This window comes from Drosophila suzukii, chromosome 3, assembly GCF_043229965.1.
Source record: "Drosophila suzukii chromosome 3, CBGP_Dsuzu_IsoJpt1.0, whole genome shotgun sequence".
In the NCBI taxonomy this organism is placed as follows: domain Eukaryota; kingdom Metazoa; phylum Arthropoda; class Insecta; order Diptera; family Drosophilidae; genus Drosophila; species Drosophila suzukii.
The window spans coordinates 19,095,548-19,159,620 of NC_092082.1; the positions used below are offsets into that span (position 1 = coordinate 19,095,548).

The window sequence follows — 64,073 nt, forward strand, 5'->3', positions numbered from 1 at the left end:
TAAAGGCATTAACATGAAGATCATTTATAAGTAATAGTAAAAACTTGGGTGAATCGTTATTCATTCTAGTAGGTGAAAACTTTTTCATTTGCTCTTTAACTCTAACTATACCATAAAAGTTCTAAAAAATAATATAAAAATTGGTGTTATAATTGACTCCATATCAATATCCCCTATCCAAAAAAGACATTCTAAGTAAAGTAAGTTAAAAGTAAATGAAACAAGAAAGGAAGTTAACTTCGGGCAACCGAATACAATTTTTGGAACTAAAAAACTAGTTTGCGTAGAAACGTCCAGACGGACTTGGCTAGATCGACTCGTCAAGTGATGTTGATCAAGAATATATATACTTTATGGGGTCGAAAACGTCTCCTTCGCTTCGTTGCTAACTTCTGACTGAAATCATTTTAGCCTCTGCAAGAGATATTATTGAATACTCTGTACTTTAGATTTGTATAACCTAAGTCACAACTTTAAAACCGAATCAGTTGCCACGCAAAGGTAGACAAATCATTCAAAAGGGACACTCATTTTGGGTCTTTTCTCTGAGTCGAACAAATAGAAGAAAAGTGCGTATCAATTTCTCTCCATTGGGCAGTTAATCAAAGGGTGGGAAACGAAAGTGACTAAGTAAGTAAGTGAGGAGTATTACAGCTGATGACGTGGCCCCCGCCGGGAAACTAGATTCGCTTGGCATTCAAATTCAAATAGAAATGTAATTGAAATGGGCCAGATAGACTGGAGAGATCCGAAGAGGCAGGGGGAGAAAAATGGTGAATGTGTGCTTGTGGACTGCTCGTTTCGCTTGTTTACACTGCACATTTGCCATCAAGCATACGTCAAGTGAGCCAGGCAAACAGAAAAGGTCAGCGGTGAAAAGTGAAACTACAGCGAAGAGCTTACGTAAGTGATTAGCTTCCCGAATGTCACGAAAATACCTTGAATGGCAACCGTAAAATCGTAATGCCACTTGGAAAATCCGAATCGCATGCTCGGCTGGAGGTTTGCAACTCTTGAGCCGGGTATAAATAGCCGCTTGGGTCCCAAAACCGATCAACACATCCACTGTTTCCGACAAGATGAACGTACTCCAAGGCTTTGTGCTTTTCTTCCTGGGCCTGGTCCTCAGCGTCGTGGATGCACAGGTCGCCACCCGATCCCCACAAGAAATGGCATGGGACAAGGCCTGCGGTCCAGGGCGCTACTTCAGTAGGGTCCAAAACGTTTGCTGGCCCGGGCCCGGATAGGCATAAAGAAATGCAGAATAAATATATCAAATATTTATAACTGATAAGCTGAAATGCCCAAATAAATTGGAGTAAAGCAATAATACTATAATTATACTTTATTGAGGTCGGATGATTCTATATTGTTGGGTAATATGTGTATACATTGAACAGTGTACATTGTACACTCAGAAATAAAATCAATGATTTCGTTTTTGAATAAAGTATTTTCGGAGTCAAAACATCGACAAGCATGAAAAATACAGGGCCAGTGAACAAAATGCAGCACGAACTTTTAAGTTCAAAAAGAATAGGTTTCAGAACCTTTCGGTGTACAATCAAGTATGAATAATTCTTAAGTCTAGACATAAATGTACTCAAAACAAGAATGATTTACTAACAAAGTAAGAAAATTGCAGGCATGACTTAAGGACGAATAATTCTTAAATCAATAGTTGGAGGAATAAGTATTCGAAACGGAAATAAACGAGATATATCTAAACAAATAATATTTTAAGTTTACTTGCGGCTAGCCGCTCACGGGCATTAACACTGTGTAACTTATGCGCCTTATATACCGAGCACTTTCAGAATAAACAGTTGGGAATTATTAGAGCTGACAGATATTTAAATCCAAAATGTGCTCAATGTAAGAACTTTTTCAGCACGAACGTTCTTAAATGGTAAACTTGAAATCGTTCTTAAATCAAATCAAGTTATGTTGTTCAGCAAAATAAGCTGCACAGTCATCATTATATAATAACTTAATAAGCATTTGAATAATGTAAAAATTGTAATAAAAACTTTGTAAATTAAGTTCTATCGCTGCATTTGGCCAAGGCCATTTCTACATAATTATGGTAAATATTTAGGGGGACACGTACAAATACTTATTTTTATAATACTTGTTTTTTAAAAAAGGCGAAGTATGTCTGCAAACATTTAAACTGAACCATCCCATACATGATCATGCTTACTAGAAGTGCCATTTGAAGATCTTAACTTTACCCATAAACTTAGCTGTCTGCACTGGAAATCTTTTCTGTTAGTTCTGATGGGTTAAGAAACTTGGTTATGAGTAAATTGGTGGGCTCAATGGGCCATTACTTCAACGAGCTTCAGCAGATTCTTTCAGCACATTATTGCTCCTAGGAAATGTGGCCAAGGACATGCAAGGGATTTCTTGGATGCACAACTTTGTGCCTCCTGCCACGGCATCGCTCGTTAATTAATTCACCCCGAACGAGCACGGTTTCCCCGACCCAGGAAGCCGCAGCATAAACCAACTTGTTATGGCTTATTAATTTTGCATGCAGCCGCGATGCAGTCAGGCCAACGTCATGTAAACATGTGCAGGATCCCACAGGCTTCTTCCTGCGAACCTAGGAACCGAGGATTGTGCAGTCGAAACTGAAATCTGAAAACCCGGATCTGGGAGCCGGGAAAAGACAGCCCGATGGGGCTGTTCATCGGGAAAGTTAAAGTCTGCTCGGCGCAGATTTATTGCATTTCAATGCGGGCTCTGCACTGCACTCAGTCGGTTAACTGGCTGGCAAACACAGATTTTATTCCAAATATTTACTATTATCTGTGGGCAATCCTTGGACAGCCAATAAAACGTTTTTCTGATTGCCGCTGGCGTACAAATATTATTTACTGACTGAATGAGAGTTTTTCGCTTGATTATTTGTAGTGCTTTTGTGTCTGTTCTTACGGCCCATATTTGCTTTCCATTAAATTTCAATTATATGGTGTGAATAAACATTGTTATTCTAAGTTTTTTGTTCGGCAGCAACAATCCTAATTCATATTTCAGATTTTTAACCACTTTGTTTTTTTATATTAACATTTTTTTTTTTGACAGCCATAATTGTAAGCATACCTCAAATATACGTATTTGCACAAAGTTCAATTACTGTTATACAGAGTTAGTAAGCTAAATCAACCAGATAATTAAATTAGTTTTTTCAATGAAGAAACTCGATTTGCTTGTCATACAAATTTAAACCGAAATGCATTTGAAATGGGCCAGGAAGACTAAAGAGATCCGAAGGGGCTCGGGCAGGAAGAAAAATGGGGCATGTGTTTCTGGACTGCTCGATTGGCTGCCATCAATCATACGCCAAGTGAGCCGGGCAAACAGAAAAGGTCAGCAGTGAAAAGTGAAACTACAGCGAAGAGCTTACGTAAGTGATTAGCTTCCCGAATGTTACGAAAATACCTTGAATGGCAACCGTAAAATCGCAATATTACTTGAAAAATCCGAATCGCATGCTCGGTTGGAGGTTTGCAACTCTTCAGCCGGGTATAAATAGCCGCTTGCGTCCCAAAACCGATCAGCACATCCACTGTTTCCGACAAAATGAACCTACTCCAAGGCTGTGTGCTTATCTTCCTGGGCCTGGTCCTCAGCGTGGTGGATGCACAGGTCGCCACCCGGTCCCCACAAGAAGAAGCAAAGGACGCGGCCTGCCCTCCAATGCATTACTTCAGTAACATCCGCCAAGTTTGCTGGCCCTATCCCGGATAGGCACAAAGAAATGCAGAATAATTATATCAAATATTTATAACTGAGAAGCTGAAATGCCCAAATACATTTTAGTAAAGCAATCACATAATCATTGCTTTCCATTAAATTTTAATTATATGGTGTGAATAAACATTGTTTTTCTAAGTTTTTTGTTCGGCACTAACAATCCTAATTCATATTTCAGATTTTAAACCACTTTGCCTTTTTATATTAACGTTCTTATTTAACAGCCATAATTGTAAGCAATCCGTGCCCATATTTGCTTTCCATTAAATTTAAATTATACTGTGGGAATCGACATTGATATTTTAAGTTTTTTTGTTCGGCAGTATGAATCTTAATTCAGCTTTATTTTTTACCCTCTTTGTCTTTTTATATTATATATTTTCATCATATCTTAATTAAATATACGTTGGCACAATGTTCAATTAATATGATACAGAGGTATTCAGAAAATTAGCCAGGTAATTAAAATAATTTGGTCAATAAAAGTTGTCGATAATAGTATACTATTGAGTTGTTACCAAAGATTAAATGTTGGTATTATAGGTCTTGGTTATAAAATTATTAAATAATATTTAATAAATTTAATGTTTGGTTTATTTAAAAACTATGAAAATCTGTTAGATTTTGAAGAAGCTGGTGCCACTTAAACTGAATGAGTAAATTATAATTTATTCCTTCTCTTTTCTCAACTTCCTAAGACTAATTTTATTGTAATCGCTTGCATTTGCTTTCATATCAATATACATTATTCTTCCCATTTCCACCTCAAGTGCTGCTCCATAATGGCCCCTTTCGAAAGCGATCCAATATTTAAGCTTCTGTTTTATGGTCATCGACAAATGTCCAAGCATTGACAGCTATTGTGACAGTTGCTCCCTGTCACAGCCAACTGGGGCTGGACCCTAACCCCTTGAATCCCGAATCCTGTCAAGTCCTGCGAACGGCGTCACAAATGAGTGCGTCATGCGAGGCATTCTGGATCCCCGCTTCCCTGAAACACAAACAAAACATAAATTTTAACGAGCTTGTCAGGCGAAACAGGCGGGTCAACAGCAACAACCACCTAGATATCGAGGCATCATTATATAATTGACTCCCTGATGCCTGGATGTCGAGCAGTTTATCACTTTGTTGTCGGCGCTGGCGATGGGTTGCTAATAATGCTGATGCCCTCGATTCGAGTTGCCTGATTATGATGATGCGAGGATGCTTATCTGGCGCACACTGCGTATGCGTAATGGGGTCAACCCGACTTGAGTTGAAGTTGGATTTCATTTCGTAGCATTCTGAATGAACTACTGACGTTACTACACTCAAGGAAATAAAAATATATTTTTAAATTCCCAAAAAACCATATATATCAGAACATCATTTTTGATTTAAACTCTACTCTACTCTGTGATCGAATTATTGTAAATCATACCTAGTTCCAGCACCGACAGAGTTTCAAACAAAGGCTATATTCAATTTATAAATGAATTTAAATTATTATTTAAATTAAAATTTCCATATTTTGTAGCTAATTAATAATTTTAAATCCATATTTTTTGAGTGTACTCATTAGGCACAGAAATCAGTCGTGAACTTGTTTCGGCTTGGTTGTGGCCTTGTTGAATATACATAACTACACTATTCTTCAGTAAAAAATTGAGGAATACAACACAATATCTGACAACTGCACCTTATGTAAGTTCCTTGAATTAAAGAAAATTTAATAATGTCCAAACAATAAGGTCATGCTTTACCTGCTGGTACTGACTTGTTAAAATGCAATTTGAGTATGCTACGTTTATAGAAAGAATATGCACAAAAATGGAAATCTTTGCCTCGCACACTCCGTTTTCATCTGAAGTGACGTTGATTGGCGAAGTGAGTTCAGTTGAGGTCAATCCCATACCACTCACACTTCAAGTCTTACATCACCGCCGCCTTGGTGCATTTTCTTAACCAAAAATACATATTTTTTTGAGCTAAGCCACAAAAACATGTTCTTTTTACCACATGTTTGCTTTCCTTTCCCTCGAGCTTGCGAATTTCCCAGGCAAATATTTGGCCTGCGAACCTGCCGAAAACTTTTCCCTGTGACAAGAGCACACATCAAGGAGCTGCGCCGTGTGCCGGCAGATATCAAACAACGTGACTTGCCAACGGTTCTCGAGTCCTTGTTGGTTTTTCAAGCGCTTAAATTGATTACGAAATCTTTCAGGGCTCTTTTCTCATAATTATACCCTCACCGAAGGATGAATAACATGCTAGTGTTGGATTAAAGATGGGTTTTACTATGAGGTAAGTATTAACTAACAAATATAGTTTCTTTCTTTAACTTTATTTTAAGCCAATAATATGCCATTAAAGTGATACTACAAAATTATTTAGTTTTTTTTTAAGCACAAAATGATTTTCCAAATGACTTCAAATTAAAAACTCTTGCAAAGATTTGTCAGATTTTTGTCTTTGTCAGATTTTTTTGAGTTTATTGCAGACTTGCACAACAAGCAAAATGGAATCATCAGAGTATTCGAAAGCTTTTGACAATCCAAAATCTCTTTACCGCTTTGCATATCGGAAACGGAAATTTAATCCGTTTACTTGGCAATTTGGGCGGATGTTTATTGTGGATTCTTTGGTTTGCGGCTCAATCATTTTAATGGCAAACTCGTGTTGGAAATTCATTTCATAGATACACCCAATCGAACACTCATCCATACCCGGACACGTGGTGAATCCTTTGCGGATTTCGGTTCGCACAACAATTACCATAAATCGACAATTTCTGTTTGATTGTTTCGCTGCCGCCTTTGCTGAACATTAAAAATTAATTAAAACTGTGCAAAAAACAAATAAATGAAATGCAAATAACTTTTATGGTATTTGCATCACTGCGGAATTTCAGTTAATTGATCCATTCACGCTTTGTTAAATATTTAATTTGCTTAAGCTGCACTTTTAGGAGTACATTTAATTGACATAATGCCAAGAGCAGAGTATAACAAGTTTAATTTGGATTCTAATTGAATAGCAAAAGGCTTTATTTGATTTGATCAAAATGATCGTTGCCTTAATAGTTAAAGTTCATTTAGACTGTTGATACTTTAAAGTGCTTGACGGACTTAAAAGTAAGTAATGTTCCAAATAGTTTTTTATATTTAAATGTTATATAAAATGATAAAATATTTTTTAGTTAAATTTTACCAAATATCCTTTAGCTGTTAAATATTAAAACCTATTAACATTGAAATATTCTGTTAAAATTGTTTTAATCTGAAGGCTGGAACATGCTGCACATTTTTGCAATATAACTCTATGTAATCCTTTTCAAAACTGCTGAATCAAAACCCATTTCCAAAATGAGTGTTATTTATCATCTATTGGCGATGCCATCAAACTTACAATCGATTCGCAGCACAAAAGAATGGAGCGCATAAAATATGCTTATGCACAGATATTCGAGTACGTATACGCAACGTGGACGTGCATAAAAGCGTGAAACTTTTGCGCGCCAAACTTTAAATGAGGAAGGCAAACGAGTACAGCCAAGTGCTGCATGCGACATCCAAAGTTCGTGGAGGCGGAAAATCCATTTATCATATGGCTGCTGTCTGTATGTGGGTGTCTTTTTTCCCCCTTTTTGTACGACTGAAAAAGAAACGAAAGACACTTGATGTGCGATATTTACATGACAAAAACTAGCGGCAGGTGAGAGAAATAAATGATGACTCCACAGTTGGCATTTCGATGGCATCGAGTGCCGGGAATGGCGGCATATTCAAATTACGTGCGTTTCGAGTATCTATGAATATGCCGGAGGTATAGATATGTTTTGCCAGTAAACATGTATGTTTTCGCTCTGTTTGCCCCCAAAGCCGCTGAGGATAATGATGATTTCGGATGACGATGCCGTGATCATTTGTGCTCTTTACGTGCTCATGTGTGCGTGAAAATAAGCCAAGATACGAGGACAATGACAAGGATTTACCGGGTGAAAGGGACCCCCGGGACAACACGCATGTATGAATATTTATGCCGGCGCCTGTTTTTGTTTGGCCATCAGGTCATAAGGTCTAAGACGAGGCAGCCAATTGAATGATTTGCGGCAAGTTGGGCCGTAAATTAACCCACTTAAGTGACGTTCTCGAGTGGCTGGAAAGGATAACTCGGGCTTTATCTGCAATCAGCAATGTAATATTATTTTTCTTCAAGTGAACATCAATAGATAAATGCAAGCAACTGACAGATGTTTGAACCATATTTGCTTGCTTACAAAATACGTAAGGTAAATTTAAGTGAACATTAACCAGAATCTGTTTTAATAGTTAACTTATAGTTATAATTTTGTTAAAGTACAAATCACCATATCCACACACATTTAAAACAGCTTGTAATAAATGTTAAGAGTCGTGGAAAGGCAACCCTTAACTTGTTTTGTTGAAGAAATGATTTTAAAATCCATTTTTAACGGTAAATCCATTATGAACGGTGAAGAATATTATTAAATAATATTATTAATATAAAAATATATAAATGTTACAGAAACACCCCTCAACTAACATTGCTACAAATTATCCATTTTAATTTTTAGTAACATTTATAAAACATGTAGCTGTCATTATTTAAAATTCGTTTTTCCACCTGGCATTTCCAGTCAAACTCATAAATCACCACAAAGTGCAGCTGTCATGGCGACCATGTCAGACCTCTTAACGCATTCAACTCCTGTCGCCTGTCCTGTTCTGATCTGGATTTGGTTATGGTTTTGGTCAGAAACCATGTCAAACTGGCCAAAGTTCCGCCGCAAGCAGCACCAACATCCATCGAGAACATGCAACAAATTCCGCAATAAAATCGTAAAAATCATTTAAATAAATTCGCATACATTCGCGCGCCAAACGCCTGTCACTGCGGCGCCCCGAACAAACAGACGCAAATTGTCCCCCATTTTCCCATGATGTGTATGTTGCCATCATGTCACCAAATATTGAAATCGAAAGCCAAACGATTCGGTTTCTGGTGATGGTCGATGCCCATGTGTTTTCTTCAATTTCGACAATTTGCTTGAAAAATAAAATTGTTGGGCAAGAAGCATCAAGGATAGCAAATAAAAAGAAACTCTGTATTTAGTATGTTAATTTAGCTAAAATTTTATTTTATTAAAATTATACTAGTTTTCACTACTGTAATTTGGCGAAACTCTTAAATACGATTCATAAAATGATAATGTAACATTTTTTCAAATAAACATGTTTGTGTGCTGTAATAATAATAGTTAATTATGACCTGATTTTATTACTCGTTATGTTTTGATAAGAAAATGTAACTGATTCATTTAATGTTTGGGATTGAAACAGAAATAGCTTACTGAACTCGGCCGAAATTCGTAAGTACGACAAAAAACCCGGGTAGGTTAATATACTCGTTAATTATAAAAGTAATTATTTCAAAACATATTTTCGACTTGACTTGAGCCAGACAAAATACATTTAAATTACCAAAATCAACAAAGAAGTTTAAATCATTTTATATGATATGAAATCTTTAAATATTATATGCACAATCAAAAATATACTAAATAAATACTTGTCTAACATTCGGTGATATCAAGATACGTTTTCAAAGCCTCCTCTCACTGATTGCATTACAAAAGAACAATTGAGATGTTGCGATAAGCGATTTTTTACTAACAAACACAAATGTTGATACTCTCTCGCTCAGCTAATGTTGACTCATAATCTATTAGAATATGCGTTTCAGAATTAAACAAAAAAGTTTATCAATACAATAAGTATGTTAATTAGTTTAATAAATACTCAGACATTTTACGAGCTATTTTTAACCGACTAAAATAAAAAGCGTGCCAGACTTTTGGGACACCAACAAATAGAAGAGAAGTCTTCAAGACAGACATACTGAAAGATGATTTAAAGGCGCAGTAGTCGTTCAGCCTCCAGCCAGATCGAATCACTTGGTCGTGTCAATCAAAACAAATACTCACATCATAATGCATCGTGAATGTCTTATCGGTGTCGTCACCTGTCTGCTGCTGGGTCTCCCCTACTCTCAAAGTCAGAGCATCGCAGGTGATAATGCCACCTCGAATCTGCCAGAGGTGCGGGGCAATACGTTCCTCTACTTCGGGTTTGGGAGCAATATGCTGGCCAAGAGGATCCACATCCAGAACCCCACGGCGGTTAGAATTGGTCCCGCCCTGCTTTCCGATTACCGGTTGGACTTCGCCTTCATCTCGGATCGGTGGGGAGGAGCCGTGGGCACCATTGTCCCCACCCAGGGAGACAGTGCGTGGGGAACCCTCTGGGAGATAGACCTCGCAAACCTGCCGGATATAGACAAGTAGGTATTAAACAGAATAAACAGAACAGAATATACCTAAGCTGCTATTCTATGACCCAGCCAAAAAAAAATCTTAATATATTATACTTCAATTTAATATTTTCTTTTCCCTTTTTAATACTTTTTTTATCATAAAAATTAAATTATTATTAAATAAAATATAATGTACGAGGGTGGTCCGATAAGTACTTAGCCTCCAAAAGAAAAACGAAAAATTTGGAAGTGGCGATTTATTTCTCAACATAATCTCCTTTTAGCTGGATACCCTTGACCCAGCGATGCTCCAACTTCTTTAACCCGTCTGAAAAATACGTTTTCTCGAGGTCTGCAAAATAGGCCTCTGTGGCGGCGACGACCTCCTCATTCGACGCAAATTTCTGTGCAGCGAATGACTTTCTCAAGTTTGGAAACAAAAAGAAGTCACACGGGGCCAAATCTGGAGAATATGGTGGATGGGGTAGCAGTTCGTAGCCCAATTCGAGGCTAAGTACTTATCAAACTGCCCTCGTATATTATTTTTCATGCAAATTCACATTTTTTAAGAGACTCGGAGATCATAAGTTACCAAGGTTTATATTTTGCTTACCCTTTTCCAGCCAAGAAGGCGTCCATCTGGGCATCTATGAGCCCCGCACCGTTTATGTGAAACTCCGAGGTGACTCTGAGCTAACTCCTGCCCGAGCCTATCTACTGACCAAACAGCCGGAGAGCAATCTCTATGAGCTGTCGAGGGACTCTGTTCCTGCATCCCGTCAGCCCTCGAGAACATATCTGCAATGCCTGGTTAAGGGCGCTATCGAGAGCTCCATTCCGGAGGATTATGTGCGGCGGTTAAGGAGCATCAAGCACAATGGTCACGTGAACAGAGCAATGGAGCAAAAACTGGAATTACAGAATGTCGCACTCTAAATTACACTCTTGCAGAGGAATTTTTATTTTCAAATCCAAAAGTTAAGCAATTGATCAAAAATAAAGTAAACATATAAAAAAAAACCTCGATTCTGTTCTCAAAAAAAGCATACACGAAAAACATACGTGCACTTATTAAAACCTAATCCTAAATATGCCTAGCTTAAAAAGACTTTTTGGAAAGATAAGAAAATATGACGGTTCTCTAAATGTTGCTTTGTTGGTTGTTAGCAGCTATGTGACTTATCCCAGAGGTCGCAACAATTTTAAAAAGATAAATAAAAAATTGGACTCCGCAAAACAGGACCCAATCATAGGCAATTTGAAATAGTTAAGGACACCTAATTAATTAGTGGATAATATTATCCATTCTCGTTCTTCTCTGTTCCTACACTTTTATCAAGCTCAAAAATGAAATATTTTTGAATTAAGGCGCCAAGTGTTCTTCCTCTTCATAAACATGAGTCATAATTTTTCTGAGCTGGATATGACGTTACATACAGTTTTGGATTAAGTCTTGGCTTAACGTTACGATGTAGTTTACGATCTTAGTGCTTTACCCAACCGATTATTAAGATTCAAACCCTCCAAAAAGAAGAAGATATTCAAGCTTTTTATTGGCTTTATCTCTTTTGCTACTACTAAAAACTCATAAAATGTATCATTCTAATCAGTTGCCTTCCATCCGTCCGTCCGAAACGTGTAAACAAAATTTTTGTTTAGTATAAGTTGACGTGTACCTACCACTTGGGTGTTCAAAAGGTAAAGCAGAACTACATTGATTTATTTTATTAGAAAAATAGCAGAAAGAATGCACATCGACGGCGTTTATTAAAACATATTTATTGTGGTGAACAGCTGTTTTGATTTACGACGAAAAGCTTTTAAACAGCTGGGCATGTCAATATGTGTTTTTGGTCGTAGCCAAGACTTCAACCATATTATTAACTGCTTGCCTAAGCAGTGCACAGTTTGAGGTGCATTGAACAATAAACGGCTTCCGGTGCTCACAAAACTTAAATGAGTTGAAAACATCTCGTGTTTATTATTATTATTATTATTATTATTATTATTATTATTATTATTATTTTATATATATATAATGGCTTGGGCTCTTGTTCGCCGATCATTCATCATTTTACTCACCATCTTTTTTTAGTTTCAGATCCACTTTTTGCATAAATATGGCCAGTAAGTTCTTTTATTTCGGTTTCGGTAGTAATATGCTGGCCAGTCGGATTCACATACAAAATCCCACTGCTAAAAGAATTGGGGCCGGAAAACTAGAGGTATGAAAAATTGTATTTATATTGGGACTTTCCGAACATGGTTTCCATTATTTAATTTGGGATAAAAGTGGTGTAACAAAATGCTCTTTATCAAAGCTATATATCCTTCAAATCAAGATCCTTTAATTGTTATAAGACATTATAATAATTAACCTCTGCTTAATAAGATAAAAAAGCTTTAAAAGATAACACTTAATTTAATATAAAAATTATTTACTCCTTAGAACTTTCGGCTGGACTTTCACACAGCCTCGAAAACCTGGCTGGGGGCTCCCGCCACAATCGTACCAACTCAAGGATCCCATGTCTACGGATCCATTTGGGAGATTGATATGTGCAACCTCAAGGATTTAGATGAGTAAGTTTTTTTCAAATCTTGCCTAAGAATATCTAATACAATTTAATTTTCTCAGTCAGGAAGGTGTGTCCAATGGCATATACATTCCGATAAGCGTTCCCGTTCACTCGTTGACCACCGATTCCAGTATCACCTGTCACCTGACAAATCAGCCCCAATCAGAACTGCATGCCGATGGTGTCCAGGAAAATATTCCCCTCGATCGTCAGCCCTCGAAAACATATCTTAAGGCCCTGGTAAAGGGAGCCAAGGAAACCGGGATTCCGGAGGAATATATCAAGTGGCTGAGGGGCATTAGGCATAATGACAAACAGGCGCCGACTATGGAGGCTAAACTTGAATTGGACCAAGTGGAGCTAAGTTGATTCCACGGATCTTCTATATAAATTTGCTAAAAAAAACATTTAAAGTACAAAATAAACATTTTGTATATCTGTGTTTAAATGTATAGTAAAATTATAGGCAAGCAAAATAAATATATTTTCAATAAAGGTTCCTAAAAATTTGTCCTTAAATGGAAATATGTTTTAATACTATGGCTTACAAATTTGACTCCATGTATTTGAAAATATGTACTACCATTTTTAACTAAATAATTTTGAATGTTAGGCTTCATTTTCCATAAACTTAAAGGCTGAACTCTTTACCAACACTTCGATTATGGCTCTCCTGGCAAATAATTCTGTCGCAAAACTGAATTTAATTAATTTGAATCACTTATTTATGATGATTACCAATTTCCCGTCTGCACCCCATTCAGACAATGGCCGAAAATGTTTCCTGGTGGAAGGGAAACAAACTTTTGAGTTTTTCCCATCGACTGGCTCTCGCCTAAAGTGCAATTAAAGTGCAATTTAGTGTGCACTCCAAGGAGGAGGACGCGCTGCTGATGATGATGCTCCACGGGCTAACGAAGCTCATCCAGCTGGGCGATCCTGCCCCGTCTTATTAATTTAAATTTGGAGTTTTCGGCAATGGGTGAAGGCGGTATTGGGGCACTCCTCTTTGAGTCTTCTGAGGCTCCTTGGCTGCTGCGCATTTGCATATTGTTCGGGGAGAAGCTTTTGGCCACTTGGAGTCCAAAGTGTGTGTGCCAAAGTAATAATAAACATAATTTCCTGTTTCAGGAAACTTTGCTGCTATATCTCACACCAAGAAAAAAAATCGTAGTTAATTATTTAAAAAGGTTTCCAGTGCCTAAGAAAATTTAAATAATTTTAAAAATTATAGAAGAGCTGTACTTACATAACATTTAGGAAATAATTTCAAAAGAAAATATTTTTTGGAAATACATAATGTACAATTTGCAGAAAACCATGATAATTCTGAAATATATTATATTTTCTTTAATTTAAAATTCTATGGAATTTTTACCATATAGATACATAAACTAGGAACCGTTTATTACATTTGCTTGTTAATTTTTTAATCAAATAAAAAGTATGCGGATAGAACATTTCTTATTTTTTGCAAATATTTATATTTTTATATCCTTAGGCTGGTTTTTCCGAGTGCATATATATTTCCCAGTTAGCAGCTAATTCCAGGAGCTCCAGCTGCAAACTGACCCTCTGGCCAAAGTTGTTGTGTAGGTGGCAAATAAAAGTCTGCCCTTCGACTTTAACAAAGTAAAAACTTCGCTCCGAGCTCTTGTTGCGGTGTGTTCACTTTGTGCAGTTGTAAATTAAATTTGCAAACGGTCGGTAGTTTATAATCGTTTGGGAATTGAAATGCAGTCGAGTCGAATTTTGGCCAAAGTCAGGAAAACTTCAGCTTCGTTGTCGGCTTCTTGGTCAAAGTTTTGGCCCAACATTTTTATTACATTTGTGGCGCCCCCGTCGAGATGGCTGCTCCTGTTTTGAGCTTGGGTTTGTGTGCACTGTGCACTGGAACTCCACTCGTCCTCAACTCGGCCATTAATTATTTAAAATGCACGGCGCCATAACCATTTAGATGGCTCTCGCCCGCTGTAACATGTGCCAATGGCAATGGCAACACCGACTCCAGGCCACAAAGTAAGCGACAACACCCAACGCACTAGGGCCCTTGTAATCATAAAAGTTTACGATTTTAAAAAGCAAGGACAGCGAATGGATACTTTTTAACACCGAATAGGCTGTATACTATTCAAAAATTCAACAAGATTCAATGGTTTTTGAAAATAAGTGTAATTGGTCCGCTTACTTTTGAAGTAGGCGTGTACTTTCGTAAGTATAGCGAGTAAAGATATCCCTTTCTAATAAAATATTTGATTAAATGAAATATCAATATTTTTTGTATTTATTTAAAATAATATGTTACTTATAACATCTAACATTAAGCATTGTTAAGTGATTAAATACTGAAGAAAATATTTATAGGATATATATTGACTTTAGATCCGAACTTTTTTTGTTGGAGAAATGTTTTAGCTGAACTCAATGTAATGTAAGCTTAGACTTCACGCAAGGATATTTAAAAAATATAAAATATGCCTACATTAAAAACACTCCTTCTTTATGATGAAAATAACACCTCTTAATACATTTTAAAGTTTATACATTTTTTATTGATTCTTGTGATTAAATAAGAATATATTTTTTAAAATTTTTTTTATTTAATTTACTAATAAATTACAGTTTAGTCAAGATCAACACGACTTTATAACCCTAGTACTCCCTTGGTTTAGTGCAACCCGAAATCGGAATGACAAGTGACGAACAGATGCAGAGTAGAGGCCATTGATGCCACAGGACGAAAGGACGATGAGGTTGGCTAGGAAGGCCTCAGCTGCTTGTGCCGCACTTTGCGGGAATGAGAATTTAATTAAAATCAAGCACTCGATCCAAACCCCTTCCCCATTTTCCCCATGGCCACACCTTCAGCCGCAGCTCAGCTCGTCGTTTAGTTTCAATCAAAGTAGCGACAAACAAACACTCAAAAAAAGGACAAAAATTTTACGCAAATTGACAACAGAAGCGACGACACCGAAAACAACCGGGGGAAATGGAACCCAGGGTGTGGGACACAAATGCCATGTCAATAAAAATAAAAACTGTTTCACAGCGTCCCATCTTGTCAGTTGGTCGTAATTGAAACTCATTAGCGTGCATTTTAGTGGCAGTTCTGTAGCTGCGAAAGCCTTTCCAGTTGCCAACCCTTTTTCGGGGTTTTCCCCGGCTGTATGGCGCTTTCGCCCCACCCTTTCGTTGGGCGTTTGGCACCACTCTCAGTGGATCCGGTGGTGGTTATATGTGGTGCGTGCGGTTTATGTGGTAAGTGTGTCATCATTATGACTGCCATGGGTTTTTGCTCCTTTTTTGTTGGATACTTTGGCATGAAAGTGTGTTCGATATGGTTACCAGCCTTTTTTTAGCCGAGGGAAAGTTAAGTGATTTTTTTCAACAGTGGATAATAATGTGTCTAAGTTGTATCGAGGTACAGGTTTTTATTTTCAGATCCTATTCCAAATATATTTCAAAAGTTATGGGTGTTATAAAGAGTTCAATAACTTATGCTTGCAGCCTTTTTGCATTTATATTTAAAGCTTTTAACGTTTTTTCGACTTGAGCCTGGCATTTTTATTACCATAAGTTGTGTTATCAAATGACATTTGCATGAATTGCAGATAGTTGACAGGAGCAATTTACAGAAAGGTCCAACCTGCAGATCTCTCCCCTAAAATGTTTAGTCCAAGAATTTTTAGTTATTAATCAATTAATAATAAAGATAATATTACACTTGAAATAGGTTTTTATTCGTTTATTCGCGTTAAGGCCATATATATTGTAATTTCAGAATTCGACAACTCTTTTACACAAACTGACCACAAATCATTATTAATTGGCTTGTCAGTGGCACAAAGGCTTAAAAATCGCACAAAACCGCATCGAACCGCGACCAAAACTTTACTACTTTGACGTGAAAACTAAAAGGAACCCACACACTTTTCACATAAGTCATCCCATCACGAATCCCAAATAAATTTTAATTGAAGAACTTGACTAGTCCCTGTAATTATGCTTCACACACGAGGCGTCAAAGGCCCCACGGGACATGCAGGGGTTAATAGAAACTATGGAAATGGAATACCTTTCAGCGGACCCAAGGTAAATTCAATTTGCCCGCCTAAGAAAATCAGCTAAGAAGGGGAACTGAACTTGATGGCACATTTGCATACAGTTTCCAAGAGTTCAAAGTGTTTGAAAGTTTCTGATGTTGGAGAACTATTAATTACCAAAGTAGAAACACTTTCGATTAGCGACCACCTCCTGAGAAAATTAAAACGAGGGAACTGAACGAAGGCAAAAGTCCCCAGGGATTCATGTTAAATGTTAAATTGCTTGAGTTTAAAATAAAACTTTACTTTCAAGAAATTATAAAGGAAAAGTTGGTATTGGATCCAAAAACAATTTTTTTTCTTAGCGTTTAAGATATTTTCATGACTACCACAATATACTAAGAAATATAATTAATTAAGTTTATGGATCCTAGGAACAAATAAAATACCGTAACAATGACTTAATATAATAATTTAATCAACCAATTTTCTTTATTCAAATGCTTGTGTCTCAGTTTTAGAGAAGAGCTTAAAACAATTCATTGTAGCTCTCATAGATTGATCTCTACAAAATATATATTTTATCTTCGATGCGAAAAATCGTATATTCTGAATTGTAAAATCCGGGTATGAAAAAAATAATAAAGAAAAGGCTCTCACCGGAAGAGGAAAATTGCGGAAGGAATAATGGCCGCGGGCTGGGATGCACAAATAAAACCGAAAAATGCAATCGGAATCTGGGCGCAGACACGCTAATCAAATTAAGCGCAATATTTGGCTTTCATATTCCAGCTTCCGCGGGCTGAGATCGAATGAAATGCAACCGGCGACTGGCCGCGGGCATTAATTACACTTAAATGTTGACCACATGCCAGGATTTGGCAGAGACACAAAGTCAATAACTTGGCCAAGTGCAACCCTAGGCCCGCTCCACTGCGACCAAGTCCACTTGGCTTTGTCCAATTTCCCCTGAGGCCGCCGACGGCGGTTGCATTTTTTGACAAATTCTCTTGACACGCATGCAGTGTCAACAAGGCGTGGCCCAAAAGGGGCGGGGGTCTGCGATTAAATCATTAAATTCATACGCTCCACGGGTTGCACTTTTCTCAATTCGCACTGGCGCTTTGTTCAGACATGCACTGGAAAAAAGATCGAACCAACATTATCAATAAGAGAAAAGATACTAATGCATCAAGTAATAACATATGTAAATCTCACATATATGTATCTTAAAATACAACATTTTTTAAGAGATGGTCCATTTCAAATAATCAATAAAGAATCAGAAAATTTGAAAACAAGGTAATATAATTAACATAATTTATAAAAAAAAATTGGAAAACATGGTAATATTATTATAAAATTTTTTAAGATCTAAAATATGTAAAATTAATTTAAAAGCTATTTATTTATTTTAAGATTACATATATTTTTTCTCCGTGCGGTATTATACCATCTGAGCTTGACCACCACCCTAGGAGATTGTCACTTGCTGATTATTTGGTTTCCGTTTTCATTAAAATGCACACATCCCTTTTGATACTGCATCAATGGTTGCATTGGTTTTTTGCCCTTTTAAGCAAATCCCTTGGTTTGGGTAAATGCTTTTGGGGCATTTTTTAATTAAACGACATGCAGCGGAGTTCTGGATTTTAATGTCACCACCTCGCGCTGTGGGCGGCGATGCAGCCTTCGGTGGCACGTGCAATATGACAAATATTTTAGGCACACAATTGCAGTCATGGAGTGGCAGTCGGGGTCACCAAAGTACCGAGTGAGTCCTGACCAATGGATGACTAATTCCCTCTAAGCCCGTCGATCCCTTTGCTGTTTAACACTTCTATCTGTTAAGCTCATACAGAGCTATTTCTGATTAGTAAAAATGATTTTGTAAAAGAAAAATATAGTATAGTGTAGGCTGAATGAAAGTTGATTGGTACATATTCATTTTATTTTTGAATGAATGAATGAATGTAATGTAATGAGTTAGTCTGTTTGTTGCACAGGCTTTTATTTAATGTGGGTCTAAGGGCTGACATTGGGTGAACTTACGATTATACTGGCTAGGAAGGGCTTTTAAAAAAATAATTATATTTTCCAGCACAATAAAATTAATAAACAACGTATCATTGGGAACGAACATTTTTGTTATTCTGGAAAATAGTAAAAATATATTAATGAAAATAAGTTGGCTCTTTCATTATTATTTGGATGTTTATTATTTGTAGTTCGTCCGTACTTTTACATTTTATCCTTATGTTCCCACCCAAATGAGCCTGCACTGCACATAGTGCATTAATTTAAAGTTAAACAAGTGAATGAAAAATGAATTTTACATTTTCATTTTGGCATTTTCGCTTAAAAGCTTTTCCGGCCGCGGCAGAAGGGGTAGAAAATAAGCGAACGGAGAGTGCCGGCGTGGTAACCGAGCTTCAGTTGAACGGCCACGGCTGACTTCCTGCCAGATTTCCTGGCCAATACCCCACTCCCTCCCCCTCTTCTTTTCCCCATCTACAACATACTAAATAACCTTGTTAGCGTTTTTAATTAAAGGTGTAAATATTGATATTTACCCATGCAGACCTGCACACAGCTCTTACCCCGCATCACCACTTTAACCCCCTGACGCCGGCGGCTGCTCGCGACTGCCGCGGAAATGCATTTTCGCAAAAAGTTAAATAAACTATGTGGAAATATGAGCCGGTTATTAAATATGGTTATATGCGCGTTTCGCCTTCGGTGGATAAATGTCGTTTTTTGCAGGATTATGGGGAAAACCCAGCTCGGCTTGACATGCAAATTGTAAAGTTAAACAAACTCTTAAATAGAATCCTGATAAGGTCGTACATTAAAACAAAAGGAACACAAATAGACTAATAGATCAATAAAAAATATCTGTACACAATAGTCAGCTAACAAATTAGTTATTAGGCATCAACATTTGTTTCTCTTTAACATATTATTGGAAAAAAAACACAAAACGTCCCACTAATCCCTTAAAAATACTATCATATGACAAACATCCAATACAATTTAAAACTTTTTTATTTGTTTTATTTTACATCGAAAACATTAATTTGTGGACTCATTTTTGCATACAATAGTAAGTAGTAGTAGTAATTAACAAAATTAATCGTTGAACTGTAAAATCTATCGTCCTACCAAAGCCTCAAGGTGTAAGAATCTACCAGAATTTTTTGCCTATCATAAAAATAAAAAACATCTACATTCACCACTCATTCCATTCCTAAGTCCTGGACACGTTAGAATTATTCCCCTGCCTGTTGAAATCATAAAACGAAACCCTCCTAACAGCCGCAGGCTATTAAAACGGCAAATGCACTCAAAGCCTCTCCGGTTCGCATCAATAACGCACACTTGACGCTCCAAATTAAATAACCATCATCAGAATCAATAGAAATGTGGCATAGAAGATAGAGGCCCCCTCTGAACACACATACGATGCCACATCCCCAGCGATTCTCCAGTGTCCAGGGCGCCCAAATTGAGTTAACTCTGGCCTAAAAGCGTAGCCCCACAATGTAAAAAGGACCTGTTAAGTTTTGTGCAAAAAATGTTAATTTTAATTAAGGCCTGCTATCGACACCCGAACAGACACGATGCATTTTGAGGCACTCCACTCCACTCAGCTCAACCGAACTCCAAAGTGCAATGCAGCGCAACTGATGCACTTTATGGACAGACCCGGCTGGATTGGATTGAATTGGCTTGGTCGGGTGCACTGTGATAAAGGGGGAACACTCTAAAAATCTGTAAGAAATTGTTTACGGTTGTAAAAAGGATGATTTAAAATATTGCCTTTTTCATTATATTAACTTAGAGGTTACAAACCAATAAATAAAAGTTATTTGCAGAGAGTAATGCAAATACCTTTTATTTATTGGTTTAATGCAGAGAGTAATGCAAATACCTTTTATTTATTGGTTTGTTAGAAAAGTATCCTTATTTGCCGATTTAATTTATAGGGTTCTATTAATTAGAATTATAATATTTGTTTTACTTTTAATGTTTAATTGCATTTAAATAATAAAAATCAAGTAAAGTTTTAAGATATATAAACAAACTTATATCTTACTTATTAATATAATTGAGGTACATATGTAAATTCAGGTCAAAGAGGTTATTAGATGGTGGACTATATGTAATTTCAGAAATAATTGATTGGTTAAACCTTTTTTTATTAAAAAATTTATTTTTACCTTTATCAAGTTGGGCTAATTTCCATAACTTTTTAACCAATGAAGAATCGGGGAAAAGTAGATGTTTAAAAAATGTTTTCACATAATATCATACGTCTACTTATTATATAAAAACAAATTGAATTTTTTTAGTTATGGATTGTTAGTTTTGGATCACATATTCTGCCTGTGTAAGGTCTGGTGTGTCCTGAAAACGGGACCGGAATGGAGCCTGCTCTGGTATCGTGTTCATTGTGGTCGTGTCATGGACATGTGTAAACATTAACACAACATTGTTGCCCACCCACCAAGTGGGAGGGAAAGAGAGAGTGATACGGGATAGACAGAGAGGGAGACAGCTACGGACATTAGTTTGAAAGGCCATGCAACAATTTGTTGCATACCACACATCGTCAGCGGCAGCCAAGCGTTGCTCTTTTATGGGACGACCTAAAGGGTATTTCGAATAGGGAATCATAATTTTGCTATCCAGTTTGTAAGGAATTCGAATTTTTGCATGGCTAACCAATAAAGAACTTAATGAAAATAATTGGGAATTTAATTTTACAAAACAAAATATATATTAAAAATAAATCAATAACCACTTTATTTTTGTATTAAATCTTATTAACACATCGGAAACAATTCGATATTAAATATTATTCTCATATAAATTTGAGCGTATATACAAGTTCGGTTTTGCAAATGCAAATTGCTCTTTTTCAAATTTTTATTTTCGCATATTGCAGGGCCACTTAAAAATTTAAATTAGCGCTGGCCAAGTGAATTGCATTAGCGCGCTTTTTAATTCGCTTCGTAAATATTTCAGCCCCATACGTATGAATTTTTCAGCATTTTAACGCGTTGGCCATGCTGATGATTATCCTGCGGCTTATCAGCGCCTGAACAGGCTCCACGCAGGACATCCTGTCCTCCCCCCGTCCTTCTCCCACGTTATTGAAAAGCAATTAAAAAATCCTGGCGCCAAGCGAGTGCGGAAATTATTGAATTATAATGCACTCGCGATGCTCGACTCGGGTCAACTCATAAATATAAATAGGTGTGTGCATTTTGGAAGAGGATTGACTACCTGGTTTTACTTTGTTCTAGAGACCTTTGGCTTATATTGTTCTTAAAAATTTAGGTTGGGGTCACCATTTGTATATTGAACCGAAAAACGTATACCTACATGTAGATAAAATTAAGTAGATAAATGAGTGCTTTCGTAAAATGGTTATCTATTATATTAGCATACTTTTCGTAAAATCCAAAACTTCATGACATATTTTAGTTTTTAAAGATTTCCAGGCTTGTATATATCACAAATTTAAAGTTTTCCTCAAAAATAAGTTAAAATAAATATAAATATGTGACGAAACTTTCATCCTTACTCAGCCAAATAAAAATAGCCTTATATTTAAGTGATATCTTTTTATTTTTATTCCAGTATGCCTTTCAGTAAGCTGATATTACGAACGCCAATAAGATTATGATTAACAATTGTAAAAAAAATAAAATGCAGCAAGAGTTACAAATTGAAATGAGGTTGGTTGAATGCTGTCCCTTAACTTTAAGCTGCACTTATGTGGTAACAATCCGGCAATCTGCTTATTGTTATTAAATTCTCATCTCGTCTGACCTCCCCTGACTCGCCTGCTAATTGCGCCTATCGGATTACCAACGCCAAAAGCTATTTTCAATAACAAACTGAAAAGCGAAGAGTGCAAAAATGAAATTTTATAATTGGCTTTTTGGAAAAAACTCAGCCAAAGTGGGGAAGATAAAAACAGAGACTGCTTGGCGTTGCATACGAATATAATTAGCATAAAATAAAACAAACATCGAGACCCGCCGAAAAATATTAAATTTCAAGCAATTAAAAAACGCACAACGCTGAAAAGCGCGCTAAGGATTCTGGCCTCCAGCCAAAGGAACAAAAAGGGTTGCAAGCAATATCAAATTACCGGAAAGAGAGCAGTCAAAAGCGGGTTCTCGCTTTTTTATGTGGCTAAGACAAACAAATAAATTGAGGAATTTTATTTCTGGCCCAAGAAGCTTAGAGCCATAAACGCAATCAAAGCCAATCCAATGCAACGACTCGGCAAATAGTCGTAAAGGTCATAAAAATTGTCTTAAACGAAATGAGCCAACCTCCCTTTTGCCTTTTAAGTCGCCCACCCTCTATTTTCCCTCTGTAAGTACACCATTTTTTTGTAAACTGTGAACAGAACGATAAAAATTTTGCCCTCAACACCTGTGACCACAATTAAGCCGCGTTAAGCGATTCCAGGAAAAATGAGAAGAAGGAAAACTTTTCCGCAGTCAAATTGAGTTAAAACTCGACCGAAAAAGTTTTTCAGCGGCCAATTTTTTCTGACCTCGCCCATCGGTCGAGACTTCTGCGTGCTGAAAGTTGATAATTTAATTGAAGTTGTTAACAATTTTTTCTTCCCTTTCACCAGCATTTATAAAAAGGGAATTATATTTTGTATATAGAAGAAGGACGACGGTGCCTTATTAAAATTTGTTGAAATATAATTAAAGTCATGCTGAATTTAATTGCCCAACTGACAAGGGTGTCCCCGCGCGAAAAAAAAGGTTCTGCAAATTTAATTTAAGTGATTGGTGACGGAGGTAGCCGCGATTAGCAGGTGCACATTTTATAAACATAAAAAATATATTTAAAATTTTTCCAAATTCAAATTTTATATCCATAGAAAAAACGTATCATTTAGGGAAAGACACACATAAAATTAACTTGCTTACATTTTAAAAAACCAATAAAATTATTCAGATTAAAATCTAGGCTCATTTTATATTCCCTTTATTTTCAGAAATTGATACATTTTATTTTATAGAATAACCCAGGGTTAGAGTTAATATGTGTTCAAGTCCTTCTATTCGTTTTTTCAATTTGGCAACAATTGCCTGTAATCTAAAACTCAACTGGGAGTCAAATACTAATAATGAGAACAGACAGTACCCCACTCCCACCGTCAAGTATCAAATGTTTGGCCGACGGCATCGGAAAAAAAATCCAAAATTACCATATCGAAATCAGAAAAAGAAAATGACACCAGGAGTTGGACACACATCCCCGAATTATTTGTTTGGGGAAGCGAATCATTGCAATTATTTGTGGAATGCATTCGCAGAGGACTTTATTGAGGCGCAAAAAGGAAATTGAGGAGAGCGCAAATTGAAACAAAATGAACAAATCAGGCAGCAAATTTGCATGCGACAACATTTTCCTCCTTCGTATTTTTTTGGACCAGGGGATCAACTTATTGGCAATTTTTATAGTTCACTGAGGGTTGCACACACTTTCGGGGAGGGGTGTGCTATTGGGGTCTGTGTGCGAATGCCAGTGCAAATTTATGTTTATTGAGGCAAGAATTTCACGATGTCATAAGAGTTGCTTGATGGCAAAAGGAAAAATTGTGCATTGGGAAATCGAATTTGAGTTGCTCTATGAGGAACAAAATTTAGATTTTAAGATTAAAACAAATGTAAATAATAAAATAGGAAGTTACTTTAGAAAGTTAGAAGTCTATGAATAAGTAATAACAAAAACATTTTACTAAAACAAAAAAAACATTAATATTGGGACTGCCTAAAACAATATTTACATTAAAAAATGAATTTTAAAAATTATGGATAACATAATAATATGATAATAACCTTTTAAATATTTCAAGGGTACCGAATGAGTATTTCTTTTTTTTCAAGATTTCTTTACTTTCAAGAATACCCGTCCTTATTCAGGGCATCCCACAATTGTATGCAAACATTCAGGCCGCGGCTACCTTCTCCATATCATATCAATATCCCGGGGATGTCATGGCAACTTTATTTATGCAAATTTCCGAACCAAATAAGAAAAATATTTCACTTGTCCGCTGCGTTCTTCCTTGCCAATTTCTTATTTAATTTTTTCGTGTTGTGTTCGCTCTGGTTTGGATTCCTTTTTTTTATTTATGGCAACTAATTTTGTGGAGTGGGCGTGGCCACTCGTACACAAATCAATTCCACTACATTGAAGCAAAAATCAATTGGAATAAAGAGGAGGGGTTTTTTTCAAGTAGCAGACAGACAGTCGGGGATCTGAACTTGAATATCTCAGCCTGGGCCGGGCAATTATATCTGAAGGATTCGAGTGCTCCACTCCACGCCAATTCACCTCGCTTCACTCCGGCAGAGAACAAGTTTATCTGCTCCTGCCGATCCTTTTTCAAGTGCAGACTCACTGCCTGCAACTCAATTAAAATGAGCTCAGGTGTAAATTTTATTGAAAATGTTTAATTGCCGGGGACTTGGCATCGTCTGGTCTCGCACAACCTCACCTCATTATCTGCTCCATTATACTCGCAGCGATTTTTACTTGTAATTATTTGTTTTTGTACGTCTGACTCACACACACCGTTGCCCAATGTCCTTTGTCCCAGGATTTATTTATATATATATATATATATTTATTTGCCTAAGCTGCGCCTGACATTGTCCTGACGATGACGATAATGCCCTCGATGATGTCGATGGTGCCGCTGATGCCGTTCCTGAATGTGTCTGTACTTATGTAAGAGGAACGGGGCTGAGGACAATGCGGAGTGCCTTGTTTCGGATGTACAATATTCGACGAGGGGAGGTCAACAGGTAAGTCTCCGAAATAATTAATCCTAAAATTTGCAAAATGCATTGTATCGTCTTAATGGAATTTTCGGACTCAGGGATGTATATTAAAATTGTTTAATTAACATTTTGCTTTAATGGAAAACAATGTGATATCCTTATCTTTGTTCATTTGACATAGCTTTTGCTTATTTTAACTGTTTAACTGACGTAATTTAGGAATGAAGGGACTCAAAAGCAATACAATGTAATTATAATTTTCATATTCCTATATTATGTATTTTACAAATATAAAGGGGGATATGCTATATTTATAATTATATTTAAAATATTTAAAGACCTACTAACTCAGCCAGTAAACATATACTTAAGTATATAAGTATATATAGACTTTAACTGTGCTTTTCTCTCTTTCTCTCCGGTAGTTGTAAGTTCTTATAAATTATTTTGAAATTGTTCAACTAACTCCTAAATCAGCCCTCGCTACTAACTTCCCTGCAGACTTAGCTAGCAACGATGTCCTGCGGCGCCCGCTGCACATTGAAATTTACACAATTAACTTAATTGCCAATAGTTGTGGGCCCACTTCTGTTACCAGTTTTCCATCTCAAATCTACCACCCCGCGACTCAAGTTGTTGTGGCAACAACACTTTGTTCACACTCTGAAGAGGCAGCAGCCGCAGATCTATTTAATTTGAACAATTAATATGCCCGAATGTCAAACATTATCTAATGCCGAGGATAAAGTCACGTGACCGCACGAATGCAAAACAGATTTGCGTGATGAATTTATGACTGACATTGATGGGCGGCCCCGAATCCAGCAGATACTTCAAAACATGCAACAGAATGTGGCAGGGGATTCCATATACCCTTTCCCACATTGTTGCTCTTTTTTCACGCCCGCTCCTTTTGGGCCATCCTCGTTTTTTAACCCTTTTTCTTCGGCTCGATCTGGTGCTCATCGTAAGGGGATTACGACGTGGGTCGTGTGTCTGATGTTGATTAAACTGCTCCCATCCAAATGGCTCTTCCGCTTTATAATTTATGCAAGTTGCGTGAAATTCGATGCGCCCGCATGGTCTAAAATTGGTTTAAAGTTGGGCGCGGTCAATTCCTGGAAGATATAGCTGTGTCTTATGGCACACAAAATATGGTTTTAGCTAATGGCAAAGTAAGGCTTTTAAACCCTGTATTATCCTTTTTGTTATAATATATATAGCGCTTCACTCTATAGAAAATAAGGCGAATAATGATTGAAAACTTTCAAGTAATTTTCCCAGAGTGTCCTATTCTCCTCACTTATCCCCTTTCTTTCATTCCCGCCACAAAAGAAATCAAAACAAAAATCAACATTCTGCAATTAATAACAAATTAACATGATGGGGTCCGTTTTGGGCGCATGGCCGGAAGTGAAACCAAAACCGCGCTGGCCAAACATCGATATAATGAAATGTATTTGTACAAAAATTAAGCGACAAATGCCTCTCATTTCGAGTCCCAATTTGAGCTCGGCCATTGGGCATTGTGTTGCGGCGTGTGAGCAGTTCGGCCCTCAAATATTTACACTAATCATTGTAAAACATATTCCTCAAGTGCCCCGTAAACCGAAACGGAAGGAAGGAAGGCCGAAACAATGGCAGAGGTCTCAGGATCCCCGGGATCTCAGGTCCAGTTTCGGAGTTTCGTTTTCAGGAGAACAAGGGAAACCTGGCACGGGTCACGTGCCTCACTGCACGTGTCCCTTTTTTTATGACCAGCGAATTGTGAAAGGAATATACACACACAGACTCGTCGATGTCCGCGGCGGGGAAACCCGAAAAAAGGAAAATCAAAAGGTAATATTTTATAACCCAGAGTTTCAAACGTTTCATACCGTATACCTTTTTTTTGATAGTCAATTTGGAATTTTAAAATTCATTATATGCATTTTAGTTATATTTTACTCTATTTATATTGCATCTAAGATATATCTATTTATAAATCGATTACTAACAGTGATTTTATATTTTTTCGAACAATTTTTCAAAAGGTTTGGCTTTCTATACTTTATTTATATTGTATACAAAATAAGATTCATATAAAAATATATAATTACAAGTGCATTTACAATTTTGACCATATTAAATTTTGTATTTATATTAATACATTTCGGTTTCACTAATTATAAAAAAATACATTTTTATTTAAAGTAAAAATGTACTAAAATTTATTTAAAATTTTGTTGAGTTCAAGCAGTAATAAAAAAAAGCGCAAATATTGTTTATATTGTTGAAATTAAGTTTTTTGAAGTCTTTGCAAAATCCAGAAAAATTTAAAATACCCTTTCTGTTCACAGGGTATCGAAAGCAACGCGTTTTTCCTTTACTCAGTCACACAGACACGCATTTGTGTGCTATATTGAAATCGAATTCAATGAAATTGTTGCCACGCTCGAGTTCCATTAGACAAAAACCAATCACAACAGCACGGAAAGGTGGGAAACCGTTGCCTCCGAACCACCCACTCAATGGTTGGTCAGTTGAAAATATTTCGACAATTTGCATGACCCCTCCCCTTCGGTTCACCCCTCGCGTCGTACAAAGGAATATGTCAGGCATCAATTGAACTCTTTTCTCTGCCGTCAATGGACGTATTTGCCCGGACATGACCGAGTCCACCCGTCGAAGGACCCTTTTTAATTGAGGAACTTGGCTGCGGAGTGTGGCCAGCAACCAGAAACAAACAACAACAAGCGGATGGCAGGCGACGCCTAACAATTGTCCTGTGGGCAGCGATGGAAGGACAGCAAATATTGGAGATTGTGGGGAAACCGAAACCGAAACAAGGATGTGGGGTTACGGTGGGAATTACGGAAGAAGGGACAACGAAGTGGAGGTGACAAAGAGACGGTGTGAATAAGCCATGAGTAAAAGCTTATGGATCATTACACAAAGTTTAAATGGTTCCAAAATATTTCAGTATTTTAAAAAATTTTAACCACCGAAATAAACGTATTGTTTTACTATTTTGCATCCTAAAAGATAGTTTTTGAGTTATCCGAGTTACTTTGCAGATAGCAAAGCCAAACCTTAAACTGCAGTTCTAGATTTCATAACTTGAGTTTTTGGATCCCGATTAAGAAGTGGGACACCTCTATGAACTTTTGGTTGAACTCTCTAATAATCTAAATTTAAACATTTCTCTAAAACAAGGGTCACATTTTTAACCCATTTTCATGTTCGATTTTTCCGTATTTCCAAAGGCTTTCAGAATTGGATCCCAAAATATCACTTCTAGATACCATAACTTGGATAATTGGAATCATATTTAGATGTGGGATACCTCTGTGAATTTGTGGTTGAATTCTCTAATAATCTACATTCAAACATTTCTTTAAAACGAGGGTCACATTTTTAACCCATTTTCATGTTCGATTTTACCGTATTTCCAAAGGCTTTCAGAATTGGAACAAAAATTCTCACTTCTAGATACCATAGCTTGGGTAATTGGAATCCGATTTAGATGTGAGATACCTCTATGAATTTGTGGTTGAATTTTCTAATAATCTACATTCAAACATTTCTGTAAAACGAGGGTCACAATTTTGACCCATTTTCATGTTCGATTTTTCCGTATTTCCAAAGGCTTTCAGAATTGGAACCCAAAATCACACTTGTAGATACCATAACTTTAGTAATTGGAACCCGATTTAGATGTGGAATACCTCTACGAATTTGTGGTTGAAATCTCTTATAATGTACATTCAAACATTTCTTTGAAACGAGGGTCACATTTTGAAACCATTTTCATGTTCGATTTTACCGTATTTCCAAAGGCTTTCAGAATTGGAACCGGAAATCGCACTTCTAGATACCATAACATGAGTAATTCGAATCCAATTTAGATGTGAAATACCTCTATAAATTTGTGGTTGAATTCTTTAATAATCTACATTCAAACATTTCTTTGAAGCGAGGGTCACATTTTTAACCCATTTTCATGTTCGATTTTTCCGTATTTTCAAAGGCTTTCAGAATTATTGTAGAACCCAAAATCTCACTTCTAGATACCATAACTTGAGTAATTGGAATCCGACCTAGATGTGGGATACCTCTATGAATTTGTGGTTCAACTATCTAATAATCTGCATTCAAATATTTCTTTGAAACAAGGGTCACATTTTTAACCCATTTTCATGCTCGATTTGTTGGAATTGCTAAAGGCTTTCGCACTTCTAAATACCATAACTTGAGTAATTGGAACCCGATTTAGATGTGGAATACCTCCATGAATTTGTGGTTGAATTCTCTTATAATGTGCATTCAAACATTTCTTTGAAACTAGGGTCACATTTTGAACCCATTTTCATGTTCAATTTTTCTATATTTTTAAAGGCTTTCAGAATTTGAACCCAAAATCTCACTTCTAGATACCATAGCTTGGGTAATTGGAATCCGATTTAGATGTGGGATACCTCTATGAATTCTTGGTTGAATTTTCTAATAATCTACATTCAAACATTTCTTTAAAACGAGGGTCACAATTTTGACCCATTTTCATGTTCGATTTTCCGTATTTCCAAAGGCTTTCAGAATTGGAACTCAAAATCTCACTTCTAAATACCATAACTTGAGTAATTGGAATCCGATTTAGATGTGGGATACCTCTATGAATTTGTGTTTGAATTTTCTAATAATCTACATTCAAACATGTTTTTATAACGAGGGTCACATTTTTAACGCATTTTCATGTTCGATTTTTTCGTATTTCCAAAGGCTTTCAGAATTGGAACCCAAAATATCACTTCTAGATACTATAACTTAAGTAATTGGAATCCGATTAAGATGTGGGATACCTCTATGAATTCGTGGTTGAATTCTCTAGTAATCTACATGCAAACGTTTCTTCAAAACGAGGGTCACACTTTCAACCCATTTTCATGTTTGATTTTTTCGTATTTCCAAAGGCTTTCAGAATTTTAACATTTTAATGTTTGGCTTTTTCCTAAATCCAATGATTTTTAGTCTAGGTTCGTGAGCCAGAAATTGTTGAATAAATGTATGTTAGTAGCACTATTATTTCTTTCTAACCTGATGTATCAAGATGACAAAGTCACCACCTCGCAATTCCTTCCCATTTTAAAAGTCTTCTTTGATCAAAATGTCAAACCATATTTTCAAGTTGAAGATTCATCATGCAAACTAAATCCACTCCATGGTGCTCATATAGGCAGCTTAGACACCTCAGAATAAGTCGCAATATATCAACATGAGAGAAGGAGAAAAACAGGGGAAGAAGCTTCACTTTGCCCACTTTGTCGGTCCATAAACAATTCATTTATTATCCTTGCAGGCTGCTGATCTGATCTAATGCTCCGGGCTTGATTTACTGGCAGCGGCTGCAAATCATCGCCCAAGTCTGAGCCCGAAAAGGGATAAAGACAATGGTCATATAGGGAAAATATGAATATATTCACGAGCACCCCACCCACATCGAATTCCGAGGGGGTGACATGTTCATGTAGGCATGTGCGATAAATTATCATGTGCGTTGAGTCACAATTTTTTCCCACCTCCAAAAGTCGACGAGAAGGTGTCTGTAATTGGTAGTCAAATATGTTTGATATATTGGATGGATTTGCTGGCAGACAATTTTATGATCGCTGAATTTATTTGATGCCTGCAGTGCACGCCCCCGAATTGAAGCCCCCATAAATTCCAATTGTTCTGCATCGAGCAAATCCTTCAAAAGCGAATTTATATGTGCAGTTAAAAAACGTTTCGTACGGAAACTCGTCGTTTTAAGAAATTAAACGAGTCAACCCAAATTTTTAAGAACTAATAAATATAGTCCAATAAAAACAAGGGAGGGCAAAGGTAGTACCGCAAAGTTTTCAAACAACCCTTAAGTAAAAATGTATAAAAATAATTTTAAAAGAAAATTGCAAATAAACTTGACTATAAAAATTATTTTTAATGCGCCGCTTTTACATCGAATGGATGTCAGGGAAAGTTCCAATAGATGTACAAGAATTTAAAATACTCTGCCAAAAGAGGCTAAATTAAACAAATAAAGGTAACTTTTAACGATTTTGTAAATATAAAAAAAAAATATTTTAAGAAAATAATTGATTTAGTAGATTTACTTTGGATTCTATAAAATCAGAACTGTCTTAAAATTTTAAAATTTATTTAATCGTAATCTAAAACCATTAAATTTCAACTTTCTCAAAATTTAAGCGTATATTCAGTCTTAAAAGCTATAGGGATGCCCTTTTTAAAACCTTCCACATATCCCAAAGTACTTTCTGGGGTCTCCTCATAAAGTCAAACATTTTGTGTTATATCATTTAAATTAAAAGCTGAGCTGACAATAAGAAGTACACAATAAACTTTAACTCTCCTTGGGGCTCAACAATTCAAAAATCTCCATTGTATGTATCTGGTCTGTTCGAGCCGTAAAACATTTAATAACAACCGAATCGGTTTTTTGATATGCCCAGCAGACATTTCTTTGCCCAACAACCCTCAAAATTGGGAGTTTAAAATAAAAAATAAGAAAATACTTGGCAATTGAATGCATTGAATCATTTGAAAGTAACAAGTGGGGAAGAAAGTTTAAAGCACCAAAGTGGCACTTTGTCGCCTTTTATGCTTACTTGAACTGACCGCACAAAGATCCTTGCAGAATCATTCCGAATGTTTCCCTTGTACTGCCTTGGATCTCCCCACGAAGAAAGTTAAGCTAAGTTTGTTGTCCCTTTTTTTATGGCCAAACTGGACACACATAAATTTTCCTACTCGTCTCACATGTGTCGTGACCATTTTCCCACAGTTTTCCAAAGCGGGGGAGGGAAATCAAAAAGGAATTATTCTTGACCCATCGGAGGGATGGAATTTGGGTGTGTTTCTGAGTTCCCTTTTTGTAAAATTTCCATTTAGTGTTTAAGCCAACACCTCAAAGGACCCGCAAAAGGGTCCGAGAACTGACGAAGATGAATACTCCATTTGATTTGCATACTCCATTCGGATTGAGGTTCGGGACCAGACAAAAGCCTTTTCACTTGCTGACAGCAAATGGCTGACCTAACGAACCATAAATTAAACACGCTTTTGATGTCTTGGACGGTCTAAAATGTTTATTTACTTTAGTTTGCAGGACAATGTTTATCCTTAAAATTCGATTATATGAAACCACCCAAAAATAAATACCATTTACGGGAGGTTTTTGGTTTATATGATTGAACTTGAGAATTAATTGTAGTGTCTAGGGGTTGTAGAGTGCGGAAAGTGCTAAACAATTTGCATAAATTACGGCGGACCAGGGCACAAACATATCAACCCGGCAATAAATTCAAGTCAGACGCCTGGCTTAAGTCATCAAAAAGGTAACACCACAAAGAAAAATTGCCGGACAGATGAAATAAGGAGAAAAAGTTTTCGGGTAAAACAAAAAATGAGAAAAATGTAATGATCAAATGTGGTTCGAAAAAATTGTATACAATATAATTTTTTTTAAAGAAATCAAACCAGTGCCCTTCCAAATTTGACTAGAATAGTAATTTTATGTCAAAGAATAAGTAAAATACATATTTTTCAGAAAAGCCAACTGTGCGCAAAGCTTAGAAATAATTACTCATCCCAAAAAAAGTTTGACTGCCAAATGAATTATGCTGCAAATGCCTCGTTATTAATTAGACTCATTTGCCACTCGAGTTCAGTCGGAGATTGTAACCATGAAGACACCTTAATTAAATGTCTGTCTGCGGTGGATGAGTTCCAGATTCAACCGCAGAGTCAAAGTTTTTCGACCATCCCAAGGGTGGTTGTTGCCCATTGTCGTTCCTGCTTTGTTTTTTGCCAAAATATTTTGCATATGAGAGTTTTTCAGCTCTACCCTGATGATTGGGCTCCTGTCCCTGGAGAATTGTCATTTTCATTTTCATAAATCAATTTGTTAATTAGTGCGGCACTTTTGGTTGCCTGCTGTAGACAATGGAGGCGATTAGCCATCAGTTTTCGGTAGATGAGGTTGCTAGTTATAAATTGTATGGTTTGAGGTAATTATTTTGGGAAATCAGGAATGTATCTACAATTTTTAGATATAGTCCGACTAGTCCAGTAACATCTATCTTACAAATTGGCTAAATTGCCATTAATATTATCTGCCATTTGCAGCACATACTTTTCCTAGACGTATTTAGACCACTTGAACCATGAATAAGGCTCAATATTTATAGAAAACTATTTAGCTTCTAGTTGTTTATTTTATTTTACACCTCCCATAAACACAAAGCAAATAAACAAATAAAGCTGCCCAGCCAATCAACAATCGAATCTTTAATCCCATTTAGTTTGCGCATCGAACTAAAATTACTTCAATTTATTTTGATGGCCAATATAAAGGAAAAATGCGTAAATAGCTGGAAATATAAATATTTTATACGTCATCCGAATGGAAAAGCTTTAAAATGCAGGGGAACTTTAAGCTGCCACTTTAGCCACTTTATGGCAGGGAAGAGATGGAAATAAATAAGGAAAGAGGGAGCAGGACGAAAGTCGAAGGATGTGGCTGCCATTTAATGTCACTTGGGCGCAACCATCAAGCATAAAGCCCTTATCCTTCCACCTCCTTGAAAAATAACAGTTTACACAAGAAAACAAAACAAAACCCAGCCATAAATGCGGAACGGGAAGCCACATGTGAAGTGTCCTGGCTTTGACTTTGACTTGAGGTGCATCCTCCGAAGTGCGCCAAAGTGAAATGCATTTCAGCAACAATTGTTGCCAGCTGTAAATAAACACGACTTGCCACGCCCCCTCTGACATGGATGGCAAACAAAAAAAGCAAACACTGCCATGATAATAAGGTATATAATTTAATATCAATCTGACAGCCAGAAGGCAACAAAGTGCCCCGGCGACGAAAACGAGGCAGCGTTTTGTGCTACGTTTTGTGTTGTGCCAGTGTTGGAAAGGTAAATACCCTATAATAGCCACTAACGAAGAGCTGATATCGATTGGCGATAAGTGGGATGCAAGGCAGGGAAGTGTGGAAATTAATCGGGAAATGGAAATGGTCCAACTGTACTTAGGGTTTCAAGAGCTATTATTTTGCGAACGTTCAAATAGACGTTTGGTTTCAGTAGACCTTCATTTTTCTCTTTCATTTTGGTATCAGAAATACTAATAAATTTAAACAAGTATTTAGATATATTATACCAATTCGAAGCCATAGGCAATATTTGTGTTAAATTTTGTCCTGAATCAACTTTTATGTATTATTATATTATATTATTTTAGCTTATACAAGGAATTACATCTATTAAAACGGTATTGTTCCTATAATCCACCTTAAATAATTGGGAGGTTGGATAATCTTCATGCAGAATCAAGCCTTCTTGACTGAAAATATAAAGGCAACCAACGATAATTATTCATTTAAGAAGGGTATCCTTTTATCTGTCCCTCCTTGAAACTCACTTTTCTGGGTGCTGCTCCCTTGTAATTTTTTCCTGCCGTCTTGTTTTGCTGTTCGTGTGCTGCACATGCCCCGGCGCACTTCACTTTTATACGAACACGGTGCACCTATAGCTATATATATATGCATTGTCTGTCTGGAGGTACTCAAATGCTACTCCTTCGATGCGATGCGTTTCGTCCTTTGGATCCCATTTCTGGTCCTTTTCTTTTTCCCTTTTTTGTTTGCCAACTAAATAAATGCAGTTTGTGTGTGCGCCTGCACTTGTTGTTTGTGTTGAGCCAAGCAGAACATTTCCATTTGAATGTTCTTTTAAGCGAAAACAATTCTTTTCTTTGTTTTGCTTTCGTGAATTCCTTTCTGTGAGTTTTACAGGTATATGTAAGTGATATGCCCAACCCCCTGAATTTCGCTGGAGTGTTTAGCAAATTAGATCATGGATTTTTCCTCTGATTTCTTGGGGTTATCATCGCTTGGATGTCATTATCGGACCCCGCCCACTCACCTCACCTCACCAAAGGTAATTTCCTTTTGTTGTGCACTCTTTCGTATACTTGCCCTTAAAGTTCTTCGGTTGGATTTTATTTTACATTTTTTATGCGGCCACTATAAAAAAGTTTTTACATTTTTTTACGGCACTTATTTCTGCTTTCTTACTTATTCTGCGCTGCTTCTTACCCATTTTATTCAGCGGGTAACAAAAGAAGTTTTTTGACGGCGAGTGCATTATATTTTGGACTTACGGCGAGAAGTTGATTATGTTGATTTGTGGAATTGATTTGGCAGAGTGTAAAACGGGGGATGGGGCGAAGGACCCACACAGACACTCCTTTTTACCATAAAATATTCCTGGCATGTGGTTCACAAAATGTTAACCGATTGTTCTTAAGGTCGTACGGAGTTGTAAGATGGAATTGGTTGTTTTAAAATAATGAAAAATGGTAGAGTGGGTTATGCAGTTTTTAGAAGTCAAATGTAGAACGTAAAGGGTAACGGTGGAATATTTTGAGGTATTTTATGTAAATCGTCTTAAAGTCGAAAAATGTTTATAGTTAAAAAAATCTTAAAAATCTCTACCGTACCTTTTAACCCGATAGAGAAGTCGAATTTTCACATGTATTAACCACGAATGCATTCTCCTGTAATTGAAGATATTACGAATCGAAACCAATTAGATCTTTGAAGTAATTATTCGGTGTAACGCAGTTATAAAAAGGGTCAAAACAATTTTTCACATGTATTAATAAAGGTTTAATTAATAATCCCGTTTTAGAAGCAAGTTAAAAGAAACATTTTTAAAAAGAAACAGGGTTTTACACATGCTTGAATTTGAGAAGGCTAAAAAGCCGACAGAAATTGGTCAAGGACACGTCTAGGCAAAAAAATAGAAAAGGCAAGGACGGAAACTAAGTCACATCAAAGACAAAGTTTCGGTTGAGTCGTATAACAATTCGAAAACTTCCCCTTCGTAATACGAAAATAGAGAAAATACAAAAGAAATTAGTAGGAAAACTCTTAAGATTTGGAATAAAAGAAAAAACCATTATTATGTTAACTATAAAATATTTATATATAACAAAACAAGAAAACGTAGTTAATGTAGATAACGTAAGTCGAAAAGTAGCCACAACCGTAAAGCAAAAACAGTTCCCCTTAAAATTCAAAGTCGAAAATATATGTCATGGAAATCGAATCCCAAATTGTCAGGGGGATTTTCATTATCGAAAACTTGCCTTTCTTAATTCGGAAAACGTAAGGAATGCCGTATCATTTCAAAAAAACACCCCTTACAATTCGAACTTGAAACCCAACGTTGGGGTAAGTAACGTAATGGATAATACGAATACGTAACATGCCACAAGTGTGACTCTCTCAATTTCCTTTGAGGAAACGTTTACTGCACGTGATGAAAGTAGCTCGACATAACGGCACAGATATAGACAGAGAGCGAGAAAGGGAGAGTCGCGCAGAGAAAGGGAGGGAAGATAAGAGGCAGAGAGCGGCCGAGAGAGTGAGAAGGGATGAGGGCGGCAAATTCTCCCGCCGTTTCCCGGGTATAAATACGGGTGTCCTGCGAGCCGAGCTCCTCAGTCGAACGACAACCCGCCAAGAGTTCAGAGCTGGAAAGGCAGGAAAACCCCTGGAAAAGTCAGGAAATTTATACAGTGCCATTTTTACGTAAAATTTTGAGAGACCCAAAATGGCTATACCATTCTTCGAGGAAGAGCATGCCACCAAGTCCGAACCGAGTGGCGATCAAGTGGATAGTCCCATGGCCTTCTCCATAGATCCCGGACATGATCAAGTGGACTTCGAAGGACCTCCGTCTGCGGCAGCAGAAGTCCCCCAGCCGGGAGCAACAAGTGAGCCAGTTTCGCCGCCGAGCGCCGAGGAGCAACTGTTGGCCTGGAAAATCCTGGCACTCACCATGTGCAAGGTCCTCAAGCAGTTTTACCTTCAACACAAGGCATCCGGAAAATCCAGCAAACTAAAGGCCACCGTTCACATTCAACCGCAGGCGCAGTAAATATTTTTGCAGAAAAAATATTTATCACCAACTAAGGCTCCTAAAAGCGCAACTTGTGATTACTTTACGTTGGTGAGAACTAGCGCAGCCCCGAAATTTTCGAGAGAGAAAGAGCGAGACAGTGACAGAGAAATGTGAATCGATTTCCCAAGGAAAAACCCAAAAAAATAATAATTTTTATACATGTATTTTCTTTGTCGGAAATTATTCCTGCCCAGAGTTTCTAAATTGCCGTCGGCTTACAACAAAATCATAAAATTTGGATAAGCGCAAATGTGATAAATAATTTTGCTAAAAATATTTTCAGTCCATAATATTTATTTAGTAAACTTATTTAAGTTAGTTTTACTGATTTAAATGATTAAGTCAAGTTCTTTTAGGAGGTCGGCCCAGTGCAAAGAAAAATGGAAGTAAGAATCTAAAAAAATATTGGAATATGGTCCGAAATGATTAAAAACAAAATTTTATAAGCAGCAGCTAGTTTTCAAATCGAAACCAACTTAGTTGATAAGCCAAACTATTCTATATTCTATATCTACAAATAGTTACAACTTTTTTACAAACAACTCTCTTGGTGTCTATTTATGGGGAAATTTTAAAGTTTCAACTTCCTAGGTAGAATGCTTCTTCAACTTAGCAAATAGTTATGGAAATATATTTTATAAACAAAAACATATATATTTTTATATTTACTTTGCCGTCGATGTTTAAGCTGTGTGTGTGTCAATTTAGTTTTTAAATCTATACTTATAAGCAATATGTGGCTAGGACTCTATGCGGATAAACCGGAGAAGAGGCGCATTTTCGCGCCACGAGCATAAACATAGTACAAGTTCAAAAGTAGAAATATTTACATACATAACCAAAACTACACATCTTTTAAGTAATTTAAATGTAAGTTAAGTAAAACAAACCGTATGCATAAAAAATGAAATAAAAATATTACTGAATTAAAATATACAGTGTTTATTTAAATGGGAGATGAAATGAAGATAATATTTTTCGGGACTTTCTATTTTTAGATTTTATTTTATGAGAGCTCAGAAAAAATTAAAGTATATTTATATATACCCCTAGAATTTATAAACATCAACAAGGTGATTGATGTTAAGAAGCTTAATTAAGCGGGATGCCTTTGTTACCCATTTACATCTAAAAAATCAACGTTTATTAATGTGTTACACTTTAAAAGAACAACAAAATTGGTTCTTAAGTTTTTGAGATTTTTAACATATAATAATTAAATTGGTGTTTGATCTTGACAATGAGCTTTTATTTGTAAGCTGTGTAAACGAAACCGAAAATTTTAAAATTTTGGTTAGTCAATTTAACATAAAAAAAATATAATAGATCACTAGTTAATTAACTTACATCGAACATTTCATTGATAACCATTGTGAATAGCACTTTGCCACCTCAAAATGAGTAGCACCTTTTACCCCTCATCCAATCATTTCGAAATGGTTACCGGCGGCAGAGATCAAAGCCGTTTGTTTCACAAAGGACACTGAATAATCTCCCATATTCCCTCATCCCATTTTCCGGATTCATACAATCGATGCGGAAAAATGTCGCGTGGCGCCACCCATTCAACTTAAAAATCTGCCTTTGGGCTAAGCTCGAAAAAAAAGAACGTCTGAAATCTTTCAACTCTCGATTTTTTAATACGCTTTGTATAGGGCAAATAATACTGGAGATAGAATGCTGATGCTAAGCTGCTTTTTTAATTTTCTAAAATCCAAATAGACGATTCGTTTTAGGCATCGTCCACCGAAGCCATCAATCAATGGACGGACGGATCCATAATAATATCAATCAGGACAAGAACTGGCAAAAAACAAATACCATTTGCCAAATAAACTGTTCCCAAGCCCCTGAAGACGATTTTAAAATTTTTAGATATTTTTCTTCCAGGCAGATAAGCAGAAGCCAAAGGATTTCCTTTTTTTTGGTTTCAGAATTGCGCATTATGAGGACGGTTAACTGTCTGAATTCAATCAAATGTCCCCCCGGGAATTTGCACTCTTGTTTGCCTTAGCGTCCACACATGATATCGTATCCTTCATCCTTCAGCAACCCTTTCTCCGGGAGAAAGCGGTGAAAGCCTCAAGTGCATGTGTGTGTTTTGCGTGCGTCCAGCTGGGCTTAAAAAAAAGGTAGGGGTGGAATGGTAAAGTGACCCGTAAACAAACATTTTCCCATTTTTTCAAAATAGGCAACAGATTTAAGGGGATATTTTAGAGGGTATGTGGAGTCAACCGAACTTAAAGATATTTAATTGGAAAATTTTTATTATAAATATGGAAAATTCGTTGACATTGAGCTATTGAAATACATAAACAATAAGTTCTGGATACCATAAAAAATTTTAAAAAAAGTTATTTTTGCAAAGGTATGCCTCTCAAGTACCAAAAAGTCTATTCCATTTTTAGAAAGCCTTCTCTCCGTAAAAACCTCATTCTGCAAACACTCATATCATCAAGCATATACTTAGGTATTTCGATATCTGAGTACCTTTCGAGGCATTTTTAACCTAATTGAAAGTACACAAACTTACTAAGCAAATCAATTGCTTTTTTCCCAATTTTTTTTCTTCTGTCCCGAGGGCATGGAATGTTTGCAAAACTCAAAGGAAACTTGAAAAAATATACAAAACAGGATTATTAAAAATATATTAGAGTTGGCTTTGCCCTAATGAAAGGGGGCTACCGTTGGTTCAGACTTTTTCCTGCAAGCTTTGTTGGTTTTTATTTAGGAACGTGCTCAAGTGCAGATTCATTGCATTTCGGTTGTTCTTTGGGTTGGATTTGTGGTCATCATTAGTGTGCTTTATTAAGTGGAAATAGAAGTAGCAACTCTAGCTGGGTAGCTTTAAGCGCAGTCTTTAATCCCCCTCTCTCAAGGTCGGCCTTTGAGCAAAAACTGCATATGTTGCATTTTTGAGCACGTTTCGCCTGGAATTGCATATGTTGAACGAGAAAAACACGAATGTAAAAACCAGGGGGACCTAAATCGGAGCAAATTTGTTTACATCTTTTCTATATGTTATTGCAAAAGGGTTGGATGAGCAAATCTGGGTCAAGGTGAAGAAGCATTCCGAAGTGCACTCAACTGGTTTTTTGGTATGACGTTGCAGCTTGCACTTTTTATGTAGGGAACTCAGCATGTGTGTCAATTGTTCGTTAGTGAGTTTAAGGGTTATCTAGTAAAAAAGTGAAGTTCTTTATAGAAAAAATGAAAAGTTTAAGTACATACTCACCTACAAAAAAAATAAACACAATTTTTCCAAATCTTGTAATCGAAAATAGTTTTAATTATAACAATATTGCTTGCAAAATTATATCGTTTAAACAAAAGCAAACATTTTTGTAATTGTTTTAAAAGGCTAAGCACTTTAATCTAAAAATCATACTATTGAACCATAGTAAAATGAAAACCATTAAATCTTATTCTATTAATTTTGGATTTTTTGGTACACTTTGCGACAATAAACAATTTTTTTTGTGAGACATACTTTGAAGTGACAATTTAAAAATGAAATCATGGTATAAAATAGAGCAATAATATAATATAACAAAATATATTTTTATGTTCTTAAAAATTAGAAAAAAAACATTTTTTCTTTTTCGTCACATTACATTAAATTGACAAAGATGATTTAAATAGAATATAAGTACGTAAAATTTCAATTAAAAATTTCAAAGGGCAAGTTAACACCACCGCAGTCTGAATTTTGCAGCCCAGTCTCTTCCGATTTCAAGGACCGACATTGGTTGCACTTCATTATTACAATTAATACAGAAAGTGCAGCAGATCAAAGTGCGAATGCAAAGTGGGAGGAAGTGGGCGGAAAATGGGGAAAGCGCGGACAAAAGGCGCGAAAGACAAAAGGCGGCGACAGTCAAAAGGCAAAAACAACAAGCACAAGTTGCCATTGCCATGTCAAAGGTAATGACAGAAGCCAAACAATTGAAAAGTTGTAACAAACAGCAGACGGGGAGGGAAAATGGAGGGGGTCCCCCGGAAAGCAAAAACAATGAGACTTCGTTAGCAACAGTAGCAAAAAAACATATATACAATGCTTAAAAAATCACAAAAATATGGCAAGAAATTGTCAAGGCAAAAAAGAACAGAGAAATAAAAAAAGTTGGCAAGCAATTTTCTAGCAATATATATTCCGCTTCTGACCAAACTTTTCACGCGCTTTTTGATGTTTTCTCCATTGCAAAAGTGCAAAAATAACAAGGAAAAATGGCGCAGAAATATTTAATGAGGCCAAAGTGCAAAAAAAAGCTGGAAAAAACCAAGCCAGCCAACAAAAAATCTAATTTAATAATCAAATCAAAAGCTGGTCAAGGGAGCGGTCTCAAGGGAAAAGTAAGGAAAATGGAAAAGCAGCTATGCAAATGCCGCAGATAAAAAGAAAAAAATGCGATTCACATAACTTGAGCGATTTGACAAATTTACGAGTGAGTTTAGCGGACTAATCATTAGAGATATCTTTTTTACCCCTCTTAAAAAGTAAACCCGCAGGCCAGAATCAACATAAAAAAGTGGGGGTAGCGTTGGGGAGGAAAACCTGCGATGAGCTGGGAAAGTGCTTTCCATTGACAACGCTTCTTGTTTTAGCAGGTGCTTGTTAAATACTGGAATGGTTATTTTATAAAATAGGAAAATAAAATTAACAAAGTTTTCTAATTTATCAAGACTTTATATTTTACAATTTCTAAAGACTCTTGTAAGTTATTACATTAATGATTCTTTAATTTTAAATAGCATACACAATTTCTCTTAATAATCGGGCAGTAATTATTTAAGGAAAAATATTATTATAAAAGAAATTTTATTAATATTTTACCTGCTTTTAAAATTTGAACTGTTTATACTTAAGGGTATTTCATAGTCAATATAACGCTTTTTTGGTTTCCTCTTTATTGTTATAAATTTTTTCAGCTTTTATTTAGCATGGACCGAAAAAAGCGGCGAGAAAGGAAAATCTCTTGCACATAATTTTAATGTTTATCGTCTTTTATTGTCAAACAAATTATTTTTGATATTTCTGCTGCAGGCGATGCTGCCGCCGCCCCACGATTTTATCCAGGTGATTCCGTCTGGGAAATGATTCAGCTGCTGAGGGTAACCAAGGAGATTCGGAACACACATATCTTGTAATTTGATTAGCATGTGGCAGCACCGAGGAAAAAGGAAAAAATGCTGGGAAAGTGTAGGAGGGATGGAAAGAATAATAATCATAAAGAAAATCCAGAAACGACATGCTGATCTCTATCGGGCGAAAGTCAAAACAATTTAATGCATGAATAAAAAATAATTTCCTTGCGAGGACATCCTGCTGCGGAGTTTTATTAGATTTCTGGCCAAAACGGAGTTCATATGTGCACTTGACTGTCGGCAAAACCCAAGAACCCATCCCAAAGGAAATCCCCCAATTTTCTCTTCCTTGGATTTATCCCCTGCCTTTCATGTCTTCATGTCTTAATACACGTTTGATTATTTATCCAACATTAAAAGAAAGTTCGGGGAAAAAGTATAAGCAAACACACACACGCTGTCATTTTGCATATGAATTAAAACGCCATAAATTAGCAAAGAGCGCTTTTGCCAATTGAACTGTTTGTCCTTTTTAAGGGACGAGGAAGGATGTCGCACAGGAAGCTTTTGTTTGCCTTGCTAATGCTTCCAAGTCTCGCCGGTCGTCGCGGATTAATTCAAAGCCGGGCGGAAAATGGAAAATGGAAAACGGGAGCCACAATCAAAAGCAGCAGCAGGAGCTCTTAATAAGCTGATTTGTTATTTATGATGTTTTCCTAATGATTTTCAAATTTTCATTGGGAATTCGGGAATGGCATTGGGGGGCTCTGTTGAAAAGTAATTTCTAGTAAATTGAGTTTGTATTAAGATCTGTTTAAATGGTTCACAGCAGATGTATGTATATAAAAAATAAATATATTTAAGCACTATTTGTAATACATTTTTAAAATTTTTATATTTAAAAATATTTGAACATTAGCCTCGGAACTATTTTTGATACATATTTTTAAAGCTAGAGTAATATGCAAACCTAACGCTTACTATAACGACTGCAATTTATAGAAAGTAAAGTCAAATCAATTTAAATTGGATTTTTCTCTTTAGCATAAACAACAAATTATAAGTTAAATCCCAGTTTAAAGATTTACTTTAATAATGCATTTAAACCAATTGAATCCAATGTGTTTAATTCTCCTCCCCACACACAGCCCAACATAAATTAGTTAGTGCAGTGCGATGGTGATGGCCCGACCCAAATCCGACTTAATACGCTCCGCTTAATTGTTTACAGCATTAACGCAAAAACCTCAGCAAATCCAATAAACAGTCCCCAGTCCTACGAGTCGAAATCAGGATCTAGCGACCGGGTGGACAGGCCATCAATATTACATCACAACATGGCATCACATAACACGCAGTCAGACCAAAATCGCGGCGACAGGAAATACGGGAGTATCCTTGTCGAGGGGCTGTGGAAATGGCAATGGAAAAGGACCCGGGGATGGGGCGATGCTGCTGATGATTCGGGGGCAAACATTAATCAGCGAATTATCAATGCAAATAATTTTCAACACGCCTGAATGCGATATCAATCAACGGACATCGCTTCCGCTGCAATAACCAGCGACGACACCAACAACACTACCATCGTGCCAAATACACACTACATATATGGATATATATGTCCGTGCAGCCCGGGCTGGGGCACTTAACACACAATTAAGTGCAAATAATTGCAAGCGCTGCATATAAATGATTTGTTTAAGCCAACATGACGTGGGATAAATCACCCAGCATCTTCATTTCGGGTACGATGGGGTAGAATAGACCGAGTTCAATTCAGTTCACCTTAGAGTACCATTCTTGGATTTTTTATTTCTTTGCTTAACAACAGGTTTTATATTTTTTGAATAAAAAAAAAAGTGTAAATTTAGATCCAGATATACTAATTAAAAATATATTTTTAAGATTGTAATGTTTAAAGCTGAAAAACAAATTTTTTTATAGAATAGTTAATATATAAGTTCAAGAATTAAATTTGAAAATATAAATCCTAGTTATTTAAAAAAATTTTTTTTAATTCCAAATGAGTTGGTAAATTTTTCAAGCCAATGATGTCCAATCTATGAAGTACTGTAGTTAATTTTTAAAATACTAATACTTATTGAAAAAAATGTTAATCTCGGTCTGTGGTTACCTTAAAGAAAAATATATCTATGTTAAAAATGTAGTACGTGTAAAAGCTCAAATCCTCTATTTCAAATTAGAAATAAAAAACAATTTTTTGTATGGTGTTAATGTTATTGACGTACTTTGTACTTGTCTTCATCTATCATGATTTGAGAAATTGTAATTTAAAAAAAAACATTTTTGTATACTAACACAACGTTACTAGCAGATTATAGTTAAAGTACCTGCTTGTAGGAAGAAAAATAAGGGAACTATACAATATTTCCAGACCCACCGTACCAACGAAAAGGCCTTCTGCGACATTTGATCAGCGGATAATGAATTTGAATTTTGCAGCGGATGCATCAAAATGACCAGAGAAGTAAGACCGTGGAAATGGCGCCTAAGACCCCAGATTCGGCCACTCCCTCTTCAAATTGGCTGTTGAGGCGCTTAATTAGTATAATCCGCGTTGAAATTATTCAAGTGTGCACTGTGAAATGCAGTAAGGGGTGTGGCAATTGGGGGCGGGTGGGTGTGCTTAGTCCTCATGGCAACCCATGTGTGTGTGTGTGCCAGCTTCATCCTGATTATGATAAGATTGGCAAAGCTGCATAAATTTAATGACAGCAATTAAGCGAAGCGCCAAAGTTTTCGCAAGAAGCCTTATCAGAGGGACAGCAGCATGAGCAGGGAATCCCGCACAGTGCCTGCCAAAAGTGCACGGCATAATTGAATACTATTAAGCCAACTTAATGCGCATTTCATTGGGCCACGCGACACACGGTTAACCCCTTATGGCAAATATCGCACAACAAAGATGTACTTTAAAAATATTGCATACTAAATTTGTATAGTTTAACAGTTCTAGGACTTAATACGATTGTATTTAGCAGAGATGCCAAAAACAATTTACTTATTATTTAGTGATAACCAGGAATTATTAGCAAGGCTAAACGTCATTTAATTTAATTTTACCACGTTTTAAATGTGTGTTATAAACATATAACAATTTAAATGTTAAATATTTATACAATGTTTTTTGGGATCATTTAATTTGTTCTAGATATAAATAGTATCAAATAATTTTTGCTTTATCCACATTAATTTGGCCTCGAAAGGGTTAAGGGGTAAGACCTGGTACATTTGCATATGGACGAAGAACATGCATGTAAGTGTCATTAAATATGCAAATTGCAAAATAAATACACCAGCGAGACGATATGAAAAACAATTTGGTCCAAATGAGATTTATGGGGTCCAGTTGGCAGGGAATGAAAGAAAAATGTGTAAAGTGCACTTAAGCAGTCGAAAGGATTGCTTCCTGCCTTTCTCCACTCTCTCCTCGGAATTCTTCCTTCTGCGGTCACTTTGTGTGAATCACTGGCGACGCAGAGTCTCCAACTTGCCACCACCCGCTCGTTTTCCCCAGGAAGCCGTAATGGAGTTTTCATTCAAATTATTTTCGGTCCAGCTCTGGGAAAATGCAGCGAACGCCAAGGAGGCAGTAAATTGCCTGAATTGATGTTCTCCTTCCTGTTTTGGTCTTCTCTCTGCCAACTCTCTCTAGTTCCGAGTGCTGCTTTTCTTTTATCTCTTAGCCAAAGCCCACATATTGTCCTGGTATAAATCAGCAGTGGAGGTGGAGCTGCAGCCAAATAAAATTTTTTAAATCTAAAACAGGGTGAAGTTAGACAAATGAAACGCGGGTTTCTCTACTGAACTTTAAAATTTAAAAGCTTACAGTAAACCAAAAAACAGGTGATATATTTCTTATAATATTTTTCTGTGAAATTATGATATATTTTGGATTTGTATTATAACTTTAAAACATATACTCACATTTATACCAAGTCTGTATACCAAGTCTGTATATATATTGCTCTGTTTTCACTTCAGGAGTATACAAAAGTGACCTCTTAAACTCCATCTAATGCACACTTTCCGCATTTTCCTCTCGAATTTTGGCAACCACATGGCGCACATTTCATGTTCAGGGAAACCCACATAATATATGCATGCACTCACCGAATCACACTCTTTTACAGCCATGAGTGCCGAACAATGCAAAATTTTACACATAAAAATTCTTTTCGCACTTTTTGCATCATTAATTGCGATATTTATGACTAGAACCCCAAAACCAAGGGAGGCGACGAGGGAGGAAGATCTGTGCGACATTTTCTATGTAAATTTGCTAGCCTTTTATTGAGCTGTATGTACGTGTTGAAGGTGTCAGCTCAACTAAGGGACATACCGACAAATGCACTGGAAAAAATTATATAAATAACAATATGTCTTTAATTTAATATAATATAATTTAAAAGAGATTCGAGATTTTTTAAAAAATATATCATTGTTATTACCTAATTAATATCCATAAATATAAATAGGACACATTTTTGAAACAACCGACAAAGTAATACCACCTCCTTAGTAACATTAAGGAAAATATATAATAAAGGTTTATTTCTATTTTAAATGAATAATTGATATTTCAAAATTTTATCAAGCTGTACACTTATACATATATTATTTTAAATTTTGTTACATCATTTTCTTAGGTGGTACAATTCGATTCTAATAAAAAATATTTTTTTTACTTGTTTATTATTTATTTTTATAAATTTTCAATTTGTAGAGTTGCTTTAAATGATTTAAATTTTTCTTTTTTGCAGTGTACATATATCGCTGTCACCGTGCGGAGGCGAAAGGAAAAACGCGGCTCGTGATCGTTTGTTGTTTCAATTTCGTATAAACATGTAAATAATTTCCAGCTGATTGCGCAAATTCGTTGCGGGCTTGAATTTTATTATTGCATCCTTTGTGCCGTCTCTTTCACTCCCTATATCGCCATTTCGCTTCCACTTCAAGGACGGCAGCAGGATGCATAACGAATTTTGAATTGCAGACTCTTTTTTTGTTCCGATGCCCTTTTGCATTTTCCTCTGGGTGCGTTGTTCGCGCTTTTGTTTTCAATTTGCAATAAGTCTGTCAATTGGCGAATTAATAAACTGGAAAATTCAACACAAACGGGACAGATTGGAAAAGTCATTTAGGGAAACTGGGGGTAAGCAAATTTCCCTGCCATCAGCCAGCATATGAGTGGAGAATTCAATTTCGTGGCTTTTGCTGCAGGGGAGAATAATCCTTGAACTTTGCGTTCTCTTATCTATATATCTATGCATTTTTTTTTTAAAGATTTTACGACAGGCCAGCTAATTTTAAAGGTAATAAATTTAAGCCGAAATATCAACTCATTTTAAAGTCACCTTCCGACACATACAAATCGTAAATTAAAGTTTGTATCTCATTTAGCTTATAAGCTTAGCTTCTTTGCTAATTTAAAAACAGTAAAACATTTTTCTTGACTTCAACCTCTCACCTCATTTTGTAAATTTACAGAAAATTAGTCAGCCCATTGCAATTTTATGATATCAAGTTGTAAAATTTTAAAAACTGTCAGCGGGCATGGAAAATTAGCCTGGTCCTGTCCTTTGCTAAAATTATGTAAATTTGCAAATTTTACGACTGGCGCAAGAAGAAAAAAACATTTGCTAAACAATTTTACGACTTTCCAATAGGCAAATTTGCGACTTTACCCTAATTAGCTATATAGACTGGGGACACGCGAGAAGAATCGTAAAATTGTAGGCACGTGCGGGGCCAGGGAATTTTTCCAGCATCTGTCTGCTTGGTGAAAGGCCCACGTCATAAATGTCGAACGGCAGAAAAGTTCATAAATATAACTTTAAAGTTAAATGAAATGATTAGTGACGGTTGAGTGCGAAATTTTTGCATTTCTCATTTGGCTGCAGGCGCGATAAAAATGCAATAAAATACGCGCCTGACAATAAAAAACGAAATTCACTTTGATTTTACAGGGTTGACGAGCTGTTGACGGACTGGAAAAATCGATGTAAACGGGTTGTAAAAATATGAAAAAGGAAAATGATAGGGGTGCAATATAGCAAACCTACTATTTTGCATAAAAGGGTGTGATTTTGAAGGTATCATTTTTTATACTCCGATCAAGGCAATAGTTTTTGTTATATATTGTTTTTTTAAAAGATAACTGGTGTGGAAATGCAAACAAGCTTTTGGAATAGGATTAGAAATTCAATTTTTAACAGAAAAAATATATTCAAATTTAAAGGATTTTATACTATAAATTGTTTAAAATTGTTTTAAATAAATATTAAATAGTTTAGAAAAGCTTTTATAACAGAATAACAAATTGCAAATTAAAAACCATATATAGATAACATATGACTCAAAATTACTACAAATCTAGTACTAGATAATAGGAAATGTAATTTGCGTTCTATTTGCTAGTCCTGAAATTTCGCAGCATTCTAAAATTACTCGCAACAATTTGTTTTGACCCACGCAACAAAGCCACTAACTAGCAAGTATCGAAAACAATTCTCCCCCACTATAATTTGACATAATTTATGCAACGCTCGGCCAGTTAATCAAATTGCAGAGTGCTGGAAAAATTCCTTTGGACACATGCATCCATGCAGCGGTCGAGGGAAATTGCAATCAAATCAGCTGCCGGTCCGCAGGCCAATCTAATTCAATTTTCAAAGCAAATTCGTGTCATGCCCCGCACTCGACAGCCAAATAAACACAAATAGAACGTCACGCGCTGCAAAGCCGAAATTAAATTCCCTCAGAGTGAAAGGAAGAAAGAAAATACCAGGAAAACACACCGTGACACAAGTGGCCAAAAAACTGGATCCACTTTTGTTGGTCGATTTTTTTGCTTAGACAGCGGAAGTAGAGGAACAGGCGACCAGCAGCAGGTGCCAAAACTGACGCCTGGCAAAATTGTTGGCCAAAAAACTCACACACAAGAATAGCTCTAATGGTAGATAGGGAAAAATATAAATATTTGGACTCACGTATACCTGGTACTTTCCTTACTTCAGAAAAACATTGCTAACATTATTGAACCTGAGTAAAAACTTAGTATCTCAAAGGAAACAAGAACAATTAGTGTATCTTTAATGTTATATGAGTTATGGGATATATTATAATTAAGAAAATATCACATAAAAATATATTTTGAAATATTTTAAAGATTAGTACATCGTTTGATGATTTATAAGATATTATTTAGGTATTTCATTAGTTGGTTATATACATTTTTTATAAATTAAAATATAAAATTACTCTACGAGTAGCGGGTATAACTAACTCGGCTATATGTTGGAATCTAATCGTTTCACCAGTATACCTCAAATTCATAGCACCCATCGACTGTCAAAGTACTGGGTAGAAAAAAGAAATGCAATAACTAAAAGTAAAGCACAGCAGGAATGAAATGAACTAGACCCCGGCAGTCGAACATTTGACGAATGTGCGGCAAACCTGCTGCTTGGCCACAGGTTGGTCAGATCTGGTCAGGTTGTTTTTGCAGAATGGATGGTTTGTGGGTGGTTTGGTTTGGGTGGGTAAATCGCTGTGTGCTTGAAATGGGCGCCGCAACATGCTGCGGTTTCTTGGGTAGGGAAAAAGTGAAGTGGAGCTCATAAGTCCCACACACCCATGGCCAACAAAAAAGGGGAAACAACAAATGCAATGGCTGGGCGGAGTGCAACAATGAAATACGCAAAATATTGACAGGCCAGATAATAGGGTATGAGAGGGGGTGGAGGGTATATGTGGCAAAAGGAAAAAGTGCCAGTCACAGAGGAAACCGAGGCACCAAATGCACTCGCAACATGCGACTTGCCTGTTACAATTAAAACCCCAGGAGAGACTTCTAAAGTTGGAGATCCTGAGCTTTGTTTCAATGAGAATATGGTGTGTACCAGTGATTTGCGACGTTTTACAAAGTGTGAAAAACCATTTCTAATTAAAAACTTATATGCTAAAATGTCCTCGAAAAAAACCCTCTTCAAAATTGGTTAGCATTTTTAATTTAGTAAGCAGTTGAACTTCCTCCAAAGGTCTTTAGGTCAACAAGTTTTATTCAAAATAAGTAATAGATGTTGATATTATATAACTAACTATAAATAAAAGATAGACAGTGTAAAGAACTTAAATTATAACTTTTTATCATAGTATGAAAAAAATTAATTAATTATATTATTAAATTTTACTTACATTTATTTAAAACTATATTTTATTTTAATATTTAATATTCTATATTTTTTTAACGTTTTTTTAGTTTAATACTTAAAAAGATCCTTTAGACACACCATATAATTTTCTGGTTTGGTCCGTTACAATTAAAGCCCACTGCAAGGATACCATGGGGGTGATGGGGATACCCGGAGAGGGAGATAGGACTTTGGGGAAGTGGACACCACCCTCTTATGTAATGCAGTGGACAGCAGGCTGGCAGCAACACTCGACAACCTGCGACGCGTCATTTGGCCGCCCATGATTTCGTGGACAAAGGACGACGGCAGAGGAGCAGCTGCAATTTTGCTTGAATGCTTCGGCTGGCATGAATAAAGCATCCTTGTGCGCTTGTTATTAATCCGACATGATTGGCAGCACCGAAATGGACAACACACACTCGTCCACAAACGCACACACACACACACAGAAGGCCGAAAAGGACACAGGTGGATGGATCCAGTGTCCTGTCATCGGCCCACGAATTTCGAAAAGAGACGCCGACAAATTTGTTAATTTATTATGCCAAAGCGACGCGACGGCGACGAAAAGGCAACGATTTTGACCCGACTCCCTCGGCATCATTTAGCACACCCACACAAGAGTCAGTCCACACACAGATACACACCCACACCCAGAAGACGGGAAAAGTTTCCTTTTTGGGTTTGGGCTGCGGATTTTCTATCCAGCTCATTTGGCTAGCTGCATGTCAAGTGATTCCGACTAACGCAAATCTCATTTCGAAACAAGAAAGTAATGGGAATTTAGATCTATAACGAATAGGAAATACCCTTAAAAATAAATATATATTTTTAAATTCGGAAAATGCATCAGCAATTCAACGAATTCATAAATTTTAGTTTTTGAAGCATACTTTTTGGGGCTTCTTTACTTTTCCATATAATAAATGGCATTATTCATTTTTAGTTCAGAATGAACTAAAATTATAAACCTTTACAGAAATTATCGTTTTATAATGTGATAAATTATACTGATCCAAATCGCATAAATTAAGGACTTAAAATAAAATAATATCTATTTTATTTATAAAAACTTTTGTACGTTTCAAATAAATTAAATAAAATTAAAGTTATAACAATAATATAAAAGTTATAATATCTTAAAAATAAAAAACATTTTAAAATGAATTAAATTATGTTCAGAAAAATATCATAATGACGACAAAAAGTTAATGTATCCCGCGAGGAAGTGTACCATGGACAGCTGCAACTTTGTTGCACAGATTACAGTTTTGGGCCCGTGTGGTCAGAGTGTCCTTTTTAATAAAGGCAGTCGTGCAGGAGTCGCCAGGAAATCGCAGCTTCACAGCCACATCCTGCTCCGCCTGATCATACAAATTAAGCCCCCGTGTTCAGTTCTGTTCGGTTTGTTTGTTTGTTTGTTTGCTTGCCGGGGTCCAACACCATGGAAAATGGACTGCGGCATCGTGTGACTTAAAAGTGAAATATTGCAATCAGTCAATGGATTTTCCCGATGTTGTCCTCCCGTGAGTAGGCTTCGATTTTAATTAAGGAATTAGGCAGAGTCCCAGCGAACGTGAAATGAGCAGGCGACACTCACGAAAAGCTCATTAGGCTGCAACTCCCTTCAGGGGAGATTGGAATTGGCCAGAAGGTGGGATGGTGGATTACGTCGGGGATTGAGTGCATCAGACTTAGTTAAAAGTGAATGGAATGTAGGATGGGCATGCATTGCCTATGTCGAAGGTTTAGGGCAAAGAGAACTCAGAAAATAATCTTATTAAAAATATAGATTTTAATGATAAAATCTAACAAAAAGCTTTCATAAGATACAGATTTAACAACTTTTGTTTTTTAATTTTATAAGGATAAGAAGGATTACGCTCCTGAATCTTAAGCTCTAATAAATACTAATCAATCTACAAATATTTATCGTTTGCCCCTTCTTTAACAACAAGTAACCCGATCAAAGCCAGAAACCACACAATCGACCAACAATACCTCGAATTAACTTTGATTAAACATTGGCCAAATGGATCATCAATAGCTTCGGGTTTGGCTAAAACACCTGGGAGCACACAAGCTCATACAAAATCACAATACCAAGTGGCCCCAAACATTTGTACAAAATTTTCAACGTTTAATAATCGAACTGGGAAATGGTAGGAGAGGGAAGGGGAAAGGGGAAGACAGGACGACAGCAACAGAAATTACACAAATGCTGAAAATGTCCACAAGGAGAGAAGGGGTTAAGAGGCCGCCATGGAAGAGCCACTCAGTGATGTGAGTTCTAGTACAGGCAGACAAAATACATCTACATAGGTATTGCATTTAGGAACCCTCATATTATGTTTAGTATTTCAAATACCATTTCTTTTTAAATTATTAAGACATTTCTCCTTTTTAAAGAGCTATTAATATCTGAATTCATAAAATTGTTTTCAATATATGTGGTTTATGGTTTATATTTGGTATTACCTTAAATATATTAAATATAAAATACAACACTACAGTAATCAGAAGAACAATTGACAAAGTAAATTATTAATAAAATTATGAATTGATATGAAATAACATAAATTTAACAAAGTTAACCAAAAAAACAAACAAATTAAGATGTATTATAAAGAGTTCTCCATTTCAACGAAAGAAAACTATATTGACGTTAATAAACTAATATTAGATTAAATAATACTTAGCAGTATTGAAGTATTTTTTTGAGTGTGCTCCAATATCGTTGGGATGAAACAAGGTGGGTCGAGGTGAACGTGGCCGGAGAGTCGGGTTTGTGTGGTTGGCACACCCAAAGTGGCATTAGAGATTTATCAAGTGTAGCGTGACGTGGCATGGACTAAGTCACAGGATGCAGTCCCATACCGTACTTTATGCCCCCCTTCGAACTCCCGGCACATCGAAAGGACAATCTCCACACACGGACACATTGCATTACGTGTAGCGTAACAAATGTACAAAAACACGTAAACTCGATGGAAGGACGGAGTTGGTAAGGAAGGACTCTGCAGCTGCCAACTGCAGGCAAAAGTGGAAATGGAGCCGGGACACTTTGACTATTAAGCAGCAGCCACAGGACACAGGAGCAGCAGTAGCAGCTTGAGAGCTGCTCATATTCGATATCCTCTGATTTGAGGGGACAAAAGGTTGATACTTGTGGGATTCGAATAATATGAAATAATATATTAACAATTTATTGATATTATTACTTTTTTGATTTAAAAATATTTGTAGAGTTATGAAATTGCAGTTAATTAGGTTATACGTTTTATAAGCTGGAAACAAATATATGGATATATTATATAATAATAGTCAATTATTAATAACAAGAAAATATTAATAATAATAATAATAATTTGTAATATTTGAAGGAAAGAAAATCCTCTATTCATCCTTTGAAATTACTTTCACAGGACAACCAGGTATCCATGAGTTGCAATGGGTTGCTACTTTTATCCTTGGACATTCTACCTCTTCCTCCCATAATCTCCATCGTCCTGGCGCTTTTTCTTCCACATCTGCGGGGGCTATTCGATGACAATCAATGGTTTTTGGTCTGCTGCACACACTGGACCCAAAGTTGACTCAAACTCGAGATCAGAGGAGCTGAGGCTACTTCTGCACTCCTGGGAAGATGTGTATGCATGGGCATGTGTGCCGTGTCCTGTTTTTTGGGTCCTGCTGTTGGGGCCACGCTTCATAAAGGATTCAAATTCGAGTGCATCAAGCGGAGCTGAGTGGAGTGCCCGGTGTAATTCCAAATAAATGAAGTGTATGGCAAACAATGTGGTCGAGATTGGGCAGGAGAGCTCCTCAAATCTGCTGGACAAACTTTATCGTCCTTCACAGGCCAACACCAACTGTACTCGGTACATCCAGTTTCTCTCAATCCTTTTTTCCTTTGTGGTTTCTGCTGTCTCCTGGCATAAATGCATTCGTTTTGGCTTTTTCTAGCTCAGAGTTTTTCCCAAAAATTAATTAACTCTGGCCACTGTTGAATATTGGAACCCTGCGGGACATGTTACTTTGAGGCTCGTTTGTGGCTTCTGTTGATGTGTCTATCTGGGCCTAGCTAATTAAAAAGTCAACAAAAACCAATCATAACATTGTGTTGACAATTTTTTCGAAATTACTGTGAATGTTTTGTGAAATTTGAATAGAGTCCATCAGCTTAGAGAGGACTCCATAGGAAAGTCTTTGATAAAAGCTTATCAAAATGACATTAACCAAGTAGATTGTTTAGGAGTAGGTATTTCTTTCATTTGGCTATGACAATTACTTAACAAAAAAATATAATATTTAATTAAATTTGTATAGTTTGATCTACTAAATTGAAAAAATGTATCGATAGATATTACAATAAATAATTTTAGTCTGGTCCCAAAACAAATAACTTTTTGTGTTATATTGTCCAGAGTATCTAGAATTCGTTGGCAGCCTCCACCTTCACCCTCATTTATTGAGCTCTTACAAAAAAGGGGACTTAATCAAGTGCAGCATTTTGTTGTTTCCCTTCAATTTCATGTGCAACTCGAATTGCAACCGCCCAAAGCTGTCAATCAGCATGTTGCAGGTGGTGCACTGAGTTACCCATTAAAAAGGGAATTCGGGGGAGGAAGATCCACCCGAACTCAAGGCATTTGGCTAAATGCCGCTGATTGCTTTGCGGGACAAAAGGAGCAAAAAGCGGCGAAGTCCTTGCCAGTCAAACATTGCATAAAATCCCATTTAATGCCAAACAGCCACATGTGTCTGCCGCTGCACCACCCCAGTACACAAAGAAAAAATTATGATTATTATATTTGGAAATCAAACTGATGTTAGTAAAAATACAAAATAGGAAACAATTTTAACAGCCAAATTCGAAATGAAGAAGATGATGTACAAAATATTTATTTAATGATATAATTTGCACACTTAGAATTTTTTCCTGTGCACTTAGCCACCACACCACCCACCCGAAGCCACCTCGAGTGCAGTTTTCTCTGCCATTCTAATGGAATTTTCCTCATGACTTAATTCAAACAATAAATGCGCTCAATTGAATGCAATTTTCATTCGTCGTTTTCGCTTCTCCTTTTTTCCTAAAAATATTGTAAGGGATATTCGAGTCACATCCTGCCGGGGATCCTGCGGTTACACACCACTGATAAAGCCACTTGAGTGCAGCATGGGGATTGCCTTCTCGAAAACACTTTTTCGATGACGTTTGCAGTTTTTTTTGCAACAGCTCCTTTGTGCGTCCTTTGTGTGTTGTTTCCGTTTGCTTTGCTCGCTTAATAAACGTATACAATTTGTTAATTTGTACAGGATCAAACATGAAAGTCGTCGTCTGCTGCTCTTGGTCGCTTCCTGCCGCTGCATCCTGGTAATTAGTTCCTCTTGCTAAACTCCGAAAAGCTAATTAGATTTTGGCCGAGGCGAAAAAAGATTTCATTAAATGCATGCGGCAAATGAATTTTGCGGCGGCAGGATAAAGCCTGCGAAAAAGGCTTAATTGAAGAGGAGATTTATGTAATAGGGGAAATGAGCTCAGAAGAAATTGGAAAAAGGCGGAGTTAAAGGATAAGATGAAAGTGAGGAGAAAACATTCGAATCGAATCCTAAATTTTAAAGTAAAAGGGTATAAATACGCTTTGTAGACATTTATAGATATAAAATGTTACTACACGTTAATACATTATGAGCTACTATTCCAACAATTTTTAAATCTTCAAATCCCTATTCACATAATAAAGCTACTTCTTGACTAACTTTATTTCAACCATTAACATATACACACCAATTTAAAGCGCAATATTCAAATGAGCAATAGCATAAACAAATTAATTCCGCATATCTAACTAGCGAAACCAAATAGAAAAAAATGGGTGTTTCATTAATTAAATTAAAATCCACTTAGAAGCTCATTAAATGCAAATCTCCACGGGTCAAATAAAACGCAAAAAAAAACCCACCCAAACAAAAAAGTGGAAAACAATTCTAACCACAAAAACGCATTAAATGATTTGCGTAATTTACCCAAAACAAAAACAAATTGGGCAAACCGAAAAAAATAAGGGTAAACCGAAACCAAATAGCAAAAAATAAATAGCGGACCGAAACCGCATGTTAATTAAAAATCAAACTAATTTCCTAATTGCAAAGCTTACCAATCATTAAACACCAAACGGGGAATCCCAAATCGAACACCAGAAAAAATCCCCTGAAATTCCTTTGATTTATTTCCAATGAGAGAGATGGGACGAACCATTTGACCAATTGTCACACGATTAAACAGACAAATTTGAAAATAATTTTTCATTAAATGCAATGCAAATCAAATGGAAAGCCAATCTGTGGCATATGTCAGGGGTGTGGCAAGCGGGGGCAGGGGTTGGTTAGAAGGGGGTAACACTGCATTAATCCTGTTACACGCCCATGTTCCGTGGCAGCTATGTAAATGCGTGTGAGAAAGATAGGTGTGATAGGTTGTGTTTGTGGTATGATCCGATCCCCTTTTTATCAAAAAAGGATGATAAGAGGTAGCAATAGGGTATAAAAAGTTTATGCAACTTTGAAATTAGTTTATAACCAACAGTTTTCCAACATCTTCCTTTATTAAAATCAAGAAGATATTAGTTGAAATTAATATAAAGTGGTTTCTAAATATAATCATGTTATCCCAATGAAATACCTTAAGATGGTATACCATTGTTTATAAATTGCAACCAAAACCTAATTTAAAATTTGGAACTTCGATATTTAAATAATGAAATATTTCATCGTATGATGTGTTCTTTAAACTCTTCCCTATTTTAAAATTAAGAGACCCAATTTTTTTAATTATGCCTTCCAATTTGGGAACTAAATTTGGTCTCAAAATCAAAAACGTTTACATATAAGGACATAAGATGTGTCCTACTAGATATCAACCAGTCGGTTCCCTGAATTTCTTTCATTTGTTGTAACCTTTTTGAGCTTAATTAAAATCCGCAGAGCAATGTGTTTTCCATTGCAACCACTCCCTGAAAAGTATGCAACAAAAAAACGAATTTGCATATCACAAGCTGATGCCGAACACAAAAACCTATACCTCCGATACGGTTGCATATATAATACACGCATATAGAGGGTATGTATGCACCATATTGGATGGAAGTAAGTAAACAACAAAACAAACACACATTCGGACTCAATAAATTTCAATTTATTTGCGTAAATCATTTATTTGGCGTAATTTTCAGCTTAATTTCCAGTGAAAAAGAGTTGGAATCGGGGCGTGGGACTTTAGAGGGTTTATGAGGGAAACCCTCATAAATCAATTAGGACGCTGTGAGCCAGATTTTGGCAGCCAATTTTTGGTTTTGCGGCTTATTTGCTTTGCATAATTTTTTTTCCACTCCTCTGCGGAATTTGTTTTGACATTTGCGGTGCAGAATTTGGGTTTCGGTTTCGGTTTTTGCTCAGGTGTTATGTACACATATGATACAGATCCGGACGTCTCGGTTTTGTTATGATTAATGGCGCGTTTGAGGCTGATTTATGAAGTGCCCTTGTGCTAAGCCAGTTGCAACTCATTACTTTATCGAGGGGGTTATAGAGATGGACCAATGCATTGGCCAGGCAATTAGCGTAATGGAAAATGGGTAGTTTGGGTTGAGAATGCCAAAGGGTTTAATGGGATCCAGGATGTCTAGTTACCAACATCCCCTTGACACTTGGGGTCTGTTGTTATAATTGGTATGAGAAAGGATTGAATAATCTTTGAGAATTTACTATATTATAGATGTTCAACTTTAGAAGGAAAATATAAACCAAAATTAAATTTATGGTTGCATTAACTCTTCTAGAAAACCTAGCACCCCTAGCCACCCAAAGCAACCCTTCGACTGTGGTTCCTGCAAGTGAAATGTTTACACAATCGCCACTGAGCTCGGTCGCCCAAAAACCAAAAAACCAAACTTCAACAATAGCAAAAACAAAACCCGGCCGAGAAAAACAACTAACCAAACAAATGCCGGCAGCGGGATATGTCCGGAATAAATCCGCGAACGGAACCGCGACTTCTTCACGGGGCAATCAAGCGTATGAGCAATTTCACGTGGCAATTAAAACAAAGACGCGCCGGCACACGTAAAGGATTTGCAGCTGGGAATCCTTTTCGGCCTTTCAGCGGCAATTGCTCTCGCAAGCGGAATCAGCAACAGCTTCTCAACTTTTCCGCTCACCCACTCGATGGGAGTTTTTCTTAAATTAACTCGACAGCCGACGGCGTCCTTACGCGAGTGCTAGCGACAAGAACAATAAACACCAAAAGTTTGGTTGAGATGGGCTAAGAACAATTTGATGCCCTGTAAAGTCCTAGATAGAAAAGAAAGAAAATTTTAACATTAAATTTATAATAAAATTCAAATAAATATATATATTTTACCAGAGAATACAATACAGAAACTAGTAAATAATGTTTATTTATTAATTGTTAAGTATCTTAGGAACTTTCTTGTCCACTGAAAAAAATGGAATCGTCAAAATAAATATGCAGATAGCATATTTAAATTAAACACACATTCGTAAGTTCAAATACAACACATTTTACATTGCATTTTTTAACTTGAAATTATATAAATCAAGGTAGAAAATATCAGATCCAATTTTTATACATTTACGTACAAATATTATACCTGTAGGTCCGCTACATTTGATAAATATAATATATTAACATAATATATTAAATTAATATACTAAAATAGCAAAAAATATTTATATACAATTTTAAATCTTTGGATTAACTACCTTTTTTAGCAGTGTATAAAAAATTACATATTTTAAGGTGACACCCAGAATGAATCCCTATGCCTGATATACCCGCTTTCCTAAGCGGGAAGAATAATTGCCCACACTCCCAGTGCATTTTCCACTCCCCACTCTTTGCCCAACAAAGCCAAGTTAAACAAATGTAATAATTGTTCGAGCAAACTTCTGTGCAAACACTGGCGGCAGTCACAGGCTTTTGGTCCTTTTGGTCCTTGGCACGTTTATTCTTCGCATGGATTCGGGCAATTTGCTGTTGTTCCTGCTAATGTTTGTCGCCACTATTTTTTAGGCCGCTCTGCGATTGTTTCTACTTGGGATTCCACTTTCAATCTGGACTTGTTTGGACTGAGACGCGTGTCCTGCTAATGCGCCTGGGGGTGTTAAAGTCATCCCACCGCTGAGATACAGTTTGTAGCTCAATGGGTTCTATTATTTTTGTGTGATTCGATTTTGATTTTTGACGAATTTGTGTTATTTTTTTGTATGACTGCTTGGCGTGTGTCTGTATAAATGTTTTGCAATTGTTTGTTGGCATTTGTGCGTGTGCCTCACGCACTCTCTGCATTTCGATTTTGGATTTTGGATTTCCAAGGACTTTCTATCAACCCTGGACAGAAAATAGAAGAGGATGGGGTAGGCACGTTTTCCATTTAAGTTGATGCAATTTCTCAATTGGAAATTAGAAAATGAAGTCATTTGAAAATGTTTTCAAGGGTTTGATAGCGCTCGTTTGAAAAGGGTTTGGGTTGCTCTATATCGTTGTAAAATGGGATCGGTAGATCTCGAGTGGTTTAACAATGGGCGTGACTTCAATGGGTTTATAATGGCAGTTTAGTTGCTTCATAATAATGGGTTTAATTTGACAGAAACGGAGAGCTTTAATTAGGAGAACACACAGAAAACCAAAAAGATATATAAGTAATAAGCTACTTTAAATGTAAATACCAGAGCATACAATTGGATATATTTATATTTATTTAAAGAAACATATAAAAGATGTGATAAACAGTTAAAATCTCGAGTTGGCTTCATATTATCTGATAATAACTTAAAAAATACTCAAAACTTATTAACTAAAAAATAATTGATTCCTTATGCCTTGGAATATTTAAATAAAACAACTCCCTTGAGGTTGCAACTTGATTAGCCACACCCAAAAAATATTTATCCACCCATTGAAAATTTCATTCGCACATTAATTCCAACACTTACCAAAGCGTCGATGAGTGAAACAGGCGTTAATGTTCTTAGGCCTAGAAAACCGAAAATCAAATCATACTTTTAGGCTTAGCTTCGGGAGGAACAAGAAATCAAAAAAATATATAAACTCTGTCAAACCAAACAACGAGATTCCTAACATACCACCCCTTCGACCCAGAAGAATACTTCAAAAAGTAGAAGAGTGAGCGGAAAAAAATCAAATGTTCAAGACAACGACGTCGGCATTGAGCACGTGTCTCTTTCTGGGAGCTTACAACCCGGACACGTGACCACCATCATGTTTGCTTACATTCTCGACTGACTTGACTGACGCACGGGTAAATGACGATGATGAAGCCCAGTCTTTGGAAGGAGGACGATGATGATGAGCTTGCCGACTGCGGCGATCAATCAAGGTCCAATCGACAATGCAAAACACATTCGGAAAATCGGAGTTCCCTTTTACCAGGTACAGTTGCCACTTTTGACCAAGGAGCGGATTTTATTCACCAGATGGTGGTGTTATAAGAAAAAGAATCAATATTAAAAAAAAAATTAAATAAGATAGTATAAAAAACATATACAAAAAAGGAAATTGTTTTAGCCAAAATAGATTAATAGGACATATTATATCATGCAGTATTTTTGAGTATCGTACAGCTGATTCATCGTCTAATCAAAAATTAATGGATATTTTTACGTATTAATAAGATATAAAATTTATTTTTTTAACACTAACTTTTGGATTTCAAAGGGTTTCAGTGCCTATAAATTTCAACTGATTGAAAAAGGAATTGTCCCGGTCTCAGCTGCTTATCTTACCCTGTTCCGTAATTTTCCCGATAGCATTCAATCCTCTCATCCCATTTCGGATTAGACATTGTTGGCCATAAATTTGCGCACTTCAATTTGGCAAATGCATTGGCATCGGCGTTGACTGTAATTAAAATTGCATTCGCATCTAATTAATTGGTATGCAAAAACCAGAGCCTAAAGGAGCGACAGAGACGAGGACTAGTTGGAGAAATTGCAAAATGCAAATTGCAAATCATCATCAGGGCGGCCACATCGAATGCAATTTATACACCCCCTGAAGGGGGTTTTTGGGGTGTGACAGGGCTGACCAGCGTGCAATTAAAGGAGAAGAGGCATTTAAAAGGCCCAAGGGGAATCGGCCAAAATCCTGCCGGCTTACAGCGATTCCAAGTCACGGATTGCAAGGATTTCCAACTCCATCTACGGCTAGTGCACTCTGCCAAATCCGAGTGCAATGTGTTGACGTCACGACACCTTCAACAGCAACCCTTCCTCGTCCTCGATCCTTAGTCAGCCCAAACCCAAACGAACCCATCCACATCCCCCTTTCAGATGGCTTTTGTCTGGTGCATTGTGCTTTTGACTGGCCTGGGCCATGACATGATTGGCTTTTAACGCTCAAATAAGCTTAATTGAATTTCTTTTCATTTGCCAACAAAGTTTCTACTCCTAACCGAACTGACTGACTGGGATTTGTTAATTAAAAGTGAATTAGGCAGCAGAAAGAGCTTTTGTGCGGCGGCAACAAAAATCAGTCACTGCAGGGATTTTATTCGGTTCGTTATGGTTCCTAAAAGGATGGACATGGCTGGCACTTGGGGCTTAGAATAAGAGGTTAGAGCAGTAGAAATTTATAGATTTGAAAATCGGGATAAAAGCCTAAAAAATAAACCTGTTAAAACTACAATATATCAACAGAGCTTTATGCAATCTAAAAGCATGTCTTGAAAAAAGAAATGCTTTGTTTGGAATTATTGCCAGTATCCACTTTTAGGAATATTTGTAGGCGACTCAAAACATAAAAAGCTATCGATATGAATAATATAAAACATAAAAAACTCCTCCCAATGGAAATTTAATAAAATATCCCTCCATTTCTACATTGAAAACCCTGAGCCCCGAACAATCAACCTAATTTTTGCGGATTTAATTATAAAATTTTTTCGTTTAATTAGAAACGAGGTCACTCAACTATAAATATTAAATTGCGCGCAAGCTGCGTATTAATGAAATTGGACTAATAAAATTATGTTTAATCAAAATCGAGCAAAAAATCGTATCCAACAATTGCCATGGCAGCGCCATGAAATGTCAAAGTAAATATCCATCCCATTTCCCCCTTGACCGCATCGTTTCCATCAAAGGATATCTGCCTGGCATATGGGAACTATCAAAATTAATGGGGCTCATCGCGTAGCGAAACCGCAAAAAAATATATTTATATATATGAGGGAAATAACATTTGAATACCTGAAAAAGTTAAAACCAAAAAAGTGCGAACAAAATTGGCGGCAACTGCAGTGACATTTTAGCTATCAAAAATGTATTTGCATATAAATTAACGATGCCAAAAATGTGCCTTTTTTTAATAATGCAATTTAAACATATTTTATTTGCATTTATTAATGGGTTAAAGTCGCCCAGAGACGGCCAAAAAAAGTGCCCAAAAAGGCCACATCAAAGTGAATTTTTTTCAATAACAATTTTGGTTGGGAACGGAAAAGCGGGACTTAACCTGTTTGGGCCCGATACTGGTGGCCGTTTTTGCATTATTATCCTTTATTTCTCTCCCTGCGGACTGTTACAAAATATGTTTTTTACAGCATTACCATAAAATTGTAAAAAAGAGAACAGGGAATATTGTTTTTTATCCCCTGACCACGTCAAAACATGTGACGGGTATTAAAAATAAAGAAATAACAACCAACACGAACCGACACATGGCAGGGACATTGACTTTAAGCGGCTTCGATTCTCATTTCGATCCGATTTCCCGCAAATCATGTACGAAAATTGATGATGGAAATTTTCGTGACTCGGACAGATTCTTGTGGGGGTGTTGATTGGGTCCTGCCTGGGTTTCAAAGGATTTTCATAGCCAGCGGCTACTTATCATAAAAAACAGAAAAGGAAAAAATAACACGAACATAATGCGAGCCTTGTGTGGCTGCCTGTCAAGTCCTGTGAGTGGGTGGTTGAGTGGGTGTGCGGTGTGTGTGGTGTGTGTGGTGTGTGTGGTGTGTCCCGGCCATAATTGAGTTGTTGCTGGCGAGAAAAAACCTTAAAAATCTCTGCGACTTTCCCACCTAACCCTTCATGTGTGGTTATACTCTGTTGGCGAAAGTAGAAGAAAGCCGAGTCCATTGGCTGTAAGATGAAACGGAAAGGAAAGGTTTGG

The 64,073-nt window shown here is 36.5% G+C and overlaps 4 protein-coding genes across 4 annotated transcripts; all 4 read left to right on the top strand.

Moving 5' to 3' along the window:
* Positions 1 to 1,056: 1,056 nt before the first annotated feature.
* LOC108017364 (uncharacterized) lies at positions 1,057 to 1,330 on the top strand. The gene has a single exon (XM_017084388.3). The coding sequence runs from the start codon at positions 1,080 to 1,082 to the stop codon at positions 1,245 to 1,247; it is 168 nt and encodes a 55-aa protein (XP_016939877.2). The 5' UTR covers positions 1,057 to 1,079; the 3' UTR covers positions 1,248 to 1,330.
* An 8,346-nt stretch (positions 1,331 to 9,676) lies between these two features.
* LOC108012216 (gamma-glutamylcyclotransferase) lies at positions 9,677 to 11,100 on the top strand. The gene is made up of 2 exons (XM_036816197.3): positions 9,677 to 10,107; positions 10,704 to 11,100. The coding sequence occupies exons 1-2, from the start codon at positions 9,758 to 9,760 to the stop codon at positions 11,014 to 11,016; spliced, it is 663 nt and encodes a 220-aa protein (XP_036672092.3). The 5' UTR covers positions 9,677 to 9,757; the 3' UTR covers positions 11,017 to 11,100.
* Positions 11,101 to 11,626: 526 nt separating this feature from the next.
* On the top strand, positions 11,627 to 13,178 carry LOC118877427 (gamma-glutamylcyclotransferase). The gene is made up of 4 exons (XM_036816204.3): positions 11,627 to 11,778; positions 12,176 to 12,305; positions 12,530 to 12,663; positions 12,719 to 13,178. Exons 2-4 carry the CDS (start codon positions 12,201 to 12,203, stop codon positions 13,026 to 13,028), a joined length of 549 nt encoding a protein of 182 aa, XP_036672099.3. The 5' UTR covers positions 11,627 to 11,778; positions 12,176 to 12,200; the 3' UTR covers positions 13,029 to 13,178.
* Positions 13,179 to 37,081: 23,903 nt separating this feature from the next.
* skl (sickle) lies at positions 37,082 to 38,086 on the top strand. The gene has a single exon (XM_017084352.4). The coding sequence runs from the start codon at positions 37,194 to 37,196 to the stop codon at positions 37,518 to 37,520; it is 327 nt and encodes a 108-aa protein (XP_016939841.4). The 5' UTR covers positions 37,082 to 37,193; the 3' UTR covers positions 37,521 to 38,086.
* Positions 38,087 to 64,073: the final 25,987 nt, after the last annotated feature.

Bases quoted from the DNA above. Each gene is read 5' to 3' on its own strand.
- LOC108017364 (XM_017084388.3), top strand. From the start codon at position 1,080: ATGAACGTACTCCAAGGCTTTGTGCTTTTCTTCCTGGGCCTGGTCCTC.
- LOC108012216 (XM_036816197.3), top strand. From the start codon at position 9,758: ATGCATCGTGAATGTCTTATCGGTGTCGTCACCTGTCTGCTGCTGGGT. The intron at 10,108-10,703 runs GTAGGTATTAAA...ACCCTTTTCCAG, and splicing joins AACCTGCCGGATATAGACAA to CCAAGAAGGCGTCCATCTGG.
- LOC118877427 (XM_036816204.3), top strand. From the start codon at position 12,201: ATGGCCAGTAAGTTCTTTTATTTCGGTTTCGGTAGTAATATGCTGGCC. The intron at 12,306-12,529 runs GTATGAAAAATT...TTTACTCCTTAG, and splicing joins TTGGGGCCGGAAAACTAGAG to AACTTTCGGCTGGACTTTCA. The intron at 12,664-12,718 runs GTAAGTTTTTTT...TAATTTTCTCAG, and splicing joins AACCTCAAGGATTTAGATGA to TCAGGAAGGTGTGTCCAATG.
- skl (XM_017084352.4), top strand. From the start codon at position 37,194: ATGGCTATACCATTCTTCGAGGAAGAGCATGCCACCAAGTCCGAACCG.